Below are 72,089 nucleotides of genomic sequence, written 5' to 3'. Positions count from 1 at the left end.
TAATGTGTGGTCAGAAGCAGGTGGACAGCAGGTCCACTGCCGCTGCTGCCGCCTCCTGCTCCTCCATCACCAGCAGCAACAACAAATAATATTTCTCATTCGGTATAGGAGCCGCTGTCACATTCTCCCTGACACATGAGGGAATGTTTGAACACATTTAAGAAATCAGTGCCTTCATATCTAAAAAGATTGCAGAAATGACTCAGGGGGTGCATTGCTGTTCTCCTGATGTATGCAAACGTGAGGCCTGATCCTAACCGTATTTACAATAAGTGCCACCAATTTGAGATAAGTTGGTTTCAGGATTGGAATCAGTGCAGCTGCATGCTCCCCCCCGCCGTGCCACGATACTGTTATTTCACCATGCCAAATTTTAGATTGTATGCTCCTTGGGGCACAGACTTGCCCTGTTGTATTCTCTAAAGGACTGTGTGCGTTGATTCTATATTATTATTAATAATAACAGTAATGTGTGTGCATGCGTATATATACAGTGCTTTTTGGGGGGGCAGGGGTACGCATACCCCCTAACATTTTGTGAATCTAGGTTTAGCCTCATTGAGGGGCAGTATTTCAATATGAGTAGGAAAAAGAGAGTACCCATAAAAATATTTTTTTAAGAAAAAAGCACTATCTATCATCTATCTATCATCTATCTATCTATCTATATCTATCTATCTATCTATCTATCTATCTATCTATCTATCTATCTATCATCATCTATCTATCTGCATTTTGACACCTCTTAAGATATATCATAACCTAATTTTGCATGATGGTTCTGGAGATCAAGACGCAGGTGCCATTTTGAATCAAGATGGCCGACTGAACCCTTTGAAACGGGCTGGAATGTGTCTTTGAATTCTGAGAACGCCCTTTTTCTTGCCTGAATGGAGAATAGTATGTGTGTATAGAATCTAGTCTAGTGTCGGGGGAAATCTGCATTCATTTTTGCACTTGTTTTTGCCTCTGGCCATCATCACTATTGGCAAGGCCCCCCCCTGAAGGAAACCCCAGAAGGGAATGTTGCCCTTGGGATTAATATTGTTCCCCACCCATGTAGGGGTATGCAGTGGTGTGGATGATGCCCTGAGGGAAAGGGCAGAGGAGGTGGGCCTATGCAGGAGGGGAGCCCACTGAGGATGTCATGCCCAAGAGCCTTTCCAAAATATGGAGCCAGAACTAGAGTTCCCAAGTTTTGTTAAGTCACCGGCATCCTTCCCTCATGACTTCATGGACCTCTTCAGAGAGTCTTGAGTGAGAGAAGGGTGTAGATATTTTTGGAGCTATAGTGTGCTAGGAAAAACATGGGAATTTATGTGCCTGTGGTGACATTCCTCGGGTTGTGAGAAAAACTGATGCGATTTGGTTATGTGCAGATGGAACAATTTTGCCTCCTAAGAACACAATACAGAGTTTTGCTTTATTTATTAAATTTGTTAGTTGTTTTATCTTGCCTAAGGCAATCCCAAGTGTCCCTATTTTCCAGGGACAGGTCCCAGATTTAAAGAAGCCATCTCAGTTTCTCATTGGGAACTGTAGCTTGTTAAGGGTGCTGGGAATTATAGTTCTGTGAGGCATGAACAATATTTCCCAGGATTCTTAGAGGGACATTGTATGCTTTAAATGTATGATGTGGATGTTACCTTATTGCTGATGTCAGGTTCACTGATGGATCTCACGGCATAGCAAGAAGAATGGATTCTCAGTCAAACCAAGTTTTTTGGGGTGTCGGCCATGACAAAGGCACACTCCAAGGCCTACTGAAGGATGTTGTGCTGCTTTCTTTTGGTGGGGTGGTAGCAGACAAATATATTTGCAAGAGAAGCCGTGCCTTAAATTCAGCGGCTGATGAAGGGATCTAAATCTAAGCTTTCAACTTTAATCAGATGGATTTCTTTTGAAGAAACTGCAAGTTTTCATTTGGTGCAATTTCAAATGTGCGCTTGCAGTTGCTTAAATACAAATCCGTCCCATTTGTCAAACTGAAAGCACACACTTTAGATCACCTAGTCAGCATCTGGATGTAAGACACATTGCCTACAATTTTACTTAATGAAGGTGGACCTAAGAGTCGAATTACAGATTACATGGGGGGTTTTACCTAACTTTCCCTGGCACAGAGAGGATGCTAGAAGCTGCAACTCAGAAGCAAATGGGATGCTTAAGCCTTTTCCTGTAAAGCATATTTCATCTCAAAATCACCTCCAAATCTGCTTTTCCTATCACAGGAGAAAGGTTCTACAGGAAGAAAAGCAGCATGAGATAAAGGCTGGCAGGGAAAGGGTTACCCTTTACCACCATTTTCTTCCACTCTTGATTGCAGCCTTTCTTTTTTAAAAAGTCAGAGGAAAGTCAGACAGAACTCAGTTGCACTGTTAGACATGAAATTTTATTGATTTCAGTGGAATGCAGAGCCAAACTCATATTACAGTCAAGTGGCAATCCCATGCATGCTTCCTGGGGAATCTCTGGCGATCACCCGTAGCCAAGTAAGATTGTCTTCCATAAACATGGTTTTAACAATGAGTAAGAAAGTGAGGGACGCGGGTGGCGCTGTGGGTAAAACCTCAGTGCCTAGGACTTGCCGATCGTATGGTCGGCGGTTTGAATCCCCGCGGCGGGGTGAGCTTCCATCTTTCGGTCCCAGCTCCTGCCCACCTAGCAGTTCGAAAGCACCCCTAAGTGTAAGTAGATAAATTGGTACCGCTTTCTAGCGGGAAGGTAAACGGCGTTTCCGTGTGCTGCGCTGGTGCTGGCTCGCCAGAGCAGCTTCGTCACGCTGGCCACGTGACCCGGAAGTGTCTCCGGACAGCGCTGGCCCCTGGCCTCTTAAGTGAGATGGGCGCACAACCCTAGAGTCGGACACGACTGGCCCGTATTTTTGTGAAATATCTGTCACACACCCACACCCTTTTGCCTCTTCAGTAATAATTGCGCTCATGTAATCAGGGTGGAATGCAAACCTATTTTCACAATTCTGCCATGCCACCGACTGCTGAAAGTGTATCCACAGTTGATGACAGGAGTTAATGGCCATATTTGCATTATCTCCGGATGCATTTAAATAACACACTGGCTCTGTGTGTTCCATAAACTTTGTTCCTTAGCATAAGAAACCTAGCATGCGTTCCCAGTATAGGGAATGCCGTAAAATTTAAATTGGTGTATCTTGTAATTAACTGTGGTCTAAGAGTTTACAGGCAACTTCAGATCAGTGCTTCACTATATTAACCATTTCACAAGGAGGAAACAGAATTAGAAAGAGGCCAGGAAAGCAAACAAGCACTTTTCTATTTAATGGCAAAGAAAGTCAAAGAAGTTGTATTATAGTTGCCTTATCTTTATGCATAGCAGGAGATTCATTTTGCCTCCTTCCCTGCAAAACAAAACATTTACCAAAAAAAAAAAAAAGCAGACACACCACGCAGCACGGGTGAATGCCAATTATCTGCACGTATTTTCTTACGTAAACAATGCAAGTTAACAAATCCAACTTTTTGGGTTTGTAGCAACACAAGTCCCTTTCCTTCTCATCTGTTTTATCCTGGATTACCTGGTTGTTGTTGGGTTTGTTTTTGTGGTGGCGATTCCTTACCTTAAGGCTGAGATATTATGCATAGAAGGGAGTAAATCCTGTTGAATACTATGAGATTGAACTCTAAGGGGTTGAGTTCTATAGAACTGGCTTAGGACTGCACCGCAGAAGTCTTAGTAGGCTTCTAAGTAGTGCAGGAAACTCCACTCAACCAGAAGACACAACTCTTTGGATCTCCAGTAGGCACAGAACAAAATATGTTGATAGTCTTAGTGCCTCATTTTATGCAATTGATAGGCAGCTTCGCCAAAGGTTCAGAAGTGTGTCCTTGGTTCTTTAAGACAGAAACCACAGCAGGTGACTGTGTTGTGCTATTGTAGTTCCTGCCTGCCCCCCAGTCATTGTTGCTGCCGCTTCTGTTGTCCATATTACCAATTCTACACTGGTGTGAATAATACGATGTTGTTATTATGTAGGTTTAATTTCATTGTACACAGGTTGTACAATGACAATAAAGGTATTATTATTAGTAGGTGGGAGATAACTGGGGTCACCCAGACAAGCTAAAGGCAAAGGGTAAAGGGACCCCTGACCATTAGGTCCAGTCGTGACCGACTCTAGGGTTGCGGCGCTCATCTCGCTTTATTAGCCGAGGGAGCCGGTGTATAACTTCCTGGTCATGTGGCCAGCATGCCTAAGCCACTTCTGGTGAACCAGAGCAGTGCACGGAAACGCCGTTTACCTTCCTGCCAGAGCAGTACCTATTTATCTACTTGCACTTTGACGTGCTTTCGAACTGCTAGGTTGGCAGGAGCAGGGACCGAGCAACGGGAGCTCACCCCGTTGTGAAGAATCGAACCGCCGACCTTCTGATAGGCAAGTCCAAGGTTCTGTGGTTTAACCCACAGCGCCACCCGCATCCCTAGACAAGTTAGTTGATGAGTAAAACCACCTTGAACTAGATTTATTTTGTCAAGATTTATTTCTGTTTTAGCTGGTCTCTGTTTTTCATATTTAGAAAAATCTTAAAATTTGTCCAGAAGAGAAGTTAACATCCCAAGAAAGCCAAGTTTTAATTTACTCAGTCAGAGCATTTTATGCATTATCTTTCCCACATCGTTCTAGTCATGGAGGATCCTTGCATGAGTTAGATCCCTGCTGAACAGGGGTTCTACATCCTACAGGGCACCTCTGCTAGTACAACGGGCTCCCTGGTTCAGACCTTCATCCACCATGAATTGGAGAACAATGGGGATGCTCATCTCCATTCATCCTGCTCATGTGTAGGTTTAACACATGAGCAAAATGCCCAATTAGGGCTATGTACAGAGACATCACACTGCCGACAAAGATAGTGTAGTTAAAGCTAAGGCTTCCCCAGTAGTGATGTATGGAAGTGAGAGCTGGACCATAAAGAAGGCTGATCGCCGAGGAATTGATGCTTTTGAATTATGGTGCTGGGGGAGACTCTTGAGAGTCCCCTGGACTGCAAGAATCTCCATTCTGAAGGAAATCAGCCCTTAGTGCTCACTGGAAGGACAGATCCTGAAGCTGACGCTCCAATAATTTGGCCACCTCATGAGAAGAGAAGACTTCCTGGAAAAGACCCTGATGTTGGGAAAGATGGAGGGCACAAGGAGAAGGGGACGACGAGGACGAGATGGTTGGACAGTGTTCTCGAAGCTACCAGCATGAGTCTGACCAAACTGCGGGAGGCAGTTTAAGACAGGAGTGCCTGGCATGCTCTGGTCCATGGGGTCACAATGAGTCGGACACGACTAAACAAACAAAAAAACATGCTTTGTATGAAGGTGCAGCTTAGCCAAAGAGCCTTAAAAGACATTCTTTGCAGTCTGTTTTTGAGTTCTCTGCAAACTCTCTGATTTTCCTGGAGGCCACTAAACAATCTACTTATCATGAATCATACTCTCCCTTTCAATGCTGTTGAAAACAATTGCGATCCATCTACATTATTAAGTCCTCCTTAAAGGTGGAAAGAAGCAATTTCTGGAAGCTGCTTTTTCTTTCCATGGTAGTATTCCTACAGACACGTAATTGGAACAGAGACACCCCATAAAACCTTTTTCCTGACAGCTCTGCACTCTCTTTAAATTCCAATTAAAAGATCAACGGTTTTAACAGCTCTCAGATATTTGCCACCCAAAGTTGAAAAAGATCTTGTAACCAAGCCTGAGGCACTTGGTAGTGTTTTCTGCAGTTTGCAGCATTAGATTGTTGGCATGCTCTGGCTGAGATATTCAGTTGTCCAAACTGGGAGGAAAATTAAAGGGCAAACAGTTGCTTCTAAGCACTTATGTTGTTTATAGTGAATTCCTGTATGTGTGCACACAGAGGTGAGCCCGTTGAATTCAATGGGCCTTGCTCCCATCCCAGATACATTTGTAGAAGGTTATATAGCCCAATTTGTCTGTTGAAAAATGGAGTAATAATAATAATAATAATAATAATAATAATAATAATAATAATAATAATTTATTGTTTATACCCCATCCATCTGGTTGTGTTTCCCCAGCCACTCTGGGCAGCTCCCAACAGAATATTGAAAATGCGATAAAACATCAAACATAAAAAAACTTCCCTACACAGGGCCGTCTTCAGATGTCTTCTAAAAGTCAGGTAGTTGTTTATTTCCTTGACATCTGATGAGAGGGCGTTCCACAGGGCAGGCACCACAACTGAGAAGGCCCTCAGCCTGGTTCCCTGTAACCTCACTTCTCACAGTGAGGGAACCACCAGAAGGCCCTCGGAGCTGAACCTCGGTGTCTGGGCTGAGCAATGGGGGTGGAGACGCTCCTTCAGGTATACTGGTCTGAGGCCATTTAGGGCTTTAAAGGTCAGCACCAACACTTTGAATTGTGCTTGGAAACATACTGGGAGCCAATGTAGGTCATTCAGGACCAGTGTTATATGGTCTCGGCGGCCACTCCCAGTCACCAATCTAGCTGCCGCATTCTGGATTAATTGTAGTTTCCCGGTCACCTTCAAAGGTAGCCCCACGTAGAGTGCGTTGCAGTAGTGCAAGTGGGTGATAACTAGAGCATGCACCACTCTGGCGTGACAGTCCACAGGAAGGTAAGGTCTGAGCCTGTGTACCAGATGGAGCTGGTAGACAGCTGCCCTGGCCACAGAGTGCCTGAATAGTCTTGCAGTTCGACAGACACCAAAGACTCCTCTGCTGAATTGTTTTGCAAACTCTTCACCTCACACGAACCTCAAAGCTAAGCATCTCCATCATGAAGAGGTCCTTGACAGATTTCAGCTGAAGCCATCACATCCGTGTCAGGTCCTACTCTTTCCTACTGTCATAACGAAGTGCTGATAATGTGGTGGTACATTTAACTGTTTCCAAACATTGTGGCTCAGACTGTGGCAATTGTACATACTAGCCACAATAGTTTATTAGGATCTTTCTGACTGCAGCCTTTCCTTTTATTCCCAGGATTGCCTGGCACAAATTCCCTAGTTCTGAAATGGCCTTGTCCTTTCCCAAGTGGCAAATCCAATTGTAGCTGCCTGCTTTGGGGAGTTATTGTAGAAAAATCATTAAAACCATCAACCCAGTGCACAGCAGCCGGAAGCGAGGCAAACATGATCTCGAGCTGTATTAGCAGGGGGATACGATGCTAACCGAGAGGTGAGAGGGGTACTGCTTAAGAACCTTATTAGCTGGAGCATATCCAGACCTCTCTGCAGGGGTGGTCACTGTAGCACAGGGTGGATATTATTGCTTTGCAGGGAAGGCAACACAGGGCAGCAAAGATAATATCAGGTCTCTAAAATCTAAGTTATGAAGAAAGGTTAAGGGAGCAGAGCTTATTCTCCCTGGAAAATAACAGACAGGGAGGTGACTTAGGAGAAGTCTTCAAAATTGTGGAAGCTATTGATAAAATTTACTACAGATAGACTTTTTACAGGGATAAAATGTTCAAAAAAAGTAAGAGATGTAAAACTTACAAAGCCAGCTTTAAACAGAGGTTTCTGGGCAACTATCCAACCAAAGGATACATAGTGTTTCCTAGGCTGTATCATTGTGGCAAACCTTAACCAAAAATTTTGCAAATTTGTAACTGCGAATTTTTGGTAATCCATGGGATTTCTTTCTTTCTTTCTTTCTTTCTTTCTTTCTTTCTTTCTTTCTTTCTTTCTTTCTTTCTTTCTTTCTTTCTTTCTTTCTTTCTTTCTTTCTTTCTTTCTTTCTTTCTTTCTTATAGGACTAAAAGCAAGCGCAACAACTAGGTTACATACAGTGGAGCCAGTGTGGTGTAGTGGTTAAGAGCGGTAGACTCGTAATCTGGTGAACCAGGTTCGATTCCCCATTCCTCCACATGCAGCTGCTGGGTGACCTTGGGCCAATCACACTTCTTTGAAGTCTCTCAGCCCCACTCACCTGTTTGTTGTGGGGGAGGAAGGGAAAGGAGAATGTGAGCCGCTTTGAGACTCCTTAGGGTAGTGATAAAGCGGGATATCAAATCCAAACTCTTCTTCTTCTTCTTCTTCTCCCTGAAGACATCTCTTCTGAAGCACATCAGAACCTTGCAAGCCCATCTCTTGGGTAATAGTCATCTGATTAGGGTCACATCTTCACCATGCATTTCAAGCATATTTATACCACTTTAATAGTCATGGCTTCCCACCCCAAAAGTAGCCTGGGAGCCATAGTTTGTTAAGGATGCTGGGAAGTGAAGCTCTGGGATGGGTAAACCATGGTTTCCCAAAGTTCTTTGGAGGAAGTTGCAATTGTTAAAGTGGTATAAATGTGCATTAAATGTTTCATTCTGTGAAACATGGGTTTGTGTGGGTTTCTCCCCCTCTTGACATTTTTTGGTGCAAATGCACTTTCAATGTATGGTATGTATGTAGCCTGAACTCAGTGGGGTTTAGTTCAGATTAGAAATGCACTGTGAACGCATGTTTTACAGCAGTTCCGGAGAAAATAGCTGGTTTGGAAGCAACCTTCGTCTGAGTTTGTATTTTGGTTTGGACATCAGCTCACCTCCCATGTTAATGAGATGTGCTAACGCAGCAGCAGCTAACTACTGCCTGAAATTTGCTTGTATTGAGTATCTATTTAATCCAAGCTCTGTAAAACTGTAGTAAACCTGCTTGAATTTGGCAGTGTTAGCATGATGTTTCTTGCCATAAAGCAATGCTATTTTTCTAGGAGGGAAAAGGTGCTGTAACTCACCACAAACGCCTCCCTTGTTCTCTTCTCATGGCAATGACACCCACCTGAGAGGTGCTGGAACTGAGTTCCAGTGAGTTCCGGCTGGGGGGGAAGAAGCATAAAGCATTACTACTGAAGAATTCATGAAGATACAAAAGGGCGGGAAACCAATTTCCCCCATCTTCACATGTCTCAGATCGCAAATGGTTATTTCCCAGGGGAATCTTATCTCTGGTAATAAAAACTATTAAGAAACTAGTGGTACCTTGGTTTAAGAACTTAATCCATTCTGGAAGTCCGTTCTTAAACCAAAGCATTCTTAAACCAAGGCATGCTTTCCCATAGCAGCGGGGGACTCAATTTACAAATGGAACACACTCAACAGGAAGCGGAACATGTTCTACTTCCAAGGCAAAGTTCACAAACCAAAACACCTACTTCTGGGTTTGCAGCGTTCTTAATCCAAGTTGTTCATAAACTAGGCTGTTCTTAAACCAAGGTACCACTGTACTATTTTTTTCCAATCTTGGCCATTTTTTACTTTCAAAGGGTTAAACTGTCCTGCATTTGAAGGAGACAAGGCCCAGGACAACACTGGAATGGGCAAGATGTCATGTGGACAAGCCCTCCTTGTGTTTTGCCCACTGAATCCTTTAATGGTGCCTCTGTTCTTTACTACATCCCACTGTCTATCCCAGTCAACACCAATCACCATGGATATCGTCTATTTCCTTCTTTGTCCTTCATGAAACAACGCAAACAACATAATCTGGGCCTGAGGGAATTCCGAGTGGGCCTCTTCCACTGCTACCAAGAAGGATTCCATTCAAACCCAACCCAGATTTCTCCTCCAGAGTTTTCTACAGAAATTAGAATCCTGACACAACAAAGGATAATTAGCCGCTGATAACAAATTACGTCTTTTTCTAAGCAAATAGCTGAAAACCTAATTATTAAGAGCATTGCTGCAGTCAGCTGAATGACCCTACATAATATGACGGATGGAGTGCTCAGATCCACTGCATAAATTTAGCTGGAGTGTGGTGATTATTTCAGAAAATGAAGGGAACCCAAAGGAAGCATGCATGAATCAAAAAGCAAATAAGTTACTGCAAAGAATAACTGTGGGGCGGTGGGGACTGGAGGTGTTGTGGCCCATGTACAGCTTTTCACAGAGAGATTATTTCAGATATATGCTATTTCATTTTAAAGCTTGTCCTCCAGACCTTTAAGAAATTACACACATACTCGGTTCCAGTGGCATAGCGTGGGGGGTGCACCGGGCGCAACATCTGGGGGTTAGGGTTAGGGGGCGCAAATCCACGGGTTAGGGGGCGCAAATTACTTGCCTTGCCCTGGGTGCTGACAACCCACGCTACGCCACTGCTCAGTTCAGAGATTTTATGTCACCCCCCCCCCCAAGAATTTGGACAGGTAATGAAACAAAAAAAATCAAAGATAATAAAAATACTCTGAGCATAGCTTGGAGACACACAATGCAACCCACTTGCTGACACTAAGCAGCGGAAACACCCAATGTGGTGGGGCAGCACTGCAGAGTACTATTGTGTTTACACTATTGTGTGCCCAACCTTCGGGGGGCGGTGGCAGCGGCGCATGTGTGACATCACATGGTGGGAGGAGAACTAGCCCCCTACTTGAAAAACTTTGAGGGGGAGTCTCTGCCCCCTGCCCCACAGATGCTCCCCCTGATGGTGTTCATGTCCTGTGTGGAGCCTTCCATAGTCCTCAGGTTGGGCACAGTGAGAACAGAATAGTAGACTAGTAAATAGCAGTTCGAAAGCACATCAAAGTGCAAGTAGATAAATAGGTACTGCTCTGGTGGGAAGGTAAATGGTGTTTCTGTGCGCTGCTCTGGTTCGCCAGAAGCGGCTTAGCCATTCTGGCCACATGACCCAGAATTCGCCGGCCAATAAAGCGATATGAGCGCCGCAACCCCAGAGTTGGTCACGACTGGACCTAATGGTCAGGGGTCCCTTTACCTTTAAATAGACCTTCAGCACAATTGAGCAGGGCTGTTGTTACGTTCAGCACCTGTATCAAGCAAACTCAATATCGTCACCATCGCTACAGGGTAATTTTTCACCTCAAGCTTCATATGGGTGAAACAGTCTCATTAAAGTACCTCATGTGGTAAGTTAACAAATTGCACATTTTGGCCCTTGGTGGACTTTTTTCATAGCACTTGGTATGAAAAGTTGGGCCGCCCTGAATTAGCTTGTGGTCAGAGTTAAAAAATACTTCCAAAACTGCTGAAACGGATATAAATGGGCAGTATCGCATGCTAGCCCCTCTCAGAGTAGACCGACTGAATTGAAGAGACATGAATAACTTAGTTTTATTTATTTCAGTGGGTCTGCTCTGCATAGCATTCGTTTACATGCAACCCTATCATGGAAGCTAAACAATTGTATTGTGTGAAAGATCTCTGCTCCTTCTCCCCCACCTGCTATTGCAGAATTCCTCACCCTGCTTTAGCACCTTAGAAGAATCAGGGGAGGGGAAAAGATATAAACTGTTCCTGAATTAATTTGCACAACAACAGGTAATCATGAAAACTGAAGCAGCATTTGGTGACAAGGGAAGCCACCCAGGGCACCATGCTTATGAGCATGCATGCCCAGTCACCCACACATACTGTCACTGACAACAGAAGATGCATATCAAAAAGGATATGCGAGGAAGCCATAGGGGGAAGGAGAGTATCTCAAATGCACAGGTAACTTAATTAGTAAATAAGATACACGCTGTGCGATGTTGCTGTCTGTTCAGCGAGTGAATAATAAAGCCATCTGAGGCTTTCAGATCAAATAAATAACTCCACTTCTTTTCATATCATGGATGTTATAATGATATATTATACATTTATAATCACATGTTATGTACTTGTACAGTTATATAGCTGTACCATTATAGAGCTATGCTATAATGACAATTGTATGCACTTATATTGCACAATAAGGGGAATCATCTTTTTTTTTTACTAATCATCTAGCTATGCAAATCAATATAGGGAGTAGCTGAGGTGTGTGTGTGTGTGTTTATAGTGTGTGTATAAAATGGCTTATTTAATAAATTGCTTGCTCATTACTTAATTGCTTATGTGTGTGATCACCTCCCGTGAACTGTGTTGGAGGTGGGAACAGGTGATATGAAAGGTCAGTCGGCAGTTCATTCACACAAATTAGTCATCGCTAGATGAACATGCATGTCCTAATCAGTCCTTTGATTGTACAATAGGGGTGGACAGATTGGTAAATTTTGTTTTTCTCACTTGCTCATTTCTCCAGTCTTCAATTCGTTTCTCCACATTTCTGCACCAATTTGTGATTATTATTTTTAATCCTCATGAAAATTATTCAGCATTTTGGTGCAAATTTCTCCTAATCAACACATTTTATATGCCGTTTTGACTAATGTATATATTTCTGCAAGCAATATAATCCTAACGTAATGTATTTGGGTACAGTATATTGTTTACACTAACACCTTCATTTTTATGCACAGCCTTGCCTCATATATGCATTGTTGTAAATGCCATTTGGTTGGAGAACTACGCCACAAAATTGGGAGAACTGGGAATTCCAAAGGACGCCTTTGTTTCAGTTTGTGTCTTGTTTCAAAAAGCACGAATTTGGTTAGCGTGCCTTTAAATGCAAACCGAACCGAATCCCCCCCATCCCTCTTGTAGAATCATAGAGTTGTTGTTGTTGTTTAGTCGTTTAGTCGTGTCCGACTCTTCGTGACCCCATGGACCAGAGAACGCCAGGCACCTCTGTCCTCCACTGCCTCCCGCAGTTTGGTCAAACTCATGCTGGTAACCTCGAAAACACTATCCAACCATCTCGTCCTCTGTCGTCCCCTTCTCCTTGTGCCCTCCATCTTTCCCAACATCAGGGTCTTTTCTCTTCTCATGAGGTGGCCAAAGTACTGGAGCCTCAGCTTCACAATCTGTCCTTCCAGTGAGCACTCAGGGCTGATTTCCTTAAGAATGGAGAGGTTTGATCTTCCCCAGTCCATGGGACTCTCAAGAGTCTCCTCCAGCACCATAATTCAAAAGCATCAATTCTTTGGCGATCAGCCTTCTTTATGGTCCAGCTCTCACTTCATAGAGTTGAGAGAAACCTTAACAATAAACTGGCCCAAAGTAATCAGTGAAGCTGAGGCTAGAGAGGAAATTATCTACTGCGGCATCCCTGATCGGCGGCCGTCCAGCCCTTCTTAAAAACCCTCTAGCGACTTCCAAGGCAGTCTGTTGATCAGTAATCACAGAGCTCATGCGATGAAGGGAGCAATGGGGCCGTGCTTGCTGACCGCGCCTCTGCCACACTGCACACCTTACATTAGAGTAGAAAGGCCTAAAGGAGGGAGCCTTCTCTATACTTTCACTGCCGAAGTGTATGAGGCCGTCAACTGGGATGGGGGAGAGAGGGATGAGGAGACTGGGGAAGAAGTGATGGGAGGCAAAAGCAAAGTGGCGTACCTAGGCCTGCTGTGATGCTATCCAGCAGGACTGTGTCATACCCTCCAACAATTCTCTGATGAAAACAAGGACATCCTATTCCATCATCATCATCATCATCATCATCATTTCTACCCCACCCATTTGACTGGGTTGCCTCAGCCACTCTGGACGTCTTCCAACATATATAAAATCATTAAAATCTGAATTAAATCTGAATTAACTATATTATGAAATCTGAATTAACTATATTATGAAATGTAGTCACCTTTGACTAGTCCATGAGCTCTATAAAGTGACAAACTGCAATGAACCCTGATGGTTTGTAAGACGGGCATCCAAAAAACCTTTGGGTGATCAGAATTTTGGGGAGAAATAGGGTGGACGCGGGTGGCGCTGTGGTCTAAACCACTGAGCCTCTCGGGCTTGCCGATCAGAAGGTTGGCGGTTCGAATCCCTACGATGGGGTGAGCTCCCGATGCTCGGTCCCTGCTCTTGCCAACCTAGCAGTTCGAAAGCACGTCAAAGTGCAAGTAGATAAATAGGTACCACTATGGCGGGAAGGTAAACGGCGTTTCTGTGTGCTGCTCTGGTTTCAGAAGTGGCTTAGTCATGCTGGCCACATGACCCGGAAGATGTACACTGGCTCCCTTGGCCTGTAAAGCGAGATGAGCGCCGCAACCCCAGAGTCGGTCACGACTGGACCTAATGGTCAGGGGTCCCTTTACCTTTAAGGAAAGTGGGACATTTCAAGATCCAGTCAGAAACTGGGATGGCTTCTGTAACTCCAGGACTGCCCCTGGAAAATTGGGACACTTGGAGGGTCTGCTAATTCTGATGGGGCCTGAGAGAAGGTGCTCAGGTGGGTTTGTAATGCGAGCCATTTAGGGCTTTATAGATTGTAAGTAAATAGTTAAATTAGACTGCTAAGTTTCTAGGCCATAATGTATATTAGCTAGGGAATCTCTTCCAGATTGTAAGACGATGTAACTGTTAACATCGTCTTACAATATGAAAATATACAATAATTGAGATCTAATTATCAGTATTAAGAAATGCTAATCTTTCTGCCTTGGACAACTGTTGTACTGCACTCATGGCCATCAGTCCATCTTAAGATACTAGTAAAATAAAAGTGATATAAATTGAAGTTGCCAGATAGACTTATGTTAATCCAGCAGCCCAGGCTCTTTGCCCAAATAGAGTCCTTTATCCAGGTGAGGGTGGACTATAAGTGGCCTCCCTTCCTTATCCACCTGTGTATTTCCAGGTTCTTGGCAGAAAGACGAAAGTGAGGCCTAAAGATTGCTGCTGTGCTCCGTCATCATTTGTTGTTGTTGTAAAAAAAAAAAAAAGCCCTCCTACTGGTAGATGGCTCTTGCTCTCATCTACCCTGGCATGCCTCCAGCATGCCTGCTTTTGGCTCTTCCTATTCCAGAGCTTCAACCTTGGTAGGGTAAGGACCATGGAAGCTGCTCTGGCAGCAGGAATGGAGAGTCTGACATCGGGTCTCCCTCTCTGAGGTTGGAGTCCTCCATCCACCCTGGCAGAAGGTGGCCCTATGCATCCTACGTCCCCTTTGGTGCCTCCTCTCTGGGGCCATTGGCTTTCAGGGCCAGCTACCTAAATGGATGGATGTGGAAATGAACCTGCGGAAGTCGATATGAAGTTAAGTATTTGGGGAGAGAACTAGTGGTGCGGCTAGAACCAGTGGTAAATCTGGATAGTCAGTTATTCCTATATACAGTGGTACCTCTGGTTACCTACGCTTCAGGTTACAGACTCTGCTAACCCAGAAATATTACCTCGGGTTAAGAACTTTGCTTCATGATGAGAACAGAAATCGTGCTCCGGCGGCATGGCAGCAGCAGGAGGCCCCATTAGCTAAAGCGGTGCTTCAGGTTAAGAACAGTTTCAGGTTAAGAATGGACCTCCGGAATGAATTAAGTATTTAACCTGAGGTACCACTGTGTGTGTGTCTGTATTAGCATAACATTTTTAACAATTATTGAACATCTTATATACATTTTTTTTACTTCCGTCAATCACATCTGAAAATTTTCCGATCTTATCACTTAGTTTACATTTTTTACTTTCACTATTACATTTAAATATAATAACTAATGTCTGTCTTTTTTCTCTTCTTTGCAATATTTCATATATTTCTCCTTACAAAACTTGTGATCCTACTAGCGTAATTGGTTGATTACAGTTGCTCTTCAAATAGTTCGTATATTTCTTCCAATCTTCTGTAAATCTCTGGTCCTGCAGGTTTCGAATCCTTCCTGTCATTTTATCCAATTCTGCGTAGTCCATTAATTTTGTCTGCCATTCTTGTTCTGTCTGTATTGCTTCTTGCTTCCATTTCTGGGCCAACAATACTCTTGCTGCTGTAGCTGCGTATAAAAACTGTTTAGCATCCTGTCTATTAATATCCTGACTTATAATACCAAGTAAAAATGCTTCTTGTTTTTTAAAAAATGTTTATTTCAACATCTTTTTCATCTCATTATATATCATTTCCCAGAAGTTTTTTACTTTCCTACATTCCCACCACATATGATAAAATGTTCCTTCTTTTTCTTTACATTTCCAACATTTGTTATTTGTCTTATACATTTTAGCTAATTTCAATGGTGTAATATGCCATCTATACATCATTTTCATCAAATTCTCTTTCAAAGCATTACAAGCTGTAAATTTTATTCTTTCTTTCCACAACCTCTCCCCTTCTTTTAGCTGTATATTATATCCAAAATCTTTTGCCCAGTGTATCATAACCAGTTTCACTTCCTCATCTTTCAAGTGCCGTTCCAGCAGTATTTTATACATTTTAGAGGACAGTCAGTTATTCCTATCTGATATACCTTTTAAGACAAGAGTAGCAGGGCAACTCAGATTAAAATGGGATATACCAACAAAGTGTGTTTCTGTGAGTCTCTCTCTCTCTCTCTCTCTCTCTCTCTCTCTCTCTCTCTCTCTCTCATCAAGGCAATGGGCCTTCATGCACAAAAGCGCACTGGATCCCACTAGCATCTCTCAATGGCTGGGTCGCCCACAGTCAGGGCCAGTGAATGAGTTTAGCTTCCACTCCAATAGCAGCCATTCATTGGCATGGGGGAAAGTAAAGGAATGCATTCAATAATATAGTTGAGCTGTAGGCTAAAAGCTGCCATCTCTCTGCCCCTGGTGCCCGAGGTGAGAAGCAGGTTCTAGCCCTTCTCAACTGCTCCATGTATCAATTGACTTTAATCTGCATCATCTGGAAACTGACATTTCTTCCATGTGGACCTTCACCGTCTCCTCTGAGTGGCAGCAGCCCTGCAAGTCTCCCTCAGGCTGTTATTCTACCCATCACCTGCTACCCGATCCTTTTTGCTGGAGAGGCTATTGGGGGGTGGGGGTCAGACCTGGTACCGTCATGTGTTAAGCCCCCAGGCTACAGCCCCTCCTCTCAGTTTGTCATGCCAGAGGATGAAGGGACCTGAGAACTGGCATTTTGGATAGATAGAACCATAGAGTTGGAAGGGACTCCAAGGATCATCTAGTCCACCGGGGATCGAACCTAAAACCTTGGTGTTATCAGCATCATGCTCTAACCAACTGAGCTATCCAGGCGAAATATATATAGATCTGTCCATATTGGCACCTTGCTCTTCCAGCACATGCAGAAGCCACATCTGTCCACGAAGCTAACACAGTCACCATGTTCAGAGCAGCTTCATATATTGGGAAGTTGTTCTGCTGGAGCAGCCACTGGTGTCTTCTCCCCACCCCACCCCAACCAAAGCGTTTGTTTGGTGGTGCGGTAAACATCCAGACTGGATGCTAACAGCAGCTGCAATACACCAGCCATTTAAGCGGCTTTGCTTTGTAAACCAATTTATTCCGCGGACATCAACTTCTGACACCTCCAACTTAATTGGTTTGATCTGATTTTTTATTGAGTTGATATTTATTTAAATATCTATATATCTCCTCAAAAGTTGCTGTTTGTATGGCGAGTGCCAAACCCGGCAGCTAAGCAGGTCCACTGATCTCTATTTCTGATGTAAAAAAGTTTGTGTGTGTGTGCATACGTGTGTTTAAATGTATCCTTCTTCTGTTTTTAATGCCTTTTCCTGGCACTGTGTTTATGACAGAAGATAGCCTGGTATGTAAATGCACCCTTCCAGGTTCTCTCTGCAGAATAATAATAAAAAAAGGCTTTAGGAATTGAAATTCCATTTATATTTATCTCAGCCCAGTAAGAGTGGAGTGTTTATTTAAATACTCTGCTGTTTTTCCTCAACACCCCCCCCTTCTTTTTAACAACAGGCAGCCCTGAAGTGCAGTTATAAGTCTGTTTACACCACACAGATATCAAATTGACTTGCTAATGGTAACTTTTATTCGGTATCCATGGGTTACTGTGTCATGTGATTTGACATCAAGTACAGACAGTGCTGATTAGTAGCATCCAGTTCTGTCCATCTCTGTGCATCACTGAACCATCTGGTCATTTATTCACTAATAAGCCCCTAATGGCCCAAATATTCACCGGCCTGTCATTGTGACATGGCATAAAATGCCTACATCTTTCAACTTGCTTTGACATGTTGCTTGTTTCACATCAAAACCCGTCATTTACAGGAAAAGAGCTCAGAGGGGTAAAATCTTGACCTAATCTGCAGTGTTAACACAAAGACAGAGGCTTTGTTATGTGGTAGCCTGACTGAAAGCATGTAAATGGGCATGAATTCATTTTGTACATTTTTTCCCCATTCTCATTTTACAACATTCTTTAAGTTTGGTATCATTCCTAATATGGCTTAAAAAAAAAAAGAATCAGTGCTGTGCTTGAAATATCTTTTCTTTATCTGTTTATGTGTTAAACGAAAGCTTCAGAGGGAACTTAAGCTTCACGTATGTCTTGCCATCTTTTTAAAACTAAAATGCCCAGAGGAAAGGTGTGGTTGGGAAGCCAGAGAGTTTTTCAGATTTATTAAAATATTCATGATTGGACTCACAGAGAGAGCTACATTCTTTATGCTTTTTTTTAAAACACCAGGCACCAAGATAGTATTTTTCCAGCTTTGGAGAAGTATGATCGCTGTAGTTTAATTTGTCTTTGTGGGTATATCTTATCTGGAAAGTCTCTTCTTATTTGGAACACATGGATGGATGCCCTGAACCTGGCAGTCTTCTCACCTTTTTCAGCCATAAAGTGGAGAAATCCATTACAGGAGAAATGGCAAGGAAGAACATTTATTTACCTCTCTCCAACAATACCTACATATAATTAACATAGGTTTGCTTGTGGTTTTTTTGTAGGGATTTTTTTTTAAAAGCACCATTAAACTAATTGCTGTTGAAATCTTTATTAATACTTCATTAAAATGTGATTAAAGCATGATGTAATTGATTGTAACTGGAACAGTTAGAGAGGTTTTATGGCCCTGAAGTCGTTGATATGAATGGAGCACATAATTCAAGCAGAATGTTGTAGTCTCTTGGTGATGCCTTAAAGGGTACGCCAGTCTACCAAAGCCCTGTTAATAGGGGCCAGTTTTTCTCCTCTTGCTCCTTGAAAGGGTGGTAAATCATTTTTAGCAGGAGCTGAGGGGTAGGGGGCACGGGGTGGTGGGAAGTCATTTCAGGAGGGTTGGAGTGGCAAAACCCAGCAAGTCCAAAGTCCCACACTGGGACAGATTCAAGGTCAACATATGGGAAACAGTGCATTCTTAGAGCGTTTGTTGTGATTTTTTCCTGTTCTTTTCATACCTCGAGGGAACTATGGCTCCACATTTATGCAATGGCCATGCTCCAACCTGTTCTTTTCCTCCTCAAAGGCAGGTGAAGATGCTCCTCTTTACCCAGTCCTCCAGGGAAAGGTAATTTGTTTTTGTTTTTTGACTAGCTTTATTTTCATTTTGTCCCTGCTTCCCTTTGTTTTGACTCTTGACGATGGTTTATGATCGTTTCATTTTTTTAAATATCCGGGATTAGTCCATTGGAAATGGCGTCCAGGTGGAATTTCCTGAAATTGGTAAAAATGTCCAGGAAAACCTGGACTTATGGCAGCCCATGTTGGAAGTCTTGTGTTTTTGGTGAATTTCCTTAAAAATAGCTCAAAAACTTCATTTGGGGGGGAGCTTTTGCAAACAAAGCTCAACAACTTTGCCACCACACCCCAGAATTGCTCAACAGCTTTGTTTGTTTCCGGATTTTGACTTTTTTATATATGGCAACCCTAATATAACATGCATTTATATACATTGCTGTGATGGGATGATGAGCTGCTTGTGCGTAAAATGCAAGTCCCTCAGAGTTTGATCAGGTTTTCAAACCTCTGCCTGTGACGGAGCCCCTCCAGCATGGCTGCGTCAATCGCTAGTAGTATCCGAAAGTGGTTGCTTTCGGAATCGTTTCCAACATAAAAGCTCTTTAATGGAAACACGTCTTCTGGACTCTCGGCGTGACAGTTTCCGGCGAGGAGTGGGTGTCCCTATAGGAGGTCCTGAGACCTCCCCACTGTTTTCGCTGGAAGCGTCTCTGAGCCATCCCTCCGACTCACTTTCCCTTGGAGTTCTTGCTCGCCCTCTACTGGTTCCCTCTTCCGCTGCTACTTCTCTCTCAACCTCAATGAGCCTTTGCACCTCCGGTTCTTTGGATGGCAGTTCCCTGACATCCACCTCCCCTCCAGGGCCCCCTTCACCCCCTCCCGTCTCCTCCCCTACGGGCGGTGAGGAGGTAAAACCCCTGAAAGAACCTCCCTCATCTTCCGAAGTCTCGAACACTTCCCTCCACTTGTTGCTGTCCCTGGTCTCTCGGTACTCTTCGTCATCGGAGTCCACTCCCTCTTCCAACTCTGACTCCGCGAACCCTTCCAGTTCCTCTTCCTCATCGGTGGTGCCGAAATACTCCCTCCTAAACCTTGCTACCGGCTGAGGTTTCCTCGGGAATCTTTGGTGGAACGTTTCTGTTAAAACCTCGTCATTGACTTCCTCTGCAATCACCCAGGTGTTTTCTGACTCCGGTTCCCCTTCCCACGCCACCAAATACTCCACCTGATTTCCCTTCCACCTGGAATCGAGGATTTCCGCTACATGGTTGCGGCGTTCCCTCTCTTCCAAGGCTGGTCCCCTGACGTGCTCCCCTTCACGTCCCCCCCTGTATGGTGACAGTAACGACCTGTGGAACACTGGGTGCAATTTCATGTGGTTGGGTAACCGGAGTTTGAAAGCCACCGGGTTGACCTGCTGAATGACCTCAAAGGGTCCCAATCTTCTGGGCCTCAATTTCTTACAACCCCCTTTGAACGGCAACCCTTGGGTTGACAGCCACACTTGATCCCCCACCCTTATGGTTTCACCTTCCCTTCTGTTCTTGTCTGCCTGCTTCTTATATTGTGCCTTGGCCCTTTCTAAGTTGAGCTGGAGCTGATGATGGATCGCTTCCATCTCTTCTACAAAATGTTCAGCCGCTGGGACGCTCCATCTCTCCCCTCCTTCCCCTGGAAATGCCCTGGGGTGACACCCGTAATTAGCCAAAAAGGGGCTCATCCCTGTGGACACATTCTCCGCATTATTGTAGGCAAATTCTGCCAGCGCCAACTTTTCGACCCAATCGTTCTCTCTGTCATTGACATAACACCTCAGATATTGTTGAAGAATGCCATTTGCTCTTTCCGCCTGCCCGTTGGTTTCAGGGTGCCGGGCAGTTGAAAAATTGACTTCCACGTGCAGCAAGCTCATGAGCTTCCTCCAGAACCTGGAAGTAAATTGTTTGCCGCGGTCTGAGAACACCCTCAAGGGAGCCCCGTGCAACCTAAAGATGTGTTCTACAAACAACTTCGCTGTTTCTTCCGCTGTGACTGCATGTGAGCATGCTACAAAGTGGCACATCTTAGTTAACAGGTCTACTACTACCATGATGGCTGTTTTCCCCTTGGACTTCGGCAGATCCGTCATAAAATCTATTGATACCGCTTCCCAAGGCCGTTCTGGTGTGGGTAATGGTTCTAATAACCCTGCCGGCGCCCTTCTTTCCCCTTTGGCTCGCTGACATTGGTCACACCCTCTTACATACTCCCTTACATCTTCCCTCACCTTGGGCCACCAAAATTCCCTGGTAACCAACCACATGGTCTTGTGTTGCCCAAAATGTCCCGCCGTGGGGCTATCGTGCAACTGCTTGAGTACTCTCCCCCTCAATTCACCTTCGGGTATATACAGTGCCCCTTTGTAATACAATGCCCCATTTCTTTCCTCAAAACCTCCGGGGCTCTCGCCCTCCCCCCTGAGACCTCTGAGCTTATCCTGGGCATATTCATCATTTTCCGTTTCCTCTACCAGTTCTCGTTGCCCCACCAGCGCCGCCCCACACACCCAGCGGTCCTCAGGGATGACATGTCTCTCTTCGATCGCCCCCTCCCCTTCCCAATACTCTGGTTTGCGTGAGAGCGCGTCCGCCCTGACGTTTTCTGGGCCTGGCACATAACAAATTTTGAAGTTGAATTTGGAGAATTCCTGTGCCCATCTCACTTGTCGTTGGTTGAGCACTCGAGCTGTTCTCCAATACTCTAAATTCTTGTGGTCGGTGCACACTTGCACCTTGTGTTGTGCCCCAATTAATAAATGTCTCCACCTCCGGAACGCTTCGTGAATGGCAAGTAGTTCCCTGTCATACACCGTGTAGTTCCTCTCGGATTTATTCAGCTTCCGCGAGAAGAAGGCACACGGTCTCCACTCCGACGTACTCCTCCCCGGTTGAAGAAGTACCGCCCCTACCGCCCGGTCGGATGCATCGGTTTCCACTCTCATGGGTTTTCGTAAATCCACATGCAGAAGTTGTTCTTCCGAGGCGAAAGCCCTTTTCAGTTCTTCAAATGCTCGCTCCGCCTCTGCCGTCCAAACAAATTTCTTCTTGCTGCTGAGGCAGTCGGTGATGGGCGCCGTCAAGTGGGCAAAGTTCTTGATGAACTTCCGATAAAAGTTCCCAAACCCCAAGAATCTTTGCACATCCTTCTTGGTCTTCGGTGTCTTCCATTCCAGTACCGCTTGGACCTTGCCTGGATCCATGGCCAATCCCTTGTCTGACAAGCGGTACCCCAGGAATTCCACCTCCTTGGTATGAAACTGGCACTTCTCCAGTTTCACCCACAGCTGGTTGGCTTGCAGCCTGCCCAACACTTCTCGAACATCCCTCACATGCTGCTCCTCATCTTCCGAATACACCAACACGTCGTCTAAAAAGGCCACACAATTCTTGTAGAGCAAAGGTCCCAGAACGTGGTTTATAAAAGCTTGAAAGCACGCGGAGCCTCCTTGTAGACCGAAGGGCATAACGAGGTATTCAAAGGCTCCCAAAGGGGTGAACATGGTGGTCTTCCATTCATCCCCCTTCCTTATGCGTATCAGATTGTACGCCCCCCGCAGGTCCAGCTTTGTAAAAATCTTTCCCTTCCTTACCCTGGTCAAAATGTCATCAATTCGGGGCATAGGGAAAGCCAGGGGTTCCGACACTGCATTCAGGGCCCTAAAGTCACACACAAGTCTCGGCTTATCTGTGTTTTTTTTGTCCACAAAAAACACTGGGCTGCCCCCCACCGCTCGGGACTCTCTGATGAAACCTCGCTTCAGGTTTTTGTCAATGAACTCCCTCAGCTCCTGCATCTCCCTGTCTGACATGGCGTACAGCTTGCCCACTGGGAGTTGGGCCCCAGGGAGTAGGTTGATTTGACAGTCAAAGGGTCTATGCGGTGGCAGTTTGTCTGCTTCCCTTTCGCTGAATACGTTGCTCAGATCTGCGTATTGCGGGGGCACCTTCCCTTTGTCCATTACTTCCATCCCGGCTAGGGTGACTCTGGCTCCTCCCGGAACCTTCCCCTCCTTGCAGTGTTCTAGGCAATGCGCTGACCCAAAGGAGACCACCCTCTGATGCCAGCCCACTAGCGGATCGTGTAGCGCCAGCCAGCTCATCCCCAAAATGATGGGAGCTCCTCCCAAGGTGGCCACATTAAACGCTATCCGTTCGGTGTGCCTTGCCACCCTCATTATCATCGGGACAGTCTGTTGGCTAACTTCTCCCCCCAACAGCTCTCTGCCGTCAATCGTAGTCACCTGCAAGGGGTTACTTAAAGGGATGGTCTGTATCTGGTGCTCAGCTGCAAACTCCTTACTCATGAAATTACAGGAGCTGCCTGAATCCAAAAGCGCCTTGATCTTTAGTGGGTGTCCGTTTGGCAGTTCTAGTAACACCTCTATCACTAAAGCAGGTCTGGGAGGTTCCGGCGTGGGCACTTTCACTGCTCTTTGGCCTGGCTGCTGTGCCCCCGACGGTGGCAGCCAGGCGTTGGCTTTTACTTGCTCCTTGCTTTCCTCTTCCTTTTCCCCAACAGCTCCTGCCATCCCTTGCCATTCCTTTCTTTGTGGGCAGACTCTGGCAAAGTGCCCTGGCTGTTGGCAGAGATAACATCTCTTGGCGCTCTTTCCCTCCTTCTTCCGCCCTTCACTGGGATTTGAAACTGCGCGCGCCCGCGCTGTTCCAACTTCCATCGGCTCTGCCGGCGGGAAAGGTGGCTCTGGAATGTCTGGAATGCGGAGCTCCCTCCAACGGTCTCCTTTCCCTTCCCGCTTTTCCAAAGCCCTCGCCTCCTGGCGCGCTCCTATGGACAGCGCAGATTTGGTCAGCTGATCCATAGACTCCGCCCTGGGCCCCCGGGAAAGTTCATCTTTGACGGCCGAAGAAAGCCCCTCTTCGAAAAGCATCTGGATGGGTTCCGCCGATAGGTCCCACCCCAATTTATGAATCAGCATAGTAAACTCAGTCCAGTACTCACGGACAGATCGGCTTCCCTGCTGGCAAGCCATTAACTGCCTTCGCACCACCCCCTGCTCAATGTCGCTGGAAAACATCAGGTCCATGGCACGAAAAAACTTCCTCGTGTCCTTTAGGATCTCATTATTCGCTGCCATCAGGGGTCTAACCCAGTCCTTCGCCCCCGATTCGAGATGGCCAATTACAAAAGCCACTCGCGATTCCTCGTCGGGGAAGTCATCAAACTGCAGGTTGAGAGCGTATTGCATCTCTGTTCTAAAGGCATGATAGTTCCTGGGATCCCCCCCGAATTTCTGCACCAATCCTGGCACCTTTCTGGCGAGCGGGGTGGTTTTCTCCTTTCCCTTTTCTGCATCCTGAGCCCTCCTCTCCTCAAGCCTCGCCGTTTGCAGCGCCAGCTGGATCTCCAACGCCCTGTACCTTTCTTCCAGGCTTGGACCCCCTCCAGCTGCTCCTGCTCCTCCGGTTCCGGCTGGGTTGCTCATGATGCCTCTCCCTGCACAAGCTGGCTTTCGGAGACTTTCGGATTGCTGTGATGGGATGATGAGCTGCTTGTGCGTAAAATGCAAGTCCCTCAGAGTTTGATCAGGTTTTCAAACCTCTGCCTGTGACGGAGCCCCTCCAGCATGGCTGCGTCAATCGCTAGTAGTATCCGAAAGTGGTTGCTTTCGGAATCGTTTCCAACATAAAAGCTCTTTAACGGAAACACGTCTTCTGGACTCTCGGCGTGACAGTTTCCGGCGAGGAGTGGGTGTCCCTATAGGAGGTCCTGAGACCTCCCCACTGTTTTCGCTGGAAGCGTCTCTGAGCCATCCCTCCGACTCACTTTCCCTTGGAGTTCTTGCTCGCCCTCTACTGGTTCCCTCTTCCGCTGCTACTTCTCTCTCAACCTCAATGAGCCTTTGCACCTCCGGTTCTTTGGATGGCAGTTCCCTGACAATTGCATATTATGTGTATTGTATATTTAGATACTTTCTACAGTGGTTCTCATCCCTTAGTGTGGTAACAAGGGCTTGTCCTCCTTAATATGTCATTAGATTAGCTTTTCATTATATTTTGTGTTGCTCACTGTTTTAATTTTTTTTCTGGTTTTACATTGCTTTTATTTGTTGCATTCTATCTTGTCATGTTGCTTTGACAAGACTTTGTTTTGTATAAAGCAACTGATAAATGGAAATAATAATGAAGGTTAAAGGTAAAGGACACCTGGGTGGTTAAGTCTAGTCAAAGGTGTTTGTGGCGCTCATCTCACTTTCAGGCCAAGGGAGCCGGCGTTTGTCCACAGACAGCTTTCTGGGTCACATGGCCAGCATGACTAAACCACTTCTGGCACAACGAAACACCATAACAGAAACCAGAGTGCACGTAAATGCCGTTTACCCTCCCGTCATAGCGGTACCTATTTATCTAATTGCACTGGTGTAATAATAATAATACAGGGATGCGGGTGGCGCTGTGGGTTAAACCGCAGAGCCTAGGGCTTGCCGATCAGAAGGTCGGCGGTTCAAATCCCTGCAACCGAGTGAGCTCCCATTGCTCGGTCCCTGCTCCTGCCAACCTAGCAGTTCGAAAGCACAAAGTGCAAGTAGATAAATAGGTACCACTCCAGCGGGAAGGTAAACAGTGTTTCCGTGCGCTGCTCTGGTTTGCCAGAAGCAGCTTAGTCATGCTGGCCACATGACCTGGAAGCTGTACATCGGCTCCCTTGGCCAGTAAAGCGAGATGAGCGCCGCAACCCCAGAGTCGTCTGCGACTGGACCTAACAGGCAGGGGTCCCTTTACCTTCATCTTTAATAATAATAATAATAACAACCACATCACAATAATAATTAAAAACAGGGCTTTTCCTCAGCTGGAACTCGCCAGAACTCAGTTCTGGCACCTCTCAGGTGGGCACCATTGCCACTCTAAGAGAACAAGGGAGGTGTTCATGGTGAGTTCTGGCACCTCTTTTTCTAGATAAATAGCATTGATCAAAAATATTTGCTATACCCCTCTCATATGACCTTGTGTGAAGGACGAGTAATAAATATGGATTCATAACTAAATCAATGTATATAGCAATGTTTATAAGCCCACATTAAAAAGTTACTATCTTTATATATATATATATTGAAGAAAACAGATTTTTGCCTTTGATATGCATACCTATCACAGAGACCCACAGCAATTATCTAGAAACACCAGTGTTTCTGAACAACAATATGTAGTCTGGAAAGCAAGGAAGGCACCGAAATTTGTCCAAAATGCTTATCTTACTCTACTTTGTGTCTGACCACAATATTCAGGCCATTTGTTATGGCCACTGGAAAGAGGAGTCCCCTTCATTGGTAGCCACCATTAGTAGACGTTAGTCAAACACGATGAAGGCAATAAATGAGCTGAGCGGCACATTTCGTTCTCTGGGAAGAGACCCAATCAAATTTAAATTTCATATATACATTCCACATTTGTCATCTCTGCAGCCCACTTCATTACCTAGACTAGAGATATATATGCAATGTTAATAAATGCATCCTATGGCTTATGGTTACTGTACTGAATCCTCGTTGTTATCGTAAGTGCCTCTCAAGGGTGCCAGCTAACATGCAGAAGACAGTTCAGTACGACGTGGAGCACTTTTATTCCCAGGAGCAAAATAAAGGAATGCAGATAGAGGCACCTGATATCTGGAGTGATGGTGGTGAGATACACAGGCCCTGGCTCCTTTGTGAACTCAGCATCTGGGCTGAGGGGTGAACCCATCTACGTTCTGCCACAGAAATCCCTTGCCTTCCATGCCTGGCCCTGTCAACATGGCCTTAGCTGTAACCTGGGTTCTGTTTGTTGGAAACACAAGAGTGGAGCCCATCTCGGACTTGAATGAAGGTCCATATTCCCCACACTGAGGAAGCCACTTGGCTTAAGCACCACATGAGCTCTCTTGTATTTCCATAGCTGTCAACCGTCCCTTATTTGGCGGGAAACTCTCTTATCCCAGCGCCGTTTCCCGCTGCTGTCCCGGATTGATGATATCCCGTAAATTTCCCAGGTTTCAAAGGAAGCAGCTCCTTTCCCTCCCTGCCTGCTGGCCAGGGAGGAGGGAGGCTCCAACTGTGTTGCTTGGCTGTGTTGCTCACCCAATAAGGAGTCTAAGAATGACTGGGGGGTGGAGCTTGCATGCCTTGTGCCAATCAAATCGGCCGCGTTGCCTGGGGACTCGCCTTTGCTCAGCACTTCCCAGAGGAGAGGTGACGATGGTTTTCCTTGCTGCATCCCCTTTTATGGGTTGCTGTGCTGTGGGAACCACCGCTTGAGGATTCGTTTGGCTTCTGGCTGGGCTTTCTGCCTTTGGCTCGGAGGGGCTCTGAAGTTGAACATACCAGTGCTTGGAATCGGATGGATACGTCATCGACGGCCCACTCACCCTTGCTGGGGAAAAGATCTGTCTGGAGCGGGGGCACATGGTGGGGGAAAAGGAAAGGAGCTGGTTGAGTACAATGGCGGGTGGCGATCTCGTGGGAGAGGGGGCTTTTGGATTTGTTTTGAAGGCTCCTTCAATTGACTGTTATGGGGGAAAGGAAAGGAGCTGGTGACTAAAATCCCTTATTTTGGCTGCTGATCCCTTATTTTGGAGGCTGCTGGCCCCTTATTTTCAAATCTATAAGTTGACAGCTATGTGTATTTCCCAACCCAAGCACCCTGCCATGCACATCTTCTTCCTTCTGGCCTCCCACCATCCCAGCTACAAAGACTCTGTCCCACTCCACTGCAATAGCGCTCAACACTTCTGTACACACTCTGCTCTGGGTGTGGCGAACCATTTTCAGACTGAGGGCTACATTTTTACATCTGGGCAACCTTCCGGGATGGTGGGTGGTGGTACATGCAGGTGGTGGGCAGCACCAGTGGCCAAAGTGGACTAAGCAACCAATGCGAGGTTTATCTTTGTGAAGTAAGCTCATTTTTACACATGCTCACATACCCTCCTTCTGGGCAACCAACTGGTAATTATCAGGGAGTTCAGAGACGCATTCCAGCCAGGCAAAGGCAATTGAAGGAGTGAATGGAGTGTGGCCTAAAGACAGGAGATGTGGCCTGGAGAGAGGAGAGAGAGTGGGGCTGAGCAGGGGCCGTGGCCTGCAGAGAAAGGGTGTGGCCTGTAGAGAAAAGGTGTGGCCTAGAGAGAGGAGGTGTGGCCTGTAGAGAAAAGGTGTGGCCTAGAGAGAGGAGGTGTGGCCTGTAGAGAAAAGGTGTGGCCTAGAGAGAGGAGGTGTGGCCTGTAGAGAAAAGGTGTGGCCTAGAGAGAGGAGGTGTGGGCTGTAGAGAAAAGGTGTGGCCTAGAGAGAGGAGGTGGGGCATGAGGAGAGAGTGGGGCTGAGGAGGGGGTGTGACCTGGGGGGGACAGTCCCTCAGACAAGAAAGCCCAAGAGGCGTGGGGTTCTCCCACTCCTGTGTACATAATAATTTATAATAATAATAATAATTTATTTTTTATACCCCGCCCATCTGGCTGGGCTTCCCCAGCCACTCTGGGGTACAACTACTACAGGGAAATAACATTTCCCCAAACTCCAACATTTAATGTAAATACCTCTGGAGTGGTGGTGGTGGGTAGGGGAGACAGTATTTTCTGAATGTAATTTCATGTAAAATGAATGCCGCTAAAGAATTCTGACTGTCATTTTCACCATATCGATTTCACATGAAATGCAATATTTTTATGAACAAGGTTTTAAAAGCCTGTGAGCCGGGGGCCTGAAGTTTAATGGCATATGTATAAACTCTGTTCCACCGTCTGCTGTTTTAAACAGGTATTATTTTCATGTCACTTACTATTAAGGGGGGAAAAACACCATTAAGGTAATATCCTTACACTATAATAGGCTTTCCCTTTAGCTTCTTGTTAAGGACTGGATATACTTCCGAGTGGGCTTTGTAATGTCAAATTGAACATGAATGTATATTAAAGGGCAAATTGTACTGTGAATAGAATCAAGATGTAATATTATCTAATGGTATGAACCATAAATGGTACATCTCTCAATTAATAATTGAGACTATGACCAAGTGCGTATCACGAGCTGTGACTTTCTTTCATAGTAGCCCATCTTCTACCTGAGATGGACACTACAGTTATAACACAATCAAGCCAAACTTCTGAAATATTTGTGACTAAAGTATTTGTGATTTGCATTCATGGTATTGCAGAATTCAACAGTTTTGTTGCTATTTTGAAGATGCAACAATATGAGTTTCACAGCAATATTTAATTAAATGCATTAGCCACAGCTGCTAGCTGGACCAGCCACTAATCACTCGTAAATTATTTGATCAAATATTTGCTTCCTCAAACAATTAACCAACAAATATAGTTTATGTTAGGGACAACCAGCCTGTTTCCTAGATATATACACCATGGCAGCATTCCCTCCCCCCCCCCCATTTAAATAAATGGCAGAGTCTTGTTTATGCACCATCATTAGATCATTTCTAAGATTCTTTTCTTTTTTATTTCCTTTCAAGTTGCACTCCAGCAGAATGGATATTTAAAAAGAAGGAGCTGAGGAGAAGGAGCTGCTTATAGCAGACATTTCAGATTGGAAGAATTGTACCATTTAATCGCCCTTCCCACAACAACCTGTTCTGGTTTTGAAAGCTTATTTTTTGGTGTTTTAATTTTGGTCCCTCCACATAACTGTGCTCCTGTGCTTATGGTAGGGGTTGCCATACATCCTGAATTTCCAGGATAGCCAGCAATTAGCCTCCGGAAACTGTGTCTGGACAGAAATCGCTGAAATGTCTGGAAAATCCGGACGTATGGCAGCCCATGGCAGCAGTGCTGTTTGGGCAGCTTAAAGACCCCCAACTGCTCTCTCCTGTTATGGTTCTTTATCTTTCAACTGGACAGTCCTTCAGCCTGAGGACACCTCCAAACAGAGTTGTGTCCTACGGATAGAGGATTGCCCTTTGCAAAACAGGACACACGGCCGCCCTACCGGCAACAGGCCACATTTGCCTTTAAAAAAAGCCTTGCCCTTTATTCTGACAATTACAATGATCCGATTCATAGCCTTTGTGGTATTCCGCCCCCTTTTTATCTTTTCCCTTTTATGATTCTATTGATTTCATTGCTAGATCCGACTGGAACGTTCCTTTTAATTGCTTTCCTGCTTCCGCTACTGGGAGATTGTTCCGGGATGTCGTAGTTCCCTGTTTGGATTCTGTATCCCCCTGAACCCCTGTTTTATTACCTGGTCCAGCTCCCTGCCACCCTAAAACTTCCGATATGATGTTCGGATTTCTGCCGCCCACATTATCCATTGTGTGCAGCACTTTGGCGATGCTACGCCTCTTCCCCTCTTCGCCCCACTGGCTCCCTATTATTGTTCCTATCCAGCTTAAACTTTTGCTTCTTCCTTTTAAAACCTTAAATGGCCTGACTCCTCCATACTTGTCATCTCTCACTATGTTCTCTGCTGCACTCTGGGGTCTTCCAGCGCTACTATTCTTGTGAGGCCTCGGATTCCTTGCCCTTTCCCTCCTCTGAAGCTTTTCGCTTTAGCTACTCTTAATGTGCTTGGAATGTTTTCCTGCAAGCTTCCAACAGCCCCATTCTTATTAAATGCTCTTTAAAACACACACACAAAACCCGCCCAGCCTGCCAACCACTCCTTTAGCTCTCCATCCATAACTTTGGGTTTTATATTGAAAAATAAGGGATGTTTCTGTCTTGAAATCAGTGGGCAATTGTATAATATTTTGCTTTTCTAGAGCAGTCCTAAAAGGGGCTGAGGAAGTGGGGATTGGTGCATCCTCTGACACATCCAAGGTCCTCCCAGCTCATCCTGGAGGTGTGGAGGCAGTTTTTGGCCCCCCCTTTTTTTTTTGCTTCATCAGCTCCAAGCTCCTCAGATGAGTTTGCATTGGGCTCCTCAGAGGATCCGGAGGGCTTTAAATCCTGCAAACCCATTAAGATGTATCACAGGAGAGTTCCTAATGCACTGTCAGGAACTGGAATGGTGGGAGCCGTTCCCCCTTCTCCTGAATCTTCCCGAGAACAGGAAGACAGTATAGAATTAGAACAGTGGTTTGCAGAAGGTCATAGTTCAGAGGCTGCAGAGGGGAGAAGCTGGGAGAGTGTGATGGCCTGGGATTCAGACTCAGAGGCTGAACCTGAGGAATCCCAGCCTGCACAGGAGTCCCCGCCTCCAGAACCAGCTGAGCTGGGGCTGGGGCCTGAGCCTGAAGGGTCCTCACCTGTGCTGGATCCTCAGGTGTACGCACCAGCTGAGTCTGCTCTGGCTCCTGAGGTGATGGAGGACCCATTGCCTGCAGGTGCTCCACTCTCGGCCCCGTCAGGGGAAGAGGAGGCTGCCTCTGGGTCCGGTAACTCTCCAGCCTCTCCTGAGCTGCAGAGGCTCAGGGCAGAGCGGCGGAGGGAACTAAGTTCCCGCAGGAGGAGTGCTCGCCTCCAGGCCAGGAGAGGCGAGTCACCTGTGGACTGGGGCCACCCTATGCCTCGGGGCAGATAAAAGCCAGCCAGCGCCAATCCCAAGTTGCGGGAGCAATGTTGTTGCTAGCCTGTTCCTGCCTGCACCCTGTCCTGTTCTTCTGCCAGAGTTCCTGATCCCACCTGACTCCCCACCTTGGACCCAGCTACAGCTCAGACTGGACTCAGTCCAGACCTCGGACTGGACTCGGACCTCGCCTCTCGGTTAGCCCCCGGGGCCAGCACAGTGAGGAACAGCAACAAGAAGAAGAAGCACCAGGGGAGAGACAGTGAACAGACTCAGTTTCTTTGGAGAGCATTCCTGAGCTCCTCTCTCCCAGAACCAGGAGAGCATTAATGGTAGTGGAACAGAAGGCTCGGGGGCAGAAAGCTCAGATTAGCCATCGTAAGGGTGATGTAGAATAGGAGAGACCGAGGGGGGGTTGGACTTTATTTGGAGCAACGCCATTTTTTTAGGGAGGCTGCGTTCCTTCTCTGTGAACTATGGAATAAATTGCTTGGTAAGAATCGTCTTATCTACTAACTGGCTGCCACCGGGGGAGGGGATCGGATTCCCTGAAGTCTGACATGCACTGATGACCTTCCAGATCGGATCATTGTCTGCTTGAGTAATCACATCTTACGTTTAGCCACTGCCCTGTGGGTGTGGGTGGGTGGCACTGCGACTGGGCCTGCAAGAAACAGACAAACCTCATGGTGAGTTCCCCCATGTTTATTTCCTGGGAAAAAAGTACTGCATCTGAAACATCACCTGGAGCATTATCTTGGCTCAGAAATCATCTTACACCAAGGCAGACCATTGGCTCATCTAGCTCAGTATTGTCAACACTGATTGGCTATAGTTCTTTGGGATTTTAGAGTCTTGTATTTCCCAGCCTGACCTGCAGATCCACCTGGGATTGTACCTTTGCCCTTTTGCTACGCCCCCCACTGAGCTACAGCTATGTCAGTCATGCAAAAGAGAAATTTCCTCAGTGGCTGAATCCAAGCTGTGGAATGGCCTTTGCTTCGAAACTCATTCACATTAGAGCCTGGGCATTTTACGTGGCAGGGACACGGGTGGCGCTGTGGGTTAAACCACAGAGCCTAGGACTTGCCGACTGAAAGGTCAGCGGTTTGAATCCCCGTGATGGGGTGAGCTCCCGCTGCTCGGTCCCTGCTCCTGCCAACCTAGCAGTTCAAAAGCATATCAAAGTGCAAGTAGATAAATAGGTACTGCTCCGGCGGGAAGGTAAACGGCGTTTCCATGCGCTGCTCTGGTTTGCCAGAAGCGGCTTAGTCATGCTGGCCACATGACCCAGAAGCTGTACGCCGGCTCCCTTGGCCAATAAAGCGAGATGAGCTCCGCAACCCCAGAGTCGGCCACAACTGGACCTAATGGTCAGGGGTCCCTTTACCTTTTATTTTATGTAGCCTCTTGCTTGAGAAGGTTCTTAATAATATGTTGTGTCTACCTCAACCATTGTACTAGCCCTTGGTGCATACAGAGTATAAAGGAATTAAAAAATGGAAAATCCGTCTCTTTATATCGTGAACATGCACATATATGTATGCAGTTCCCCTCATGCCTTTATCACGAGAAGTAAACAAATGGAACAAGCCAAAGCAAACCTTTGCCCTAACAACCTTACAAAGGTGTGTGTAAAGCACAGCTGTCCCCCAGAGCTGCTGGGATATTTAAGCTATTTTATCAGAGCCTACTCGATATTAATGGCACAGCTCATTTTCATCACATTGAGCTGCTTCAGATGGCCTGTATCCAAAGATCTTTTGCAAGCTTCATCACAAAAGCATTCTTGGGAGCTCTCCAAATGAAATGGCCAAGTTAGTAGGTCCAAATGGCCCGTTGCCATGACCTAAGAAACTGGAAAATGAACTAAATGCATCAAAATGCAAATTGCAATTGGTTGATGCCCTCGTGCTGTCAGCTTGTATGATATCACACTATTTTTTTAAAAAAACAAAAAAACTGTAACAAGGGAGGCTATGCCTGGAGTAGAAATGATCAGATGGACTTTTTAAAAAAACTTAATGCACTTTCTAAACAATGTATTTTATGGAATAAATTATATGCTATTATGCATTTCCTGCAGGGCACCCAGGGCATAGCTCCTCAGGGTAGTACTTCTGTTGTGGGAAAATTACAATGTTTCCAGCAAGCCATATTTTTCCACTCGGAAGCCAAGAGGTCTCCCATTACTCCCATCACGACTGCTTCAGTTGTGAACCTGGTCCTCAGTGCTGGGGTAATCAACCTGGTGCCCTTCAGGTTTTTGGAACTACAATTCCCATCAGCCCCAGCCAGCACTGCCAAGGTTGATGGGAATTGTAGTCCAAAACTCTTGGAGGCCACCACATTAGCTAGCCCTGTGTGTTGCTAGTGTTAGGGCGGGAGTCAGGTGTAGCTCAGTGGCAATAAATAAATAAATAAAAATAAATCACTTGAGGCCAGTGGAGTTAAATATTTATTCACCACAGCTGATGTCTAGTGGTCTCAGCAACACTTTCTAGGGGGTCTTTCCCTGATGAAGCAGTTGTGAGGACTGGAGGTGTCCGCCTTCGCAGTGTTGGCTAGGACTCCTCCTCCCAGAGTCTTTTCCTTGCAGTTTCAGGCTGTGTCTGTGCACAAGCACCCTCTGTTCGTTTCTTGGTAATTTTTGGAGACCAGAAGGGAAGGGAGCTCATCACAGCAGGAGGGGGAGACTCCCTGGCTTCTTCAGCAGCCTGGTTCATCTCTGCCTCTTGTCTACCATCGCCTTCAGCCTCAGAGTCTGAACTGCTCTCTGCCACACATTGCAGTAGTCTAATTTAAGCCAGGCTTGGACCAGAAAGCCTTCTAGTAGAGGGTGCCTTGAAATACAGACAATCTCCTATCAGCCCATCAAACACAGGACCATCCTCTGTAAAATAGCTGTGTGTTTATAGTCTTTGCAAGTTAGTTTGGATTATCCAGGCACACAATTTTAGCATAAACAAAATTTAAAAATTCCTTCCAGTAGCACCTTAGAGACCAACTAAGTCTGTTATTGGTATGAGCTTTTGTGTGCATGCACACTTCTTCAGATACCTGAAGGGATAAGGGACGTGGGTGGTGCTGTGGGTTAAACCACAGAGCCTACGACTTGCCGATCAGAAGGTTGGCGGTTCGAATCCCTGCAATGGGGTGAGCTCCCGTTGCTCAGACCCTGCTCCTGCCAACCTAGCAGTTTGAAAGCACGTCAAAGTGCAAGTAGATAAATAGGTACCGCTCCAGCGGGAAGGTAAACGATGTTTCCGTGTGCTGCTCTGGTTCGCCAGAAGCGTCTTAGTCATGCTGGCCAAATGACCCGGAAGCTGTACGCCGGCTCCCTCGGCCAATAAAGCGAGATGAGCGCCACAACCCCCGAGTCGGTCACGACTGGACCTAATGGTCAGGGATCCCTTTACCTTTAAGGTGCTACTGGAAGGAATTTTTTGTTTTTGTTTCGATTACGGCAGACCAACACGGCTACTTACCTGCAATTTTAGCATGTTTGCATATTTGTACCTCCAGATGAATTTTGACACTTTGGCGAGAGGAACCTTGCCAGCAGAGGTTCTGCTCCTGGGCGCAACTTGCAAAAAGAAAAAGAAAAGAGAGTCGGGGAAGAAAAGAAAATGGAAAGGCAAGAAGAAAAGAGGATTTGTTTAGATCTTATCTCTAGCTTTCTTTGCTATGCAGATTCCAGATGCCTCCCTTTAAACAAGCCATTCTTCCTCACAGTCCAGGGTGTAGCACTTTTATAAGAGGCTAAAGATTTTTTACGGTTCTATTTTTGTTTTAGTAGCTGATTATAGAATCTGCTCGCTCTGCACGAAGGGGGTCTCATCTGTTGCAACAGACACACTTAGCTGTTATATCGAATTTGCTCATACAAGATCTAGCGCCAGAAGCCTGGTGGAATTAAGTAAACCAGTGGGGGGCTCCTTAAGCAAAGTCGTGGCTGCCGACCAGTTTGAACTCCAGTACCTTAGAAGGAAACCAATTGGAAAACTTTAAAACGTCTTAATTTGCTGCTTCACACTGGCTCTCGCCTATCCAGAACTCCAAACCTGCTTATTACAAGTTGCCACCCTAGTAGGCCCTGAGGGGAGGCTTTCCAAATCTGAATAGTTTGTGTGTGTGTGTGTGTGTGTGTGTGTGTGTGTGTGTGTGTTTCTGAGCAAGCCAGCTTGTTAAAAAGCTTGTCCAGTTGCAGAAAAACCAGGTAGGCCGGCCAGAATTATCCCACTATCCTGCAAGATCTCCACTAATGAAGTCTCTGCCTCAGGGCTTGGCCAAATGGCGGCTTCCTGCACTATTGATTTAGCATTGTAGTGCTAAACTGGGAGAACACACAATGTGTGGAAAGATAACCCCACGGAAAAGAAATCATTCCCCCCCCCTTCACGCAGAAAGGGGATGAATGCACAAGAACACAGGCATCTCCTTGAATCAGGGCTGCAGGGCATTTCTGGCTGATAGCCAGAGGACTAAATATAGGACAACAATGCCACAACCCTTGTCCATATGAGAGCTTCTGTGGGTTGATGACTCTATAGTAAAATGCCTCAGATATACACAGGGATAGTCAACTCTTTCTGTTTTGGTTTCTCTCAGTTTTCTCTCACTTTCCCAATATTTAATTCAGCTCCCCACATTTCCACATTGGTTTGTGAGTTATTTTCTTCAAAAAAATTAATTTCCAAAAATTCACAAACCTGTGTGAATTTCTCATAATATGCTTGTTTTGGCAAAGCAATTTCCCCTAATTTTTGTATGGTACATGGAGATTACTGGTTTGTTTTTATTCCCATTTTTATTATGTATTTTGTATTTTATGCCTTTGACATTGTAATTTTATGTTGAGAACTGCCCTGAGATCGATGGACATAGGGCGCTTTACAAATCTAAACAACAACAACAATGTTATTTTCAACAATATATGCATTTTAATGCCTACTTTATTCCAGTACATGCATTTTTACACACATTACTTGGTTGGATAACCGTGCTGAAAAATTCAGAGAAGTGTGAATTTCAAAGATTGATTATGTTGCAGTTCCTGTATTTTTCCTGGAAGTGTGAATGAGGCAGGTTCGCCTTTGAATGTGAACTGAATCAGATTTCTTCCCCATCTCTTGATACATGCTGCAAAGCTTCCATTTCTTCAGTTCTAGTATTGGCACAGGAGAACATGCCAGCACTTCAGACTGTCGCCAATGAGGCAGGAACAAAGGAGAGCAGGTCCACAAACCTACTGGTGACCGTCACTGGGTGGTGAGTGAAGATGCAGCTAGCATCCTCGGCACATAGCATGGTGGCAGCTTTTCAGCTAGCGCTTACCTATAAAGCTTTGAATGATTTCGGAGCAGGATGTCTGAAAGACTGCTTCCTCCCATATGGACCTGCTCATAGGTTATGAGCATCTTCGGCAGCTCCTGCTTTTTGTCCCTCTAGCTAAAGCGGTTCAGTTGGTGGAAACTCGAGTCAGGGCCTTCTCTGTGGCAGCACCCTGTATGAAGAATTAATTAAAGAAATTGGATTGGCCCCATCCCTGATGATCTTCCGGTGGGAACAAAAAGGCATTTGTAGTTTAATTACGATTTTGCACTTGGAATGCCACACTCTCTTTGCTTTTAATATTCACCCTTAATTCTCTTAATTGCCATTCACAATGTTTATAATTAGTTTAATAAGTTGTTTTTGTGTGCGTATTGTAAACCCCTTTGGGAGCCGTGGTTAGGGCTCAAAAACAGTCCAAAGAATAAATTCTAACAATGTTCTTATTAACTGAGATAAATAATAGCTGATACCGATATGAGGCAGAGATGAAGAACTCTGAAAATATGAGCTGGGGCAAAACAATAACAAATTGAAAACTGACTGATTAACATTACTTCAGTTACAAAAAGGCAAAGGAACTGAACAGGGATGATTTCTTCCTTAACTTGCCTTTCTTAATCCCTCTACCAGTTAAAGGGGGGATTGTTGAGAAGCTTAATGCCTTGATAAATGGGTCTTAGCCCATTAATAATGTTATGAAATGTGGGAAGGGGACTCAGGCCATTAGAAATCTGTCTATTTTGGTTTCTCTCAGTTTCTCACTCTCCCGCTCTTAAGTTCTATTTTTGTACTTCCATGTCAGTTTATTTTATTTTATTAAAAGGTTCACAGGGAAACTATCAGCATTTTGGTGCAAATTTCTCCAAATATGCACCCCCTTTGTTTGCAATTTTGCCTGACACATTTTTGCAAAGCCATTTCCCCTAAAGCAACTTCGGACCAGTTTACCTGTGAGATTGCCCTGCCTCAAATGTGTCCACTCAACTGCTTCCATCGGCAGAAAAAGAGAAAGATTAAAAAAAAGGTAAATGACCCCTGGACGGTTAAGTCCAGTCAAAGGCAACTATGAGGTGTGGTGCTCATCTCGCTTTCAGGCCGAGGGAGCCGGAGTTTGGCCATAGACAGCTTTCTGGGTCATGTGGCCAACAGGACTAAACTGCTTCTGGCTCAATGGAACACCGTGACGGAAACTAAAGTGCACGGAAACGCTATTTACCTTCCAGCCGCAGTGGTACCTATTTATCTACTCGCACTGGCATGCTTTCAAACTGCTAGGTTGGCAGGAGCTGCATTACAACAGTAGAACTCGATTTTTTTGGTGTGGCAGCACCTGCAATTTTGGAAGTCTGTGTTTACTGAGATCAAGCAGGCATCTTCACTGTAAACGTTCCTGTTTAGGCAAGAGTACCAGGAAGCTTAGAAAGTTGGAGTAATTTTAATCTGTTTTAGTATTTTAACTTCTGTATGTTTTTAAGTCGGGTTATAATTTTTTCTTGATTTTATGGTTTTACTTTTCGTAAACCGCTTTGAGGTTTGTTTTTATTCCCCCATTCAAGGAGTGTGTAAATTTTATGAAATGAAAAAGGAATAATAGAATGTATTTTTATTATGCTACTTTCACGAATATATGCATTTTTATTCACACTTTGCCCTGGCGTATGAACTTTCATGCATATTACTTGCATTCGGAGAATTGTGAATTTTGAAAGATGGCTGCTTTTTGGCTCATGTTGTGTTTCAGAAAGTGCGAATTAGGTAGGTTCGCCTTTAAATAGACACTAAATCAAATGCTTTCCCCCATCATTGATTCTGCGTAAAAAAAGGGGGGAGGGATGAAACTGAACAGGAGTCAACAAGAGCATTGCCCGCTTGTGATCAAATCCTTTGCTAAGTAAGATTCCTGTCTGGGTACAGAAAAGTGAGTAGAAAATTAAGCACACACACACACACACGTAATAATAATGAAATGGTCAACCCAGATTTTTATCCATAAAGGTAAAAAAAGGGAAAGGACCCCTGGACATACTCAAAGGCGATTATGAGGTTGTGGTGCTCAACTCGCTTTCAGACCAAGAGAGCCAGCATTTGTCCACAGACAGCTTTCTAGGTTGTGTGGCCAGCATGACTACACCGCTTCTGGTGCAACGGACACCGTGATGGAAACCAGAGCGCACAGAAATGCCATTTACTTTCCCACCACAGCGGTACCTATTTATCTGCTTGCACTGGTGTGCTTTTGAACTGCTAGGTTGGCAGGAGCTGGGACAGAGCAACGGGAGCTCACCCCGTTGTGGGGATTCGAACCGCCGACCTTCCAATTGGCAAGCCCAAGAGGCTCAGTGGTTTAGACCACAGCGCCACCCGCATCCCTGCAAGCTCTCAAAATCGCAAATACTTTGGGTATTACATATATTTACTGTTGCTGGAATATTTTGTAATGTTAGCATTTCCTTGGCATGGCAAAATGACAGCGTCTTTTGCCACAGAGGGCTCAGTCATCTATGTACCATGACCTTTGATGAAGTACTTGCGTGATGCTGCCACCCACATTTGAATGTTCGGGAGGTAGCTGGGGTGGGGGTGGGGTGGGGAGTACATGGATTTCTGTTATATGTCACAGATTTAACAGTTGCAAAAGGTTCCCAGATCTTTACAACCAGTGAAAATCGGCACCAGATCCGTAATTCTGGCACAACATGTCTTCTCTTTGAAGTCTGGTTACTGCTTTTTATGGTTCTATTTTTAAAATGTATTAAAGACATTTAAAAGTGGCAGAGACTTTCTATAAAAGCCGCGCTGTCCAGAATCAGGATGCTGGTCCCAATTTAAAATGGTTGTTAAACAATAGTATATCCAAATAAAAAGGGGGTCTGACTTACAAAGTACCTCTGACTACGTTTATTTTTATGACCAAATTCTTCTTCGAGGCCGCAGAGGTCAGCCTCTCTTTATCATCCACTATCTCCAACCTTTCCTGTAACTACTGTGTGGGAAATTGTAAATGAGATTCTTTTACGCTGACCATTAAAGTGAAAATATTAAAACAGAGGAAGGGAAAGAATCTAATAAATGTTCCGTATTTATTACCGCTTGTGTTTATGATTTAAACAACAGCTATCGCCACCACCACAGATCGTTGTAATCAGAATGGGACGCCAGAACGCGGACTGCTGCAACTCACCAAAACTTGCATTTTTAATTACCTTGCCTCCCAAAAAACTTAGACCTTCGTCAGAAACAATACATCTGCAGTCTCTCCAAGTGTCTCTATTTTCCAGGGATATCCCTGATTTAAAAAATCAGAAACCACATCCCGGTTTCTGATTTGATCCCGGAATGTCCCACTTTTTCTTAGGACGCCCCTATTTTCATTGGAGAAATGTCAGAGGGTATGGAGCTATCTGACCCCTGGGCTGTCTGAAAGCAATCCTGTATAGAAGAAGAAGAAGAAGAAGAAGAAGAAGAAGAAGAAGAAGAAGAAGAAGAAGAGGAGGAGGAGGAGGAGGAGGAGAAGTATGGATTTGATATCCCGCTTTATCACTACCGTAAGGAGTCTCAAAGCGGCTAACTTTCTCCTTTCCCTTCCTCCCCCACAACAAACACTCTGTGAGGTGAGTGAGGCTGAGAGACTTAAGAGAAGTGTGACTGGCCCAAGGTCACCCAGCAGCTGCATGTGGAGGAGCGGGGAAGTGAACCCGGTTCACCAGATTACGAGTCTACTGCTTTTAACCACTACACCACACTGTAGGTGTAGGGAAGGTTTTTTGTTTTTTTAAAAAAAGTTTAATGTTTTATTATTTTCAGGTAGGTAGCTGTGTTGGTCTGACACAGTTGAAATTAAAAAATTAAAAAATAGTCCAGTAGCACCTTAGAGACCAACTAAGTTTGTACTGGGTACAGTCATACCTCGGGTTAAATATGCTTCAGGTTGAGCATTTTGAGGTTATGCTCCATGGCGACCCGGAAGTAACGGAGCGCGTTATTTCGGGTTTCGCTGCTTGCGCATGCGCGGAAGCAGAGAAATGCGACCCGCGCAGACGTGTGTTACATTCTACTCAGGATCCCATTCGCATCCAGAGGCACCACTGTATAAGCTTTCGTGTGCATCTGAAGAAGTATGCATGCACACAAAAGCTTATACTCAGTACAAAATTAGTTGGTCTCTAAGGTGCTACTGGACTATTTTTTTATGTTTTATTATGTTTTTACATATGTTGCAAGCTGCCCAGAGTGGCTGGGGCAGCCCAGTAATATGTGTGGGTTATAAATAGTAAAATTATCATTATGGAATGGGACGTCCCTGTTTTCATCAGAGAAATGTTGGAGGGTATGCATCCGACCGTATAGACAAGGCTAGGACACTCAAGTGGTGCACATGGGGGCAAAATGTAACGGGCTCAATGAGTCCTTGATGAAGCTTTCCTAAAGATTCCTTACGTTGTGGAAATGCAACATCTCATTAAATGGCCAACAGGTAGGGGTAGTTTAAGTGAGAAGGCAAAATACTGTGACAGTTATAATTTTTCACAGCTCATGGAGATGGCATCATGTTGCATACCTGCTCAGGAAGCTGCTGGAGGTGATGGGTAATGAGGAAATGGTGAAAAAGCACAAAAGCCTATGGCAATGCCATGGCACTTTTCCTCTTGTTTCCGGCACCCTTCATACAATTTGCGGTCTGCCGTCGAGTGAAAAGCCTCATGTACTGTGCAATCCTATCCACGTTTTGACCAATAAAGTCTTAATCAATACCCCAAGTACTACCTCTTCCCATATGAACCTACTCGGACCCCGAGATCATCTTCTGAGCCCCTCCTTCGTGTGCCTCCTCCATGAGAGGTCTGGAGGATGGCAACATGAGAACGGGGCCTTTTCTGCAGTGGCTCCCCATCTGTGGAAAGCTCTTCCCAGGGAAGTTCGCCTGGCGCCTTCATTGTAAACCTTTAGGTGCCAGGCAAAAACATTCCTTTTTAACCAGGCCTTTGGTTGATCTTATTGACATCCAACACCCTTTTAGAATGTGGCTCTTTTTTGGGGGGGGGGGTTAATTGGGTTTTGGTTTGATTTTATATGTTGTGGTCTTGTTTGTGAACCGCCCAGAGGCCTCCGGGTATAGGGTGGTGTATAAATTGATTAATAATAATAATAATAATAATAATATTTACTCTGCAAATTCTACTCAGTGTGATTTAGTCCCTGGTACGTGGGTTTAAGACTGCAGCTTTACTTCATTTATGAGGATTGCAAAAAAAGGGTCAAATTCAAGCATTTGGAACAGCTCCCCGCTATGCTGGGAGGTGGCCATGTATTCTATCCCACTCAAAACTAAGGGAGCTCTTCCTGCAATCACTGGAGCTGAGTGTATGCTCTAGGCATGGATGTTCTCCCATGATTTCGTTGTTGTTTAGTTGTGTCCGACTCTTCGTGACCCCATAGACCAGAGCACACCAGGCACTCCTGTCTTCCTCTGCCTCCTGCAGTTTGGTCAGACTCATGCTGGTAGCTTTGAGAACACTATCCAACCATCTCGTCCTCTGTCGTCCCCTTCTCCTTGTGCCCTCCATCTTTCCCAGCATCAGGGTCTTTTCCAGGGAGTCTTCTCTTCTCATGAGGTGGCCAAATTATTGGAGCCTCAGCTTCAGGAACTGTCCTTCCAGTGAGCACTCAGGGCTGATTTCCTTCAGAATAGATAGGTGTGATCTTCTTGCAGTCCGTGGGACTCTCAAGAGTCTCCTCCAGCACCATAATTCAAAAGCATCAATTCTTCAGCCTTCTTTATGGTCCAGAACCCTTAGAACCCTTGAAATTCTGTTTTCTCAGGGTTCCAGATCACCTGGGGAGCCTCCGTATGCAGAACAGGTTCCCTGTTCCAGAGGTTCTGGCAATTGCAAGAGCAGCCATATCAGTTGGGGGTTGGGGTAAATGCATGAACACACACAGCTCTGCGCTCGCCACCTTCAAGTTAGAAGAAAGGAGATTCCGACTAAACATTCGGAAAAACTTTCTGACAGTAGGAGCTGTATGACAGTGGAACAGACTCCCGCGAGAGGTGGTGGACTCTTCTTCACTGGAGGTTTTTAAGCAGAGGCTGGATGGCCATCTGTAACGGATGCTTTAGCTGAGATTCCTGCATTTCAGGGGGTTGGACTAGATGACCCTTGGATCCCTTTCAACTCTAAGATTCTATTATTCTATGCTTCGAGAGGGCTAAAAATCGCATCATGCACAGGAATGGATCCTAACTCACTCCCCTCAGCTAGCATTTTGCCTCTTCTTAAACAGCTAGTTTTTAAAGTCTGATCATTCTGCCAGTTTTATCTTTGAGCCGCAAAGATTGGATTTAAAATCTCATAGTAAGCCTTACAGACCCCGTTGGAAAAATATTAGTTTTGCATGCTCTGTAGGTATGTGTATATTTGTGTGTGCGGGTCTAATTAGGTACAGCTGAGTACTAGATCTGGATTGCAAGGTTTACCTTTAATAAGACGACGGAAAGGCTGTTGCATGTTTGCCTTTCAAGAGCTTGCTGCAATAAACCAGCAGTTTGTGTGTGTGTGTGTGTGTGTGTGTGTGTGTTCAATATCCGCATGCAATCTTCGCAGCCTGTATAGGCAATCATAGCATTTCATTGTCCAGTGCTATCATTACAATATTGTTATCATCTGAGCTTGAGTCTGACACTTTCTCTAAGACCTTTCAAATAACCCCTTTACTAGGCTTCAGTACCAAACCATTCAGGGCAAATCTCTGCTTTGTGCTTGTCAGCCTTAATAGACTGAATGTCACTTTTGCCTGTAAAAAGTGCCCGCTCTTCAGCTGTCAGTCAGTCCTTGCGGTGTCAGCTGAGAGCGTGGCTGGAGCCGGCTGGATTAGAGGGTAGTTACCATAGCTGTCAGATTACTGACAACCTGACACCCACATCCCCAACTTCCTTTTACTGTATTTGGTTTCCATCCAGCTCCTTGGACCTTTCTTAAGGTGGATCCATCTGTTGGAACTAAATGATAGATTTCATAGGCAATTGGGGGAAAGGGTTTTTTGGGGGTTTTTTGTTACGCTCTCTGCACATGCCTTTCCGTTTTTAGAACAGCACTCGCATTCAAATTGCTGGGTTTTTTTGTTTTGCAAAATGACATTTAACAGAACATTTTAGAAGAAAATAGCAGCCATAAAGCACCACATGCCTGTGCATTTAGCACACTTTGTTTTCTTTACCCTAATGGAAAGTGGGGATATATAATGGGAACGAAGGCTCTGGATACTAAACCCATCTCATCTTCTCATGACTCTCCTCCATACATTGGCTCCAACATGTATTTTATGTAAAATCTCTCCCTGTCTTCTCAAGCAGGGGCTTCCTGACACTCACTGACAATTTGTGCTATTGACACTTACTGAAATCAAACACATGGCATGACGAATTACAATGCTGCTTCCTCCCCCCTTCTCTTTGCCCTGTAGCATTTTTCAACCTTTCTCTTCCCCATCAGCTTGGACCAGGGTGGAATGATGTGGCCCAATTAAATAAACATACCTGCAATCCATTGAACAGACAGGAAACAACTAACCCACCTGGTGTTTTAGGTGCCTTGTGAGCAGTGCTTTTTTCCGGGGGGACGCATACCCATAAACATTTTGTGAATCTAAAAAACCCCCAAAATTTTAGTTTCTTCTCCAGCACGGTTAATCGTCAGTTCCGTTGCTACTCCCGATGGCAGCCTCATTTCCTGTCACGGTGTTTCCTGAGTCTCAGATGGAAGTGAACGTTTAATGTGTGAAGTAGGAGTTGGAATCTAGCATGGTGATTGGTCAGTTTCATTGTTACCACCTTCATTTCCTTTCCCAGTGATTTTCTTGAGTCAAAATGAGAGTACCCCTAAATTTTTTTTTTTGAAAAAAGCACTGCTAGTGAGCATTCCTGGATAGGTGCTGGGAGACTGGGCAGTTCTTGCACACCAACATTTCCAAGTGTTAGGTGTTATGTGACCCTGCTTAAGTAAAAAGGGGGTGTTCAGGAAGGCCCACAAGGAAGAGCAATGGAAAACATGGCAGATCTGGCTTCAAGAGAGCATGCCAAGGCACCAGAGATGTCTCTCCTCTTGGAGATAAGGCTATGGGGACAGGTTCAGAGACACTAGAATAACAGAATCGTAGAGTTGGAAGGGACCCTGAGAATCATCTAGTTCAACCCCCTGCAATGCAGAAATATGCACCTGTCCCATGTGGGGATCGAACCTGCAAGCTTGGCGTTATCAGCACCATGCTCTAACCAACTGAGCTAAATTCCAGAGAGCCCAAGAGGATAAAATGAACTCCTTTATATGTCAGAGGGATATGTATGGAGTCTGTTAACCTTCTGTAGCTTCACATTTGACTATCGCCCAATGGCCCTCCATCAGATATTATCGAACTCCAACTTCCACCAGCCCCAGCTCATTTAACGTGGCATTCTTATCATTGTGCAGTAAAACAAAAAACAAAAAGATCATCAGAGTTGAATATGAATTCTATTTTCCCCAGCATGCCTTGAGTTCTTCTCAGAAAGCAAGGTACAACTCAATGACATTAAGAGCACAGCCAAGGAATACATTCCTTTACATACAGTACAAGTAGCTTGATATAATCTACCATGCTGCAGTAAAACAGTGGTTTAGCTTCAATGTATTCATACTGAGCATTAGAATGAAGTTCATCTCTTCCTGCAGCAAGCAAGAATAATTGGGATTTCTTTTTTGTCGGGGTGGTACTTGTTGAGAGACATGAACCTTGCAACACTAGTTCAGAAGAAGGCTTTAAGTTGCATTTGATGGTTTCCACAACAGCTCCATGATACTCTTGGTTGGACAAGCATGCAGCAGCTCTCAGCAATATTCAGCCGCAGCCCAAAGTCATGTCTAAGAAGACCAAGGGGGGGGGGGATCCAAATTATGGCCTTGTGTCCATGGAAGGGCAGTAACATTAACAAACAGAAGATTTTTGCAGATTCTCCCACATCCTTGCAGAGCCTCCAAGTCATCAGCAGATCATGGGGAGACCTACAAAAACAGAAGCAGATGAGAAGCGAAAGGAGGAGGGTTTTTTTGGGGGGGGGTATAGTTTTATAAGTTGTGTGTCTTTGTTTCTCAATTTGGTCCCTTTACATGGTTTATATTTATTGTGGGATTATATGCACTGTGATTTGCAGCTGTTTTTATTGATCATAGTTTAGTAATTATTTATTGTAAGTGTTAAGAGTGAATTTCTGTTTAATTATTGTTTGCTGGTGGTTTGAGACTTAATTTCATCGTGCACTATTACATTCTAATAGATTATTGAATATTGCTTTATTCCATTTTAAGTCTTTCCATTTTAAAGTTATGTTTTATTATGACTTTTTGTATTGGATCAGATTATTACAAGGTTTGTGTTCTTTGCTGTATATTTTGTTGCTGTAAACCGCCCTGTGTATAGTAATATACATAGAAAGGCGGTATACCAATTAAAAGTGAAAGGAAATGAAAATGAAACAATCACCTCTGCTCCCCTTACATTAGGATCAAAAGGTCTTCTGTGAATGGAATTGGATCCGGCCCACTCCTGCTGCTAGCACTGCCTTTGGGACTTCTTATTGGGCAGGGGCTAGATAACAACATTGGACAACATACCATATTTTTTGCTCTATAAGACTCACTTTTTCCCTCCTAAAAAGTAAGGGGAAATGTGTGTGCGTCTTATGGAGCAAATGCAGGCTGTGCAGCTATCACAGAAGCCAGAACAGCAAGAGGGATTGCTGCTTTCATTGCACAGCGATCCCTCTTGCTGTTCTGGCTTCTGAGATTCAAAATATTTTTTTCCTTGTTTTCCTCCTCCAAAAACTAGGTGCGTATTGTGGTCTGGTGCATCTTATAGAGCGAAAAATATGGTATCTCATGGCAAAGCCACCTGGTGCTGCAGTTTCACAATGATTATACTTATAGAGCATCCTTGATGTAATTCACCTTGTAGTATAAGCATAGAAGCAATTTAGCAGAGTAACTTAAGCAAACTAATAATAGTAATATGTAGGCAGGGCCATAGCAGAAGGAGCTTGTAATCTAAATTCTGACAGTGGGGGAAAGTCAAGGTAAAAAGGAAATAAGTGTGAACCCCCTCCCGAGTTTTATAGACTCCGTTTTGGGGGGTCTTACAGGGCAGTCCTACGCACAGAATGATCCTATGGAATTCAATGGGCTTTGCTCCCAGATAAGTGTGAATAGGAATGATTTCAAAAGTCTTTAACTCTTTCATTGAAACGAAAGGGACTTAACTTTGCCTTGATCGTGCCTTTAGATCTGAAATCACAGCTGTGCATTGAATAAAGCCCTTGTAGCCGGACATTAGGAGTGAACAGGAGTTTAATTGGAAAGGTCAAGTGAGATCTGCTTGACCCTTGCCACAATTGCCTCTCCAGTCTTCAATACTGAACAAAAGCACTTCACTCCTGCATGAGGAACTTTCAAGCCCTGTTCACACACTTCCTTGCCTATGAGGATCCCTGCCCATAGATTGGTGTGGGGATTCTGTGCTTTTTTTCTTCTTACGGCGCCATTTGTTTTCTCGCCACGGGACCGACTTCTGGGTCAGAAGAGCACCAGAAATAGCATGTGCACATGCACACAGGCGCTCCTCCATCCCAGAAGTGCGCCAGAAATAGTGTGTGCGCATGCGATCTCCTCACCTGGAGGAGCGCCCGTACACGTGCATACACGCTATTTCCAGCACTCTTCCAAAATGGAAATAGCTAGAGTGCAGTTGTGGGCACGCACGCTCCGGCCCACAGAGAGGTCTGCTGAGGAGTGGACCGGACCAGCCTCAAAGAACGTTGCCGACTCCTGGTTTACATATTTGTGCAGACTGTTCAGAAGACCAGCTGAAAGCATACAGGTCAGGTGCAGAGTCCGCTGCTGCCCCCCATCACAGACTTCACATTCCCATACTGCTCACTGGCAACTATGTGAACTGGACTTAGGAGAGGTTTCATTGGCTGTTCCACAGACAGTTAAACTTTTCCCTGCTCTTTGGTGAAGTTTGTGAGAACTGTATGATGAGATATGAACATTCCCCAGCTCCCAGCCACACCCTTATTACATTTCATGGTTCTGCAGCTGTTGCCTTTCAAGAAAGACGGGCCTGTTTATAGAGTCGGCACTACCATTAGGCACACCAAGGTGATTGCCTCAGGCGGCAGAATCTCATAGGGATGCAGCAGGAGTAGATCCTGCCCCTGCGCCTGCCTGCCGCAACTGCCCCTGCTGCTGGAGGAACGAGGAGAGGCAGCAGTAGCAGGAGCCTGGCTTTGGCTGGGAGAGGCGGCAACTTTCCACTTCACCTCAGCTGGCGAAACAGGGCAGGCCGCCCCTTTTTATAGACACTCTGCACCTCATTTGGCTCTGCTAGGTTCCCATCAGTTGCCCGCTGCTTGCCGGTATGGAGCAGTAGAAATGTTGAAACAAATATCTGGTTCCTCAAGGTCAGCCGAATAACCAAGTCACCGTACAATTTAAAGCACACACCAACAAGCAAACAAACAAAAACATCCAACCTGCAAGTTGGAGCGCTGTATTATGTTATCATTTTGATGGCAATCCTCATTTGACATTATGTATGAAAAGCATCTAAATCTTCTTGTGATGTTGTGGTTGGTCTTTTCATACATAATGTCAAATGAGGATTGCCATCAAAATGATAACATAATATAGTTCTCCTTCTTGCAGTCTGGAGATATATATATAGAGAGAGAGGGAGAGAGAAAGAGAAAGAGGAGGTACTATGTTGTTTGTTTAGTCATTTAGTCGTGTCTGACTCTTCGTGACCTCATGGACCAGAGCACGCCAGGCACTCCTGCCTTCCACTGCCTCCCACAGTTTGGTCAGACTCATGTTTGTAGCTTCGAGAACACTGTCCAACCATCTCGTCCTCTGTCGTCCCCTTCTCCTTGTGCCCTCCATCTTTCCCAGCATCAGGGTCTTTTCCAGGGAGTCTTCTCTTCTCATGAGGTGGCCAAAGTATTGGAGTCTCAGCTTCAGGATCTGTGCTTCCAGTGAGCACTCAGGGCTGATTTCCTTAAGAATGGATGCATTTGATCTTCTTGCAGTCCATGGGACTCTCAAGAGTCTCCTCCAGCACCAGAATTCAAAAGCATCAATTCTTTGGCGATCAGCCTTCTTTATGGTCCAGCTCTCACTTCCATACATCACTACCGGGAAAACAATGGCTTTAACTATACGGACCTTTGTTGGCAAGGTGATGTTTCTGCTTTTTAAGATGCTGTCTAGGTTTGCCATCGCCTTTCTCCCAAGGAGCAGGCGTCTTTTAATTTTGTGACTGCTGTCACCATCTGCAGTGATCATGGAGCCCAAGAAAGTAAAATCTCTCACTGCCTCCATTTCTTCCCCTTCTATTTGCCATGATCTTCGTTTTTTGATGTTGAGCTTCAGACCATATTTTGCACTCTCCTCTTTCACCCTCATTAAACATTTCTTTAATTCCTCCTCACTTTCTGCCATCAAGGTTGTGTCATCTGCATATCTGAGGTTGTTGATATTTCTTCTGGCGATCTTAATTCCGGCTTGGGATTCATCCAGCCCAGGAGGTACTATAATAAACCAGAAAAAACACTAAGGAGGCAATGACTGAACCACTAATGGACATGGATACCTTTTTAGATCAGCTTTCCTGATTTGTGCCACCTGCCTGCCTCCATTTATTATGCTGTTATCTAGCCCCTGCCCAATAAGAAGTCCCAAAGGCAGTGCTGGCAGCAGGAGTGGGTTCCTTTGAATAAGAGAGCACCAGAGACATAGGGCACCTCCAGGCTGTCCCTATTTTGCAGATGGATTCAGATGCATAGCCAGTGGTGTCTAGTGCCTGTTGGACCTAACAGGGCAAAAGGCAGGGAACCTGACACTTGGTGGAGGCCAGGAGAGGCAGCGCCAACTAATTCTAGGTTGGATTCCATCAGCAAAAGCAGCTGGGAAGGTAAAAGAGGAGTTGGGGGAAAAGAAAATAATTCTATAAATTGTGTGTCTTTGTTTCTCAGTTTGATCCCTTGACATATTTTCGTATGTATTGTGGAATTTTATGCTTTGTAACTTGCAGTTTAATAATAATAATAATAATAATAATAATAATAATAATAATAATAATTTATTTGTACTCTGCCCATCTGGCTGGATTTCCCCAGCCACTTTGGGCAGCTCCCAACAGAATATTAAAAACACAATAAAACATCAAACATTAAAAACTTCCCTAAACCTTCAGATAGCCTTCAGATGTCTTCTAAAAGTCACATAGTTGTTTATTTCCTTGACATCTGATGAGAGGGTGTTCCATAGGGTGGGTGCCACTCCCGAGAAGGCCCTCTGCCTGGTTCCCTGTAGCTTCACTTCTCACAGTGAGGGAACTGCCAGAAGGCCCTTGGAGCTGGACCTCAGTGTCCAGGCTGCACAATGGGGGTGGAGACGCTCCTTCAGGTATACTATAATAGTTTAGTAATTATTTATTGTAATTGTTAAGAGTGAATTACTCTTTATTGTCTGCCGATGTTTGAGAGCTAATTTTATTGTGTGCTGTTATATTCTAATAGATTATTGAATGTTACTTTATCTTATATGTCTTTCTGTTTAAAGGTTTTGTTTTAGTGTGACTTTTTGTATTGGATAAGATTATTATAAGGTGTGTGTTCTTTGTGGTATATTTTGTTGCTGTAAATTGCCTTGTGTATATAGAAAGGCGCTATACAAATTAAAAGTGAAATGGGGAAAAAATAAAATTAAATCCTCATCCCTGCCGAGTTCTACAAAGGCAACACTGGGACTAAGGAGGAGGAAACAGATTGACAGTGCCACACCCTGGATTGGTTTTAAGTAAAGAGATAGGCAAGTGAGTTAACTGAGAGCAGATTGCAGTGGATGGGGCAGTGCCTCAGTAGCCCTAATGGATCACCCTCCACAAAAATGTAGGTGGATCAAAGTGTTCTGCTGCTCTCTTGCAACAAACCCACTTGAAGAAAGAATCAGACTTTCTGCTGTTAGGAAAGTGACGGGGAAATTGTGGGATGAATGAGTGACTAATGGGAAGATGCATGAAGACCTTGCAAACAAATGCTCATTGCATGCAGGACAAATGCTTATTGTCATATAACCTACCTGCAAACATACCATATTGCTCTATAAACAAGTAATCTGGAGGCTCTTGGGATATTTCTTTTATTTACAAATACACAAGCATATCCTGTTGGAAGCAAACACATACAGCACATCTCCTGGAGAGAAACCCCATTTATTCAGGGCTGAGGCACCCTCATTTTAAGCTAACTTTGGCCACCAGCTGCCTTTCTCCCTTCTTTCCTTCTGCACAGCACAGCTCCCAGACCCCATCCCTGCAGGCAAATGGTCCATTCAGGAATATCTGCAAACCATTAGCTCCCACTGAGGGGATTACAACCTCTGAGGATTAGCAAACAGTGGCGTAGCATGGGTTGTCAGCACCCGGGGCAAGGCAAGTAATTTGCGCCCCCTAACCTGTGGATTTTAGCACTCGAGTCTCTTCCACTAGATTAGTGCGCGCCCCCCAGATGTTGTACCCGGTGCGGCCGGCCCCCCCTGCACCCCCATGCTACGACACTGTTAGCAAGCAGTCAATAAGAAGTGCTCAGTTAAGTAATCTGAGATTATGTCCTATTCAATTAACACATAATTGAAGGATAAGTTAACTTACCAAAGGTTCCCTTATAAGAAGCAAAGAGATGAGCACCGTTATAAAATATTGCAGTGGGTTGCAGATACAGGTGATCCATTATGTTCCAGGGACACCCATGTGCCATTGCGGTGCATCTCTATGTGTACACAAACAAACAAACAAACACAACGTATTTCTCTATCTACACCAAGTGATTCCTGCCTTCAGAAACCAAGCTATGAGTTTTATGAGTTGAAAGCAAGTTCAGCACAGCAAGGTTGTTAAATGCCAACAGCATGCCCTCCAACATTTCTCCTGTGAAAATAAGGCTTTCCTATTCCATAATCATAATTTTGTTATTTATACTTCACCCAGTATGGGTGGTGTAGTGGTTAAGAGCGGTAGTCTTGTAATCTGGGGAACCGGGTTCGCGTCTCTGCTCTTCCACCTGCAGCTGCTGGGTGACCTTGGGCCAGTCACACTTCTCTGAAGTCTCTCAGCCCCACTCACCTCACAGAGTGTTTGTTGTGGGGGAGGAAGGGAAAGGAGAATGTTAGCCGCTTTGAGACTCCTGAAGGGGAGTGATAAAGTGGGATATCAAATCCAAACTCTGCTTTTTCACCCATCTGACTGTGTTGCCCCAACCACTCTGGGTGGCTTTCAACATACATAAAACCATAATAAAATATTAACCTTTTTTTTAAAAAATCTTCCCTATAGAGGGCTGCCTTCAGATGTCTTCTAAATCTTTTATGCATACTTATCTCCTTGACTTGGGGAAGTCCCGTAACTTCATACCCTCCAACATTTCTCCCATGAAAACAGGGACATCTCACCATGCCCTCTCTGATTACTATACCCTAAGGATGTTTCCTTAGGAACATGTGTCCACTCACTCCTCTGTGACTCCCTTTAGGATATTGCCACCCTGCTTCTTCATCTGACATGTCTTTATCCTACCTCCTCCCCACAGGAATGAAGCTTTGCGTCCCCTATCCACAACCTATTCTGCGATAACCATCTTTCTCATTCATGTTAGTCACTCACCCTCAGTCAAGGTGCCCTGTTGTTCCTGTGGAGGAAGCATCTAGAGACATAGCTGAGGTAAGGGAAGTACTTGTTTGCTACCTGGAAATCGTGCAACATGTGTCCAGTAAAAATAAGTTCTATCCCATTTACGCATTAATCTTTCTGTATGTATACGTTTGGGGGGAAATCCTACAGAAAAACACATACTGTATTTTTCTGTGTATAAGACTATATTTCCCCCCAATTTTTTTAAGTTTAAAATTGGGGGTCATCTTATACACGGAATGTTTAAAATACTTATTTTTTAATTTTGGGATCAAAAAATAGGGGTCGTCTTATACACGGAAAAATACGGTATTTGAATAAACATTTTCACCAAATAATAAAAATAAAAATACACCAACCACACCTAAACATATTTTCTTTCAAACAGGCACTTCTCAACATACTTTATTCTAAAATATGTTTTTTATATGCATTTTGGTATATATTTTGGAGCCAGGAACTGCATTGCAAAATTCAGGAAAGTACTAAAGCCAAAGGATCAGGGCCGGATTTAGGTTTGATGAGGCCCTAAGCTACTGAAGGTAATGGGGCCCTTTATATGTCCAGCTGTCCTTTGTCAACAACAAATTGTCGCTGTTTTTGTGTTGAATATATGCTATATTGTAATTTATGGACCTAATAGGTATCTAAAGCCATTTGCACATAACAAAAATATGTATTTTATCAAAGAAATTGTTGAACTGAACTACAATTAAGAAGAAGTATTTTGGGGGGAGGGCCTAAGAGAGTGGGGCCCTCAGCTATAGCTTGTTTAGCTTATACGTAAATCTGGCACTGCAAAGGATAGCTGCATTTCAACTCACACGTTAGTCCAGGAGGCTCGGATCGTCAGTTTATACCGGAATTTGCAAAGAATGGATTTTTCAAGCATCCCTAATGGATGCACCCTTTGATACCTTACATATGCCCACCCATCAACTTGCATGAAACACTTGGAGAAACCACCTCTGCAGAGATAGAGGCCAGACAGTGCCCAGTGATTGGTCTGGGAACAGCACGTGCGGAAGGGAAACAGCTGTGGACCACCTGATTAGTGCCTAGATGGGCAGCGGCTGTGTGCTTTCTAAAGGAAGAGTGAGATGCCTGCAATAAACAAAGAAGCATAGAAAGGAATACAATACATGAAACAATGAATGGCTTTTCTGGGCACTGCATTTCACACAACATGTTACTGGTTTCAGCTCCATATATTGTCTATGGATTCCCCCTCTTTCTGCTAATTTTTTTTTTTTTAATGCCGCAACAATTGCTTGCCGACTGTTCTAGAAACATTCATGTACAGAATTACCATTAAAAATAAAAACAAAAACCAAAGACCCACAAACTGGAGACGTGAAAACATAAGATTTTTGTTTACTCCTACTGTTTTAAAAAGAAGATAAATCAATTATAACTAATTGCTTTATTATTGTCGCTATTATTATTATTTTCACTCTAGGCACATACTGGGAAAAGCAATCTTCGGTCTGAAGTGAATTTTTTATAGGCTGCCTTTTAGAGCCCCCGAAAATGGAGTTTTATAATAGAAGTGCTGACACAACCTTATCTGCAATATATTGGTGTGAACTGTATAATAAGCAGTTATTATGTATGTGTAAAAATAATGAGAGCCCATGTCTGAAGAGAGTTAATGTAAAATGCTAAGCAATTATAGTTGGTTACACAGTATAGGTTAATGTTCTTTCATATAGCTACACATTCCTTCCCCGCCTCCCCCTCCCCCTTCTTTTGTCCTCCAGAACTCCTAATGAAAATTTTTGAGACCTGACGGTAATGATAAGCAGCCATTCACATGTCCTCTGTGTCAAGACTGGAGCATTAATGCCTTTCTTCATATAACATTTTGCATAGCCTAAAGCATCTATTAAAATCCTTTGTAAAATTCATGAAACAAAAGTGGTCGGCTGAGTCTAGTGGGAGAGAAAGTAAGCTGCTTATTAGCAAAAAGTCAAAAACACAGGGCCAATTACGTAGCCTGAGAAGGGAGTCTAAGGAACTATGTGGGGAGTAATTCTTTCTTTAGCTCCACCGGCTCAAGGAAGAGAGGCAACTTAGACATATATATATATATATGTGTGTGTGTGTGTGTGTGTTTCGTTCTAAGCAGTAATTAAACTAAAATGTTTGGAGTTAGAAACAGCTCTATAACAACTGAAAGAAATGCTTAAAGAGAAACAATTGCCCGGTTTCTTACAGAGATGCTAAATTGGTAGGATTTGGTGATACTCCCCGAAGAAACGGCTAAGGGGTAGTCAAGAGAAGCTGAGAGCTCAGGAGATATGTAAAGAATCTGTTTGGTATTTCAAATACGATAAATTAGATATATAAAAAAAGAGCCTTCCTTCTGAACAAGCAACATAAAACTGAATAAACCTACAATAAGATTGCCCTTTTTCTGTTATAAACTTGACATTAAGCCTGTCATGTTCAATGACAACCTAACAGACCTCATTCTTTTACCCTTTGGAATTTGAAAGATTGGCAGATGCCATGATTTCCTTAACATAAAAGACCTTACAGATAATGTTGGCTGCGCTTACTTTCGGTTTCCGAACTTCACTCCCGTACTTTTAGAATCATCGGGTGAGATTTGCAAATCGGGCTGGAGATTTGTTTTTGGTCAATAATTGCTTCTGACCGCTTGGAAAATCTTTCCCTGACAAAAGGGGAAAACGTGACTTGAGCAGCAATTTTTTTAACGATTTGCTTTACTAGTCAAAATATTCCCCAACATTCATAATAATGAGATGCTTTGCACAAAACAGTTCATTATTATGAAAGGAGGGTGAATTACTGTAAAGTTTGGAAAGCTAAGCCGAGGCAGAACTTCAATGTGTTGGCTCTAAACAGAATACAGAACAGCGGTTTTGTTTAAAGCAACCCTCTTCTCATATATAAAAAAAGCCTTTTTATCCAGTATAGACACCTGGGCCAGCTCACCCATGAAGCAAGGTGAGGTGACTGCCTCAGGCAGCAGGGCCCACCAGGGCAACACACCCCTATATTGATCTTTCTCTCTCCCCCCCCTCGTTTCCCAATGCAGATCTTCGCTGGCTCCTTCTTCCCTGGTGTAGAAGGGGGCGCCATTTTGAGTTCCTCCTCAGGTACCAAAATGTATTGGACCAGCCCTAATAGACACAATTTCTCTCTGCCTCTTCAAGAATGTGGAATGTGGCAAGGATAAAAAGTCTTATTTCCTAACAATGAGTTGGTCAGCTTTTAACAATTGTGTTGAAAAGGTTTAGCATTTACAAGCTTGCGTTGGTCAATTAATTTTGGGGGGAAGGGGATGAACTTATTTTTGGCTGTTGGTGGTATAGTGTGAGATGGGATTTTAAAAATTGTGTTTGGGGTTTATAATTAATACTAGGTAGAGGCCCACCATATGACAGTGTGTGTGTGTGTGTGTGTGTGTGTGTGTGTGTGTGAGAGAGAGAGAGAGAGAGAGAGAGAGAGAGAGAGAGAGAGAGAGAGAGAGAGAGAAACACTGTGAACCCTGTTCCCAGGGCAGAGGCCAGATTCTGCCTACACTTGAGCAGTGTCTCCCAGAGGAATTAATGTTTGCCTTTCACACTCAATATGGAGACACTTAACTTGGAGACCTGTTGACTGGAGATTCCAACCATTGAGAATCCAACCCAACTCCTCCCACCTCTGCCACCCCATCATGACCTCTTTTTCTTAGTGATGGCATGTTGGGACTAGCTTTTAAATAGAGACACAGGAAGTATCTAGACTGTTGCTATTGTTTTGAGTTGGGGGGGGGGCTTAGACACCCTAAAATTCCTGGATCCAGTAGGTGTTAGAATTTAATCAAGCCTCCCAAACACCTAGGTTCAGCAAGGGTGAAAATATAAACCAGTCCAGTTTCCTGATGAGGTAATTGCCTGGGAGATGAGCCATTAAGAAAACCAGGAAAGGTAATCGGCCATTAAGAAAGCCAAGGGGGGGGCTCTGTGCCAGATGGTGAATGGGTGAGACCCTCCCTCAACTCAGAGTCAGTTAGTAGACAAAGCCAGAGTCTGAATTAGTCTTTAGGATTGGCTGTGATGTGACCTGGTAAGGCAGCAAGCTGGAGAGAGGGTGAGAGCACAATGTTTGGTTTCTGTTTGAATCCAGAAATCATGGGCTATGGGACAAACAAGACCCTTTTGGGATGCTAATGCCATGAACCCCTCCATCATAGACTCAAGTTATGCAAAGAAACCATATTTCCTAAAGACACCACAGTCTCCACTCTGCTGACTGTTTAGTTAACAGCTGAATTGGTAATCTTGTAAAACAAACCCATTTCTCCTAAAAACTGGGGTGTTTTCCAATATGAAAAGTGATGGGGATATGGGATGGAAAGTGTGGGAGAACAGTTGCTTGATGCAATGTCATCTCCCCACAAACTAATCGGAATAAATACTCATGAACTGATGATATGTAACTTCCCTGCAAACTTTGTGCAAACGAATCAGGATGAGTGCTCAATAAACAGGCCATCTGGATGTTGCAGAGAGCCCTTTGCTGAAGCAACATCTTCCCAAACTGAGCTACCTGGGCCCCTTTGGGGCTGTCCAGGGTCCTGCCTTGCCCCACCCAGATCTGGACTGGAAGAAGCCGTGGCGCTTGTTACCTCTTTCCAGTCCCCAGAGCTACTATGCATGGAACTTCATCAAAATGCACATGATGGAGTTAATTCTACAATGGCTTTCCTGTGGGATAGGCTGTCTTGTAAATACAGTGAGGTGGCCTTTGCATTTCTCAGATCCATTTAACAGAAATGAGCACACAGAAGCAGATCAGTTGGTCACTCTTGTTCATTCCAGCTTTGACTGTGTTACATTCCCAATATTTATGAATTGTGAATGATACCTTGTCATTATATTGTGTTTTGATGTATGGTATATTATTTTCTTTGTGGTTCTGAGGTTTGTTTGTTTTTTTACTTAAGGTACACTGTTTAGATATATTCATTGAACAAATTATTGGAATTATTATTAGGGTTATTATTGTTCATAGTATACTCTAGTTTTGAATGCGGAATTTATATTGAACTTTTGTGTTATGGTTTGTAAATTTCTGTTGAAATATGAAGCAGTATATAAATTAGCCAAACCCAACCCAACATCTGGTGGTCAGGGTTGGGGCCAATGAGTGTAACAGCAAATGGCCTCCCCTACCTAAATGAACCAAAATCAGGCCTTTATTTTAATTTGGTTCTTTTTGCAAACAGTGTGTGTGTGTGTCTGTATATATATATATATATATATATATATATATATATATATATATATATATATATATGTATATCCAATGTAGCATTATTCCCAAATGAGATTTTTTTAGGAGTGGACTTTTAATGACCCAGTGCTGCAATTGTGCATCGTCCTCTTTTGCTGTTTACATTATGCATATCAACCAGCAATTTTACTTGCAAATGAAGGCTGCACTGCTGAAGCCACATTTGAGCTCATAAGCCCCATAGATACTAATGGGAAGTCACATGTGGCTTCCTGAATGCAGCACAGATGCTTAGGCAAAAAGACCTGTTTTTATATGAACAGGATTTGCAGGAGCCCCTAAAGGTTGGCTGTTCATTTGGAGACTTTGGGCCATACATAAAGGTAAAGGTACCTCTGCCCGTATGGGCCAGTCTTGCCAGACTCTAGGGTTGTGAGCTTATCTCACTCTATAGGCCGGGAGCCAGCGCTGCAGACACTTCCGGGTCACGTGGCCAGCGTGACAAGCTGCATCTGGCGAGCCAGCGCAGCACATGGAACGCCGTTTACCTTCCCGCTGGTAAGCGGTCCCTATTTATCTACTTGCACCCGGGGGTGCTTTCGAACTGCTAGGTTGGCAGGTGCTGGGACCGAACGACGGGAGCTCACCCTGCTGCGGGGATTCGAACTGCTGACCATGCGATCGGTAAGTCTTAGGCGCTGAGGTTTTACCCACAGCGCCACCCGCGTCCCTGGGCCATACATACTTCTCAGTAAATATGCAAAATCTCACACCCTGAGCCTAAGGCTTACTGCGATCAGCAAAACCATGTGCTCACACTAGGGCTGAAAACCTAAAGCAGTATAGTATGTACATAGATCAACAAGCATCAGATTTAATTGATATATATCAGTAGGCACTCATTTTAATTAGGGAGAGCAAATGTTAATCAATGGGTCTGAGGAGGAGACCGATCGCCATCTTCAAATAATCTAATCATGGAAGATGGAGCAAGCTTGTCTTCTCCCGCTCTGGAGAGTAGGACTCAAAGAAATGGATTCAGGCTACAAGAAAGGAGATTCCGACTAAAGATCAGGAAGAACTTTCAGACAGGAAGAGCTGCGCGACAGGAAGAGCTGCCCTCAGAAGACCGTGGACTCTCCTTCACTGGAGGTTTTTTAGCAGAGGTTGGATTACCATCTGTCATGGATACTTTAGTTGAGATTCCTGCATTGCAGGGGGTCAGCCTAGATGACCCTTTGGGTCCCTTCCAATTCTACACTTCTATGATTCCATGACAGTTAAAGGTCTAAGTTTTGAGGCTATTTCTATTGTGTTGCTATAATGAGGCAGGTGAGAGCTGGAAGCCTATTTTGCCGAAGCTAAGCAGGTATGGACATAGTAAATTCCTGGACAAGAAACTTCTTAGGAACGCTGTGTTGAGTTCCACTATAGAAGAAACGGGAGATATTACTGTTGTTGTTGTTGTTTAGTCGTTTAGTCGTGTCCGACTCTTCGTGACCCCCTGGACCAGAGCACGCCAGGCACTTCTGTCTTCCACTGCCTCCTGCAGTTTGGTCAGACTCATGTTTGTAGCTTCAAAGACACTATCCAACCATCTCGTCCTCTGTCGTCCCCTTCTCCTTGTGCCCTCCATCTTTCACAACATCAGGGTCTTTTCCAGGGAGTCTTCTCTTCTCATGAGGTAGCCAAAGTACTGGAGCCTCAGCTTCACAATCTGTCCTTCCAGGGAGCACTCAGGGCTGATTTCCTTAAGAATGGATCGGTTTGTTCTTCTTGCAGTCCATGGGACTCTCAAGAGTCTCCTCCAGCACCAGATATTACTGTATTAAGTAAATAAGAAATTAAATGAGGAATAAGTTATGAATGATGACTTATCCTTTTTTTTTTAAAAAAAGGGTTACTTTTCTGTTTTGAATTCAAGCAGCTCAAAAAAAAAAAGATGCTACTTTTATTAAGGAGTTGAGTACAATGTGCAAAATAAGAGCAACAACAAATTTATTTTTATGCCACTCTGGGCAGCTTCCAACAAAATATTAAAACACAAAAAACCTCAAGCATTAAAAACCTCCCTGTACAGGACTGCCTTCAGATGTCTTCGAAAAGTCAGATACAGTGGACGCTCGGGTTGCGAACGTTAGCCATGCGGGAGGCACGTTCGCAACCCGCAGCGTTCACAACCCGCAGCGCCGTGTCTGCACACGCGTGGGTTTTGATTTGCCGCTTCTACACATGCGCAAAATGTGATTTAGCAATTCTGAGCATGCACAACCGCCGAAACCCGGAAGTAACCTGTTCCGGTACTTCTGGGTTTCGGCGCGTCCGTAACCCGAAAAAACGCAACCTGAAGCGTCCGTAAGCCAAGGTATGACTGTAGATGTAACCTCACTTCTCACAATGAGGGAACCACCAGAAGGCCTTTGGAGCTGGATCTCAGTGTTCAGGCTGAATGTTGGGGAGACGCTCCTTCAGGTATACAGAGCATTAAGAAGCACTTTTTTCTAGACTCCCCCCCACCCCAACATTCAAAGTTTGGGCAAATGGTCAGGGTAGAGTGAGGACTCCCTTCCCCTATGGTGAAGCATCCTGCCCAGAAATACTTTCGGGCGCCTACTTTGTATAGTTTTAGGCACCAGATTAACAATACAACCCTGTGCACGTCTACTTAGAAGTAAGCCTTTCTGAATTCAATGGGTTGTATTCAATGCTAGTCCTACTCAGAGCAGACCCACTGAAACAGAGGGACATGGCCAACTTAATTTCAATATGTCTACTCTGAGTAAAACTTATTTACAGCAACCCAATGAGACTTACTCCCAAGTAAGTGCATATGGGACTGCAGCTGCAAACCATTTTGTTTGCCTTTCGACAAGGAGAGAGGTTGATGATACTGGTGCTGCTGTTGGGATTTCACAGCAAATCCCATATTATTTATTTTATCGTGTTCATGCCATGTTCTGCATTTAATGAGGTTATTGAATTTGTAATTTGTGTTATTGTCGTGTTTGATGATGTTTTATTATATCTTTCCTTGAAAGCCAGCTTTGTGTTTTTTCCAAAAAAGCATAAACGCCGGGATCTATATGTTTTAAATGAACAAACTAAAATGTTCTTTAATAGGTGAGCAGCCTGACATAAAATGTTGTGTGCTTTTGGTTTTCCTGTGATATTGCAAAAATCATCCTGGGTAGACAGCCTGATGTATATGCTTAAAATTAGGGTGCCAAGAAAGATATCTATATGCTAATCTAATATTAGAATGACTGTTGGGAATATCTCTAAAATCTCAAGGTCATATCCAGTACTGATGGTGTACCCTTTCATATTCTGAAATTCTTGTTTCAATCTAGAAACAGCATAACCAGAAATCTCTGTATTACATTGCTTATACAGATACTCCTTGATCTTCCTCCACCCAACCAGATCCCCCCTCTTTTTCATGTTCAAGTGATATTCTTATGTTCTCTTTCATAAAACAGGCCATCAAGGTTTCACACGGTATATAAAAATGATGTGCATTGTAAGTTTCCAAATGTGCTGATATTTCTGACATCTCTCCAACGCATTGTAAGGAAATTTCAGAGAGATAAAAGAAGAGATGGCTGTAACTTTGTGGAAGTGGGGAACGAACTGGCTTGTGTTCCCTTTATCAGAAGACCTGTCCAGTTCCAGAAGAATTATACATTCTTGTTAAAATATTGTAGGGCACCTATGAATGAGGGAATCATGTAGCAAATCACATTTTCCATATCATGATGATCTAGGGATGGAGTGAATAACAGAGCATGTGTTTTGCACGCAGGAAGTCCTAGAGAGTCAATTCGTGGCCTTTCTAGGCAGGGCTACTATGATCCAGTTCAGACCTTGTAACATAGGTGCCAGCTCCTAGGAGCTGTGGCACTCCCCCCCCCGTATTTTTAAGGGGGCGAAAATGCCCCAGTGTTCCCTCTCGATGTTCAGAGGGTATTCAACTCCAACCTTGGCTCTTCGCGTTGCTGTGTGTGTGATGTCAGGACGTTGCATGACATCACACACATGATGTCAGGACATCGCATTCACACATGATGTCAGGACATCGCATTAGGCCCTCTCGATCGTCTTGAGAAGCTGGTGCCCCTGCCCTGTAGACTTCAGCCTTTTCAGGTCGGGGGGGGGGCACCTGTAGGCCAAATATACATTTGGAGACCCACTTCTTAATATTGTGCTTTCTCTATATATGGATGGTGGAGTTGCTCTTGCAACTGATCTTGGCCCATCCGTAGAAGACCAAATGGTATAGACCAAGTCCTTGAGATGTTGATGGACTCCAACTCCCATAATCCATGACCATTAGTTATGCTGGTTGGGGTTGGTGAGAAATATAGTCCAACAAGATATGGAAGGCACCACAATGGCCAGTACTGGTGTAGGCCAGTAGTTTTTCAACCAGTGTGCTGTGGTACCTTGAATGATGGTCAAGGTTGCCATGGGCAATACTGGCCTCTGCCCCTTTCCTTCCCTCCCTCTTCTGATGCCTTTTCACATCTCTGCCTCCCAAAGGCTTGCACAGCTGTTTGTTGCAGCAGCCCTGGCTACAAGCTCCACAGGCAAATGGTGCCTCTGGGGCTGGCCAGGGGGCACTGGTTTCCAGGAGCTGAGGCAGCCTCAAGGTAAGCAAGCAGTCCAGCCAGTCCACCAGCCCTTGCTGTTGGGAATGGACAGATAAGTCCCAGGCCCCTGTGGGGCAGTGTGAGGAGGCACCTCTCTTTGGGGCGGGGGGGGGCAGCTCAGAGACCAGGGGTGGTGGCAGTGGTTGCCCACAAGGAGAGGGGAGAGGAGAGCAGGCTGAGGGAACACTCCACAAGGGAGGGTGTTTGATAGAAGGTGAGAGGCTGCTGGCTCTGCAGGCAAGGGGTGACACAACTGGGCTCCTGAGCCCCACAGGGGTGCTGCAGAAATATTGTCGTTGGTCAAGGGAGCTGTGGACTCCAAAAGGTTGAAAACCTTTAGTGTAGGCAATACAGTATTAGACAGAACAATGGTCTGACTTGTTATAAAACAACTTCTGATGTTCATTAGCCTCTTTCTGAAAGCAGCCGTGGCTGGAGAGGCCTATGAATGTTTATTTAAATGTACAAAGAGTTAATACCAGAAAGACAAAATAATTGTCTGAAAAATATTTCAAACGCCACTTCTAGAATGTCTTGTGGTTACTGTTTGTAGAACACAACCCCCTCGCCCAGCTCAGCTTTTAAAAATAAACTGTACATATCACTAAGCAGATAAAATTTTTCAAAACTCTTATCTCCCTGTAGTTTCACTAACATGTTAACCTACTTACAGCAATTAGTGCTTCATTAGTAAGGCTAACTAACTGTTGCTTTGCCCTGTAATGATTTGCCAGGTTTTCTATATACAAGTGCATAATCAATGTTTTCCAATTACGGCTATAGTGCAACCACTATTTCAAATAAACTAGATAATAATACAAACCCATTACTGAATCTGAAGTAGCAGAGGCATTTAATTGCCAGGCAGTTCTTCTCAGCTTTTAAAATTTTTCACACTAATGAAGTGTCATACAAAAAAGTTGTATTGATTTTTCCACCACATGGCTTCAACCACAAATATGTAATTATCCCTTTTATATCTAGCAAGGGGATTAAAATAATCTATAGTATATAGCCTTTACTTATCCCTGATGGGTTTAGTAGTACTTTTACCCTTTTCAAAATATGCAGCATTTTGATGAATGAACTTTCAGTAAAATGTTGCTTTATCTGCTTCATATCTTTAGTGTGTGTGTGCGCGCATGTGTTTTAAAAAAGAAGAAAGCTAGCCGGTAAGCAAGCAATGGAATTTAAAATCCCGGCTTCCCCTAAAGCTTTCAAATACTGCAGAGCTATTGAAGTAAGTGGGAATTTTCATAGTGATTAAAATTGCATCAAGGCCACAGGCAGTCGATATTCTGTACATTTACTCACAATTAGTTCATGTTAACATTATTCTCCTAATGTTCAGTGCCTGAAGGATGGCTCATATTCTAGAGCTATAGGGTGAGATCTGACATTAATCATTCTCAGAACTGGCCCATTTAAATCAATGGGCATAGCACTGAGTATGAGTAGTGTTGAATATCATCCAAAGGCAGAATTTGTGAAATTTTAAATGTGTGTGTGTGTGTGTGATTTAGCCATTTTCTTTTTCTATAGAAGAACTCCTTGAATAGCACAGGAACCTACAAATTATGTGGATATTGCCATATTTGGTTAAACAGAATGAAATCCAGCAAGCGCCAATTCTTTGGATATACTGTCACGAAAATAATACTGAATGTCATTCAGGAGCTCCCCCTCCCCCACACTCAGTTATGACATTCTCCGGGTGGCCCTGAGCTAGTTGCCATCATTCAGGATAAGGTGGAATAACCCCGACATACGCCATCTTGATCCTGCCAACCTAGCAGTTCAAAAGCACGTCAAAGTGCAAGTAGATAAATAGGTACCGCTCCAGCGGGAAGGTAAACGGCGTTTCCGTGTGCTGCTCTGGTTCACCAGAAGTGGCTTAGTCATGCTGGCTACATGACCCGGAAGCTGTACGCCGGCTCCCTCAGCCAGCAAAGCGAGATGAGCGCCGCAACCCCAGAGTCGTCCGCAACTGGACCTAATGGTCAGGGGTCCCTTTACCTATGCCAGCTTGAACATACTGTATATGAATTCCTCTACTGACAGATTTAAATATTGCATTTTCTATTTGTTTTTCTCAAAGGACAGGTTGCATGGAATATAATGCAAAACTAAGCAAATCCTCAGTAGACAATATCTTCTGTGTTTAAAGAATTAAAATGGATTTCTAAATGGGCCGTTCCATCTCCCTGTCTCATGTATATATGTTGACGTCACGAAGTGTTTGGATTAATTGCCTTCATAATATTTATTTCAACGTAACTTTAAATGTGATCCTACCAAACTTAAGCACTTGGTAGCCTCAGGGATCTTTAGAGAGTTAAAGCCTATGGTTAATTTCCCCTTTGACACCGATGGAAGGCAGACGTTCAGTTTCCAAAAATAGTTCGCAAACTAGAACAGTCACTTCCAGGTTTGTGGCGTTCGGAAGCCAAAATGTTTGAGAACTAAGCTGTTTGAAAACCAAGGTACGATTGTAATGAGTGACTATGCCACTGTGTGGATTGTTTTTTGTTTCTTTTATTTTTTCAGTAGATATCTTGAAGGAAAAACTCGTGTGCGAAATGAAAATCTAATGTTTCAAGCGATACATATGTTAAAAGCTGAACATGGTAGAATGCCTTTAAGTCTTGGGATCCATATAGAAATGCCATAAAATACGCTGAGCCAAAATAAATTTTCATGGTGGCTGGAATTCCTGTTTGTTCTAGGAAATCCTTTCAGACACCCACAGGACATATAACAGGTATGATCTGGGAGCTCATTGGGGGCAGAGGGGAGCAGCAACAGTGCCACAATTGGAATCAGCCCAAGGGCAGAATGCAATGTGAACTACATCTCAACTCCAGAAACTATTAGGAAAGCCAGCCTAGAATATGAGAAAATATATTGTGGTTTTATGTTATGAACCACCCGGAGATCTATAGTGATGTACTACTACTACTACTACTGTACTACTACTACTACTACTACTAAATAGAATTATGTAGGAATAGAATGTACCTTTTCTTCACCAATACTTTCCAGGTTTGGGAGATAATGTCTTAAAGGAGAGAGCATATTGTCTCTGTTACTACGGATCTATTTATATTCTGGTGTATTTATATTCTGCCTCCTCAGAGAACTCCTAAGATGGTTCTAAGCAAACGAGGGCACTCCCGAGTAAAGACAATGAGGAGCTAATCTGGACCTCTGTTTGGCAGTGGCAGGCCCTGATGGACTTCCATAACCCTGCCACTTCCACCGACCAGAGGGGAAGGTTGGGAGAAAGGCTGGCGCGGGGGAAGATGCCAGGATCAGGCCCACTGCATCATGTGACAGTAGTCAGGTCAGCACAGGAAACCACAGGACCCATGCCAGCCTGGCCCCACCCTACAAATGCCCGATTTCAGGGATTTGAGCTGGAACCGGCCAGTGAGGGCACATTTTTAGTGGGACCTTTACCCACCTACCATTCCGGTGCCCTGTGGCATTCCTTGCCAGTGGGGCTTCCCTGTGGTTGGCAGAGCTTATCTGACATCAGAAGCTGATGGAATTGGGTAGAAGAACTCCTCCAGCCCTTCCAAACCCCTCCAGCACAGCAAACTGGGAGGTTGGATTCCTTTGTTCGTACTGGTTACACCAGAGCAAAATGTGAAGTAAGACTGCAATCCTATATCATACTTTCTGGGAAATAAGTCCCATTGTTATGCAATGGGGTTCACATCTGAGGGGACCCAAATACAGGTTTTCATTGTTAATTCATTTCCCCCTATTGTTGCAAATATCATTTTGTTAAGTTTCATAAATCGTCTCCTCCGATAGAAATAAAAAGACCCTGTTCCTTTAGCACCGATCTAAACAAAATAATTTGCCCTTATGATTTAGTCAACACTGGAGTTGCTGAGTAAAGCACAGTGAAATAAAATCAATAGATATATCTATCTATATATACCCCCTCCTTACCTATTTTCTACCCACTTGCTTTAGAGGAAGCCCCACTGAACACAATATACCATTGTGCTACCAGGAATTTAAAAATGAAGCAAAGCTTAGGCTTGCAGGAGGAAAGAATTATGCCAGATATAATGATAGTTTAACCTGACATGGTTCAACCTGAAATGTACACACATCTTTTAAAACATTTCTCCAGATCATAGATGGCCATCACCTTGACCGTTGACATGAAGCCATCAGAGTTATATTATTGACGAAACTTTCAGCTCCCCATCTGTTTCGCTGAATGAGCATCATACAGCTGTCAGCTAAGGCAAAGCACAAAACTGATTATTGCTTCTGACATTTTCCTTTCACAGTTTATGAAAGCAAAACACCTTGAGGTTTCTTGAACCCAGGAGTGGCAACTGTGAAAGACATCCCACCTTAGAGCACAGAAGTAACTTCCATTTATTTGGTGTGTGTTTTTAAAAGACTGTTTTAAATAAGAATGATTTGCTCATGGTATTCTCCAACTACATACATAATATTGTTGGAAGAGATTAAATGAAGAGAGTAACAATGTGAGGCAAGAGATCATTTCAGAAGATTACTTTTTAAAAAAAACCAAACAAAGAGCAACTTGTCTATTGTTTTTATGGGATAAACGTTGTCCTCTGGGCATGCGCTCTCCGCTTTCCAGGGTGGGAACATGGTTACAGAATTACAGAATATTAGAGTTGGAAAGGACTTTGGAGGTCATCTCCCTGCTCAGTCCACAATTTTGCAACTAAAGCATCCTTGTCAAATAGCTGACCAGCACCAAAGGAGAGCCCACCATCTCCCAAGATGACCTTCCTAATAGTTGGATAGTTCTTCCCATGAAGAAGTTTCTCCTAATATTTCCTTTGCAATTTTCATCCTTGAATTTTAGTTGGGTCCTCTGGACCAACACAGAACAAGCCTGCTTCATCTTCTAAGTGACAGCCTGTGCTGGGCCTGGGGGTAAACCTGAGCAACGCGGTCCCGAATCCAAGGATTCCGCAAGGAGCCAGTCCAACAGGACCAAGGCAAGTCACAAGGCAGGAAACCAGGCTAGGTCAGGTACAGGGTCTCAGGCAGGTTCCAGCAAGCAGCAACATTGCTACCACAACCTGGGGCAGGGTCCAACAGCCTTTTATCTCTGTCGGGGTAACGGCCGGTTCTGATCCCCCAATGACTCACCTCCCTGTCTCGCCCGAAGGCAAGCACTCCTCCTGCGAGTACTCAGGTCTCTCCTTCTCTCAGACCTCAGTCTCTGCAGCTCGGGAGATGTTGGTGGGTTACCAGACTCAGAGGCCACCTCAGCCTCTCCTGACCCAACTGGTAGTGGAGCACCTGTAACTGATGGCCCAGCTGAAGGCAACAAGGTAATCCCTTCATCTGGAGCCAGGGCAGGCTCAGGCCCCTGACTCGGCCCATCTGGTGCTTGTTGCAGGGGAACCTGTACAGACTGGGGCTCCTCAGAATCAGGCCCCAGATAGGTTCAGCTGCCACCTGAGGCAAAGGATCCGGTGCGGACTAAGACTCCTCTGGCTCCGAGTCCGAGCCCCCCAGGCCATCACAGCTGTTTCATCTTCCCTTCTCCTGCCTAAGCAAGATCAAGCAAGACTTGTAATGAACTGCTGAAAGAGGTAGACGTGTTTTCAGGCAGATCGCCATCCTGGCAGTCCTCCTCCTCTGGACATGCTCCTAGCAGGAAGATGCTAGGCTGGTGTGGGGAATGTGTACATATTCCCATTCCCCACAAGAGCTTGGCATGCTCATGCTATCAAAGGGAGGGAGGGGGGAAGAGGCCTTTGCCATGTCCTAAGGGGGGGGGTGTCCCTCTGCATGCTGCCACTGTGCCACCAATGGACTTGATTAAGCCTCAAATGTATAGTACACAAACCGTTTGCTCTTGGAGTAATGCTACGGCAACCAGAAAATTGAAGCTGTTCTTACCGAACATGGCTGACTATAAATCAAACTACCTCAAAGGCATGGGAAAGCCTCCCGCAAAACTACAAAACACATTTTTCTGCCTGTGCCTCATGGTTCATCCCCACCTTTGCCTTCCACCGGGAGCATGACTCCAGCTTCCAAGCAGCCGGCTGCCCAGGAGGAAGCCCAGCAAGGGTAGGATGAGGGACAAATTCCTCATAATATGGACATGGGCAAGGAGTCCTGAGCTATAACATCCTTAGCAGAACCTAATCCTTTGTGTTCTTTTGGATCTCTACACCGGAGGGGGAAACACAGATGGGTGTTAGTTGTCAAAACAGAAACTCAGCCCTAATTCCAGCATTATGAAATCCTACTGGATTGCTTCCTGCTAGGCGCTACAGAACCATTTGCAGTATCATTTTTCAGAATCTGGCCCTGCGAGGTTGCTGACTGCCTAACAGCCGGCAAAGGCCAGCGAAGGCATTGATGACTGCGAATTATAGGTCATACTACTGCCTCTCTCTCTCTGTTGTGCTTGTGGCTCTGTGTGGACAGAAGGCAGAATAATGTAAGCCAGCCAGCCAGCCAGCCCATCCCTTCTCCTCCCCTCCTCCCCACTATGACTTTAGTTTTGATATCACATCATGATTCTGAGCTTGGAACACCATAAATTTTCTCCAAATGTATAGTAATTCCTTGGTGCAGTCGAAAGTTATGATTCATTTATACTGGAGTGACAGCATAATACCTAGGTGTCAAAATCTATTAAAACTGTTCAATGTCTTCTGTTTATTTTTAGAACCAATTGAGACTTAACTGATGGTGAAAAATATACAGTCAAGTGTGTTTACTTCACCTTTACAAAGAATCTGTTATAGTCCCAATTAATTTGTTATTCCTGTCACAACAGGTACTGGATACTTCAAAACTGTCATTACCGTTTTTGCCTACTTTTTTTTTTAGTTTAGTTTAGTTTTTTGTTCTGTTATTCACAAAGGCTTTCTGTTTATTTTTAACCCATTAGGAGAGAGACCGAGATAATGGCTCCACAACATTTTAAAGCTGCACATCGCCTCGCAATTTAATTAAACGTGCAATGGATAAATAGATCTCCTCAGCAGCCGAAGCCAGGCTGCCACTGAATTTTTCGGCACTTCCCATAACAATCAGGTGTTGTTTTCGGAGCTTGACTTAATGATGGTCCACAGGAGCATCTCTCATATGCACCGATATGATGGGCCAGATGGAAAACATTTGAATTAAAAATGTACTACACGAGGCAGCCATAAGCGCTGAGGTAGTCTTCAGTGCAAAATCCAGAATGGGTATCTCATTGTTATTAATTAACAGTACATTCCTTCAAAGGAGAAACTCCCCCTCCCCTCCCCTGGCAGTATAAGGGTTTTTATGGTTAGAAAATAGGCTGTATACATCTTAAAACCAAACACCATGTACTTAGGAGGTTCGTGTAATCAGCAGAAATAAAAGCAATTTCAGCAAGGCAATTGCAAACATAACCGGTGAGATGAGTAAGTGTTTGTGAATGCAGATGTGAGAGCGTCGTAAAAGGAAAAGGTGGGGGGGTGGAGCAATTATGATGTGCTATTGCCATGCGCTTTCCCAGAAGCGAAGGGAAGGAGAACTGCAGATTTTGTCGCAGGGAATTTAGAACAAGGAAATGGTAAGTGAGAATAGAGAGCCAGATCCTATGTTAGTAGGATGGATATTAGTCAGGGGCATCTTCAGATATCACTGATGATGGTTTAGGTTTACATTCATACATAGTAACGGCCCTTCTCTCTATATAATTTGGTTAAAAATTCTTTTAGAAGCATGGATTTGTAGGCAACCAATGACGCCATCCCATACATGCAAGGTCTTCTGTTTGCATTGCAAAACTACCCTTCCCTCTCCTTCCCTCCCCCACCATGACCCCTGAGCTGCCACCCCATCTGCTCCGGATGGTTTGGGGACTCCCAGAACAGATTTGGGGTTGCATGAGGGCTGGAGGGGGCATTCTTTGCGTGAATGGAGCAACTTTTGGGGGGATAGAACCCATGGCTCCCTTCACTTTCTTGATGCAAGAAGGGAGGAGTGAGCCTGTATTACTTATCACATTGTTGTCCAGGGAACTCATATATAGGTTTATCCCATTTCAATCTCATAGAAACCCTATGGAGTAGGTTAGGCTGAGAGATGATGACCAGGAAGCTTCATTATCAATGGAGGGATTTGAACCTGGCTTTTCTGGTCCAAAGCCAATACTCTCTTCACAATGGATGTGCCCTAATGGGTGTCTTCCAAGTGCATGAGTATTAAAACAAAGGATACTTTCAGAAGTGGCACCAAGAACAGTATTTGAATTTGAATGCCATGTATATACGGAAAGAGTCTAATGCATGTTCAAATTGTGTGTGATGCGGGTGGTGCTGCCAGTGGCGTAGCGTGGGGGGTGCAGGGGGGGCCGACCGCACCGGGCGCAACATCTGGGGGTTAGGGTTAGGGGGCGCAAATCCACGGGTTAGGGGGCGCAAATCCATGGGTTAGGGGGCACAAATTACTTGCCTTGCCCTGGGTGCTGACAACCCACGCTACGCCACTGGGTGCTGTGGTCTAAACCACTGAAATTCTTGGGCTTGCCGATCGTAAGGTCGGCAGTTTGAATCCCCATGACGGAGTGAGCTACCGTTGCATTGTCCCAGCTCCTGCCAACCTAGCAGTTTGAAAGCAAGCCAGTGTGAGTAGATAAATAGGTATCACTGCGTCTTTATAAGTCCCCCAGTTTCCCCTCAAATTTAGCTTCTTAACTGCAACCACCTCCACTGGGGATACCCAGTGTGGGGTCTTTCTTTCTAACAAGTCCCTGTACCTGACCCAGACATTGTAATCACATGATTGTAAAACAAAACCTTATGTACTTTAGCCCCATGGAATTCAATCGGACTTATACCTAGGGCTGCAATCCTACAGCACAAGCTTAACAATGTCTGCTCAGAAGTGACATGGTTAGCCTTGAGCTGGGATACTGCAGTCCCAGGTATAGTCAGGGGCTGGACTGAGAAGGAATGGTGGGGGCCGCTGCCCCTTCTCCTGAACCTTCCCAAGAACAAGAGGACAGCATAGAATTAGAACAGTGGTTTGCAGAAGGACATAGTTCAGAGGCTGCAGAGGGGGAAAGCTGGGAAATATTGGAAGAGGAACAGCAGGAAGAAGGAACAGCTGACAGACTCAGTGTCTTTGTGGAGCATTCCTGATCCCCCCTCTCCCAGGACTAGGCGGGCATTAAGAGTAGTGGAACAGAAAGCTCAGAGGCAGAAAACCCAGATCCGCCGGCGCAGGGATGACGAGAGATAAGAGAGACCGAGGGGGTTGGGTTTTACTTGGAGCAACGCCGTCACTGAGATAAGGACTACATTCCTTTGTCTCTCTCTGTGAATACTGAATAAATCACATGGTAAGGACTCTTCATGTTTATCTGTTTTTTTGGCTGCCACTGGGGCAGGGATAGGATTCCCTGAACCTTGACAATAGTCTACCTAGGCACATAGCAAACAAAGGTGGTCTTAGTTCTGAGCAAACACACATAGGATTGGATTGCACTTGGTCAGTTTATAAAGCAGTTTACTGAAACCGAGGCAGTGAAAATTAAGAAACAAACGTT

Source organism: Podarcis melisellensis (genome assembly GCF_964234715.1).
Source record: "Podarcis melisellensis genome assembly, chromosome: 1".
Classification (NCBI taxonomy): Eukaryota; Metazoa; Chordata; class Lepidosauria; order Squamata; family Lacertidae; genus Podarcis; species Podarcis melisellensis.
Note: the sequence above shows the minus strand (reverse complement) of the source record.